Source organism: Phodopus roborovskii, unplaced genomic scaffold (genome assembly GCF_943737965.1).
Source record: "Phodopus roborovskii unplaced genomic scaffold, PHOROB, whole genome shotgun sequence".
In the NCBI taxonomy this organism is placed as follows: Eukaryota; Metazoa; Chordata; class Mammalia; order Rodentia; family Cricetidae; genus Phodopus; species Phodopus roborovskii.
In genome coordinates, this window is record NW_026125281.1 from 2,955,728 (window position 1) to 3,027,816 (window position 72,089).

Consider the following 72,089-nt stretch of genomic DNA (forward strand, 5'->3'; position numbering starts at 1 on the left):
TGTGCTCACTACTTTCCCTAAAGTAGTGGTTCTCAGCCCTTATAACGCTGCCGCCCTTTAATACCGTTCTTCACGTTGTAGTCACCCCCACCCATATAAATATTTTTTTTGCAACTTCATAACTGTAATTTTGCTTCTGTGATTAATTGTGATGTAAATATCTATGCTTTCTGATGCTTTTAGGCGCCCATATAAAAGGGTCATTCAGAAGAGACTGACTCACAAGTTGAGAACGGCTTCTCGAAAGTAAATTTAATTTCTTTTTGCAGCATGCTCTTTGGTGTTGCACACTCCTTTGTTTTGTGGTATCTGCTCTATTACCCAAGCCAGAAATGACCGAGAAATAGAAGGGCCACTTCTGTATCACTAGAAACGTTCAGGTGTCTGCCAATTAGTAGTGATTTTTAATTCTGAACACTAAAATGCAGTGCCTTCTTTACAGTTTTCTGACTGTAGGTTTGTCTGCCAGAGTTTCCACAATACCTGGTTAACCACAGCTATATATTTTTAGTCTTGGCTCAATAAAGTTGTGCATGTTTTGTATGTCCTTTCACCTACCACAGAGTTTTGTGCTTGCATTTGTTTATATAATTTTTTCCTTTGCTAGTTATACACACCATGACTCCTGGGACAATCTGACAGATATAGCAGCAGGGAAGAGTTTAGAATTCTTGCAGAGAGTGAAAGATCTGGAGGAAAGTGGGCACGAGAGAAAGAACTCTTACTCTCTTTTGAGCACAATGCTGTTGTATCCTGTGAGCCACAGGAGCTGTGTTTACCAGCACAAAACCTGCACACAAGTGGGGCATGCTGATATTGTGCCATGGGAAGAAAATGCCAGAAAGACTGGTCCCTTCCAGCATTTGTAAGCTTATAATTACAGCTGCAGGGAGCAGTTCAGGATACCTTCTGTATTCCTCGAGTATTGAGCAAAGGGAGCTAGCTAGGAAGAGGCTCAAGAAGGGACTTAGCAGTTGGGGAGTGGGAAATTAAACAGAGTAGTTAATGGGAAATGAATACAATAAAACACATTATATATATATATATATATATATGTGTGTGTGTGTGTGTGTGTGTGTGTGTGTGTGTGTGTGTGTGTATGCATATATACATATCTTAGTATGAAAATGTCAAACTGAAATATTACAAAATTAAAACATTAATCCATGGGAAGAATCATTTTACACATTATAAGTCCTAAAAACAAGAACTTTGCTATTAATCCTTTTATCTATCAGTAAAACACAGTACAAGCCAAAAACTATTGATTAAATAATGTTGCCAACTTCTCTGTTAAGTTTGTAGTATCTATTAATTTCAATATATAAACAGACGCACGTCAGCTTATTTAAAACCGTTCGGCAAAACAAAGTAAAAATTGAAAGCCACAGAAAAGTGGGAACCAATTATAAACTGATTTTTAGAGAAAATGGTCCATGAAGAAAGGCACAGACTGCTTCTGCTACAAAAAAAAAAGCTACATGTAGAATCTGCAGTGTTTAAAACAGAGAAACGTCACAGATAGTAACTGCCTCAAGACACTGAAAATCAAAGGTAGACACATCTGGGCAGACTGGTAAGGAGTTCAAATTAACCCCTGTCTTTACCCTGCGGACATAGCTCTTCTCAGTCTCTCTTATTTGATTCTGCCTAGTAGTTTTGAAGTTAGCATCAGTCTCCCTACTTACTCCATCATGCAAACAGAATTTCCATTCACAGATTTGGTTTCTTAATGAGAAAGGCCTGAGCTTCATGAAACCCAGATTACACAATTTGACCACATGATTAAACCAAGGACATTCTTGGGTGGAGTGAAATGTGTATTACAACAAATAAACAGAGGATCAAGGTTCTGCCTCATGGTGACAGACACTGAATAGTGGCTAGGAGACTCTGTAAGAGAAAATGAGATGTGGGGGCAGGGCTGCTCATGCTTTGGTTGGGAACTGAGATACTAAAGCAGAAGTAAGTATAGCAAGGCTAGTTCTGTGTTAAATTCACTGGCTCCCCATTCTGAGAATGGCAGTATTCTGCTGTATTCATTTCAATAATATATGACTTATCAACCATGAATGTAGATTGGATAATAATATCCTATCAATTAATTAGTACATAGGAAGAAGCAGCATTATATGATCCGAGCAGGTTATATTTAGGAATGTATCCATGAATGCACGTAATAATAATGATAAAGGAAGCTATAATTTTTGAAAGGGAATGAGGAGAGATGTACAAAGTTTAGAAGAAGAAAAGAGGAAACATAGTCTGAAATATTAAAACAGTAAAAACTGTAATATTTAAAGTGAAGAATTAATAAATTTAAGGGAAATTTCAGATTAAAATTATGCACAACATTTTATGAAATTATTAACAATACTCCATGCCTCTAAAATTAATTGGAATAACCAATAAAGAATAGATATCATGTAGATCATAAAAAAAGTATTTGTGTGGGGCACATGCCTTTAATTCCAGTACTCGGGAGGCAGAGGCAGGTATATCATTTTGAGTTCGAGGCCAGCCTGGCCCACAGAAAAAGTTCTAGAACAGTCTCCAGAGAAACCCTTTCTAAAAAAAAAAAATGTATGTACTTCTGTACTTCAAAAAACATGGAAAAATAGAACTAAAAGTGTCAAGAATAGATGGTTTCGAAAAAATTTTCCCTTGTATAGGTTAGGCAGAAACTCTGATTATTTTAAAAACTGTGTATTTTATTTATATTATAAAATCATTATGAAAATAATTTTAAGGGTAGTTTACAAGTTCTGCTAGACACTGAATGTTATAACACAAATAAATAAAAGACCCAGAGACTGATGTTGGGGTTTAAGTTTCAAGCTGAGAATCAGAAAAGCAAAGTAGCTGGACATTAGCTTCTTATCCTTATCAGGCTGAATGGGCTGATCCTGTCTCACCAAGTCTCAGACTGGAACCTTTCCTCAGCATGGCTAGAGAATATGTCTCTACTGAGATCTTGCTTCTGTCCTATATACTTCCCTGATGTTGGGATTAAAGGTGTGAGCCATAATTGTCTTTTAGACTGATTCACTCTGGTGTAGATCTGGGTGGCCTTGAACTTACAGAGACCCATCTGTCTCTTAATGCTGAGACCTAGGATTAAAGGTGTGTAGCATCACCTCCTAGCTTTTGGCTACTGGATTCCATGGCTTGTAGCTGACTTTGTTTTCTGAATCCTCAGGCAAGCTTTAATAAATCATAAATAATATATTACTACAAAATGTAATTTAGCACTCAAATAAAACAATATTGTCTTCAGAACAGCTAGATTGCTGTAATCAGACCATATTTAATTCACAGCACTTATTTCTCATAAAGTATTTGATGATATTATTTGAACATAGTATGGTTTCTATTTAACTTATATTGTAAAACTTTGTGTTTTCTGATTTGCAGAGCACATACTTCTTTTAGCATTTCCCTTAATTACACAAGTACAGAACACAGAGCAATGTTTTATCAGAGATTTTGTTTTTAAAAAAAGATAGCTATAAGGAAGTCAGAAGGAAAGACCCCAGAAGACCCCAGAGTTACATGGCAGGGACTACTCCTGCACAAGTTCAGTGTTTCTTCTTACATTAGGTGGATTTGAAGGAGGAAAATGTGGCTTTGGCATATTTTCTTGAACAATTGTTCAAATGTCTAGGGTTTGGCAAAGTTAAAGTGCATTTTTTCGTTCCCCCTTTTCTCATGATTTACAAAGCCATGTATACTTTAAGGGAAATTTGATCCATATGTCCTAATTCATTTTCACTTAGCTTGCCATAATGCCGTTCACGAAAGTCGTCTCCTGCCTGAGAAATCCAGGAGAATCTTTTTAATAAGTCGCCACTTCCTCTCTCCTCCAAAAAGCTGCTTTTTTTTTTTTCCCACTTTTTAGACAAGTGGGAGCCCTCAAAACGTTGAAACTGGAAACATAAATTTCAGTGAAATGAATACATTGTCAATATTTCTGTCTTTTTTACTTACAGAGGTAAAGCTATTGGCATTCAAGTAAAGAAGGAGGCATGCAGTGCACAGCTCTAAGTGTTCTTTAAAAGTCAGGCCTTCAGACTAAATTTCCACAATTTCGTATTTAGTAAACATGCTCCTCCAAACACCAAGTGTGCCATCAATACAGAGAAAACGTTACGTCTCTCTGCAAACAGCCTATAAAAGCAGACAGATGCTAGATTCATGAGACATTTTGTCAGCAATAGCTCTTTTGAGCAGAGAGGCAGGCAGCCCCCCAGCAGCAAGTCCAGCTCAAAGGGACACAGAACAAACTCCCAGGGACTAGCACGCTCTAAAATCATAACTCCCATGCTGTTCAGGATTTGTGTCTGCACCCCTCAGGTGGGATGAGACAAAGGGCAAATAGAAGTTAAACGACTTATAATTTAATTGCACATGAGATGCAAGCTCTTGAATACTGATCACATAACATTTCAATTAAAAACGCTATTTAAATACACCGTGAAAGACTGTATATCACAATTTTTACTGCTGGTGTTGCTAAGTATCGTTCCAGCTACATCACACCAGACTTTTGCATTGTGGTCAAATAATTCTCTGTACCCAAGGTATTTCAAGGACACATTAAGTGGGGTAATGGGAAAAGCAGAATGTCCTACACACCTTTTCGGGGAATGAGATGCCGTTAAAACTCCCCTAGAAGGGTGAAGAAGGAAGGTGTAATCTAAGAATAAGATCATGGAAAGTCTAGTTTTAACCCAATCTAAAACTTCAACCTACATCTATTTAAGCTGAAGTTAGATGACCCGTCCCCTGGGAAAGTGAATGCCTATATTTGCTGTGTTGTGAACAATTTCAGAGCAGAAATGTTATATGTTTTCCAATGAATGTTTATGTGCACATCTGGATATATGAAGAAAGCTAAAGAAATTAATGGGTTGTGTAAAAGTAATTACTCCATCTGAAATCCCGCCTTTTGATTTTGGGAGAGTCTGTGGTTACATGATTTGGTTTCAAGCAAAGACACACACATTCACAAACACATACACTTCATTTCTCTAACCACCAGATCCAGTAATGAGTGAGAAATATGTACCCTTGGACCAGATTGACACTGCTGATTAACTTCATCTGACATCTAAATATGTGTTTCTGAAAGGAAAAAACATAATTTGTCATTTATATATGGGTATATATATATATACACACACAATATATATATATGTATGTGTATATATACATATGTATGTGTATATATATTGTGTGTGTGTGTGTGTGTGAGTGTGCGGGCACCCACACATCAGCAATTAACTATTTCATTACGGGATGCAGTGTGGTTTATAACAGTGAATCAGTTTTATCTTCGGATCAGTCTCTTACCTTGGATTTGTTTTCATAAAACTTCGTAGTCAGAGCATTATATACTCACCGTATTTTGTTTTTTAAGTTTTTTTTCTTTAATTTCATACATTATTATATTTCCTGGATATTCTTTCCAGTCCTCAACTACTTATAAATCCCCTGTCTTTCCCACATATCGATAAGTGTGTTCTTCCTCCATGTTAAACGAAACAAAAAATAAAGACAAATGGGAAGAAAAAAAATAAAGCCACAAAAAAACATGGAGCATTATTTGTATTGACCCTACTCCTGGACATGGGATCGGCCCTCAGGTATGGTTGATAGAACCAGTGTTGCTCCATTAAAGAAAACTGATGTTTCGTCTCCTAGAAGCTGTCATTTGCAAACAACTTCTCAGCCAGGGGTGGAATTCTGTGTTCGTCCTGCTCTTCTTCATGAGAGTTTTCTCAGACTTGATTGTAGGGTAAAAATCTCTGAGCTCACATCTGGGATTGAAAACACACCAATCAATGAGCTCGAAAACCAATCAATCCTTGAGCTTGTCCCAAGCTGAGGACTTGAAACCCTACCAATGCTCATCCTGGAAATCTCCACTCTGGAAAACTCTGCCCCCAAGAACCCTGCATAAAGCCTGCCTCCTGCTTAGTTCTTTGCTGCTTCTTTTGAGGAAAGGCAGCCACACTCTTGCTTCATCTCCAATGAATATCTTGTGTGAAGTCTGGTGTGTGGGGTGACTTTGTGGTATTACTTGACTGCCAGGATATTTTTCCCTTCAAAGCAGCAACGTGTGTATTGGGGCAACTTTTCTTCTCAGAGCTGTAACCCTTACATTGACCTCGTGCAGGTCTAGGGCTGTGGAAGACCAGTCAGATGCAGAGGAAGCAGGACGTGTACAAAATGAGGTAACAAGCCATGAGCCACATGGCAGCAAGTAAAGGTATAGAAATGGGTTGATTCAAAGTAAAAGAGCTAGTTAGGAACAAGCCTATGCTATCGGCCAATCGTTGATAATTAATGATAAGTGTGTGGTTATTTGGAAACTGGTTAGCAGGGCATAAAAGTCCTACTGTTAAAGTCTGTTGAGTACATATGTGCTTCTGTTCTGTTGTGCCTGGGAAATTTTGTTTTCTTAAAATTGTCCACCGCCTCTACCTCTTACAGCCTGTTTGCATCATCTTCGGCACAGATCTGTGAATCTTGAGGGGAGAAAGGGTTAAAGACAACCAGTTTAAAGCTGCTCAAATGGAGAACTGGGAAGAATCTCACCTCCTGCACCTTGTCTGGCTATCCATGGCAGGCTTTTAAAGGGGAAACTCTTCCAGATAGAGAGCTCACCACAACAGGCCGAAATACGGATCCATCAAAGTCCAACTTAGTGAAGCTTACTGGGTGAGGGATAATTTAAAAGAACAAATGACTAACACATGGTTGGATAACAAAGCCCCTCCACCCCTTTGGGTGTGGGGCAGGGCGTCGATCCTAAACACTGATGATATGCACGTTCTGAAGACAGCTAAGCAGGTTGAAAATGTCCTTTATAGGTGGCTCAGTTTTTCTGAACTTATTTCAGGGTACATGGCTCCTTTCACATTTTCAGGGTACTTAGCTCAACTGAGAGTTTTCTTTTAGCTTGTCTCCCACAAGAGCGACTCTGCAGCCTTTGCTGTTTACTCCTAGGAAGGTAGAGTCCTACTGAATCCTATAAATTTTAGAGACTTCCTGTAGGTATTTTGAGTCCTTTATTTTGTTCCTTAAGGAGCTTCCCTGTAAGATGAAATGTTTTGAACTCAGAAAAATCTGACATAGAACAGATTTCTTTGTTAATTACTGTCAGCTACAGTAAGTGACTTTTCTGGAGAGGATTAATCATACAGTTGATGTCATATGGGTGTAGCTGTATGTTATGATGAGTCGTTTGTTGCTTTGTTCGTTTAACAAACTAATAGTAGACTTTCCCCTCAGCCTTTGCTTATCTAGTTTCAAGTTCTTGACCCCATTACCAACATATGGTTCTGTCTCATGGACCCGCCTTTAAATAAATCAAAAAGTGGTTAGTTATTATCTTACCAAGTTTACCACCATTGCATGAGTGGGTATATCTTTATAGCTTTCATGTTAAATCATGAGGCTAAATGTTTTAGCTAGATTTCTCCATGTTATTCTATGTCATAAGTACGGGGTGTCTTCAATAATAGTGTCTTTCTGTCAAGTTTTGTAGATGTTATCAAGTGCAATGTTTGCGGACCTATGGGAAGACTCAAAAGATGCCACCCACCTAGTACTGTATTATTTTTTCTTCTGCTTTGTCTTTGCCATTGTATGACTGTTCCAATTAAAGCTATTTTTATATATGTGTACATCTTAAGAAGATTCTACAACATAGGTTCTCATAAGGCTTTTCCAAAGGCCTTCTGTGTTAGTTACTCCAACTTTGTATTGCAATCACTATTTACTACCTTTCTGCTTTTGTAAAACACCAAACTATCAAGAATATGTTTAGTATAGCATAGGAATGGTTTCAAAACTCTCTCAATTACTTTATAGTAATACATTATTAGTCTTGCATGTTTATGAAATGTGAACCACACATATAAATAGTTGTTGACTGATAGTAAACAATATATTTTATACATGTATGCCCTACTTCATAAACATTTTACTGCAGCAACATCTAATTGGCTATAAAACACCCTATAATAATACAAAAGACCTACAGATATGATGGTTTCCTGGACCACTACTGCCCATAGGAAAATCCATTGTGATTGAGTTTTTACAGACTATGCTGTCCAGCATTGTCATTATCAGTCACAAGTGATTATTTGTTTCTTGAAAGGTGATCTAACAATGTAAGATACTGTGCTTTCAGAGTTAATTATTTTAGGATAATTTACACTTCAATGGTCATAGATGTGTAGATTTATTCTATTTAACAGTATGGCTCATGAAAACAACAGAAAAATAAATCATTTGACTGTGTTGCTTGTAGAGGCTATTGAGTTTGTTCTGCTCATTTTTCTTTAATTTCACCTTAGGAGATACGATCAAGACTCTTTGTTTGAGTGTATACTTTAATGAGTGCATTTTCAGTAAACTGGCTTTCTACAGGTGCACTAACAAACTCACTTCACTCAATAATATAATGTTTTGCTTTGAATGTTCAGATGGATACAGAGATAATCACAACAGCCATTTCTACCCATACAAACACTCACTGTCAAGTAAACTATAATGGAGAAGACATTTGAAAATAGGTATTTCTGATTATCTAAAACATTCTTGTATTCAAAATCAGCCGTAGAAGTAGCTTTCTTTATCAGTTGATTTATCTCTGGATAAATCTCTGGAAAGACAATTTTTATTTTTAAAGTTCTATCGTCTTTCTTGTGACATACCGCTCCTTCCATAACGTATTTTAAACACCATCATTTTTTTCTTTTTTCTTTTTCATTTGCTTTTGCAGTTTAATTACATTTTTCTCCTCCCTTTCCTTCATCCAAACCCCACTTTCATTCAAATTCAAGGCCTTTTTTTCTATTCTATCATTTGTTATCATAAGCACATAACAACGCCACGTTTAGTAGGATGGACTGCCTGTGGTCACAATGAAGACAGTGCACTGTTGAGCACCCTCTAATGGATGACAGGGGTAGAGTCTAGACAGAGAGGCTTGAGCACTCTATGTCCCTAGACGCAAAGCAGTGCCAAGAACACTTGGGTATCTTTCGGTTTTTACTAGTCTGGCTGCTCTAACAGCTCCCATAAATTCTGTGTCTTTTCAGGGCATGGGAGAACTGGGAAACAGATTACTTTCTAGATCCATGTGTCTTTATGCAGAGTTTCTTGGAGCAGCTGGGCAATGAGTCTGGAGCCAGGCCCATGGTGGGATACTGGGAAAGATGGTATTAAAAAGGGGCTATTTACTATTCGGTTTATAGCTGTCTGTAATTTGGACCTATTTAATGGAGATAAAACCGATTACTTTGAAAGCCAAATAGGGACTCTCACCCCTGGTGTGCCGGTAGATGTGGTATTTCTTTGTATTTTTGGTGATTTGTGGTTGCTTCTTCGGTAACCAATATTTGATATATTTGTACTTTGTCCTTGAATACAGCATAGTAATAACACCTATTATTGACTGCTTGCTCAAATACTCCTTCAATTAATGTAACAAAAACTGTACATATATCTAAAATATATAGAGCAAGCTTAATTAAAATATCAGGTAATATTCCTTTTAACAAGACGTTCTGTTTCCAAAAACTTCTTGAACTTTCTGTTTTTTATCTTTTCCTTCCTCCTCTCTTCATATTGTCTTCTATCAGCCCTTACTGCACTTTCCTTTCTTAGTTCCTTTTGTTTGCTAATCACAGGAATTCACTTTTCTTACATTTGGTATGTAGATTGCTCCACTGTTATTCCTTAAAGTAACAAATACATTCTGATTTAGGGGCATATTAAAGTATTGGAGGTATATAAGGAAAAAGAAAAACAAGTTAAATGAAAAAGATAAAGCCTCAGAATGATTCATTCTGTGTGTTTTACAGTCCTAGTAAACTTTTCTAATATAAACTACCTGTTAAGTAAACATGACATGCAGACAAAGGGTGAAGCTGGATTTTAAAGGACACATGTAGCACTTCTCATTTTTTAAAACAAGTTTTCAATTGAAATTGGATTACATCAATTTTCTCCTCACTTCTATCCTGTCCCACCTAGCATCCCCTCCCTCAAAACTCACCCTTTAACTCAACTCTCACATTGATAGTCTGTTTTTCTTTGGTTACTTCTGTTACACACATATGTGTATATAGATGTATGTATTCACAAAAATGACCCAATGAAAAATGCTGAGATTTTGTTGTTTGCGTGTATATGGTTTCAAGTATGACCACTCTTCATTAGACAACCAAGAAGAAGGTTTTGTGTGGGCCTGAATTGTCTCTAGAGGTCTCATTCCAATATAAAACAGCATTCATCAGAAATCTTGGGTTTACTACCACAAAGGTGTAGACAGGTCTTGGCTTCCAATCTTGCTTGTGGCCTAAGCATTAGCAATGTGTGACATTTTTGATGAGTGCTTTGAGGCATATTAGGAATGAGGACTGAATATTATTTTGTAAATGTATTGTCATAGTCTGAGGCTCTAAAGATTGACAATATGTTATTGGCCATAGTTACGATTTTGCTAATGCTTAGGCCACAAGTAAGGACAAATGAGCTCATGTTCTGCACTCCCATCTGATGTCGGAGATGACTCCCTCCTCTTTTCCTACTGAGAGAGTACCCATCACTTTGTTCTGATACTACAAGGAGCACTAGCACTAATTCACACTTGGTTTTCATTTTTGGATTTTCCGTATAGAGGCATTTCCTTAACTTGTCATAAGTTTCCTGACTTGATCTACTCTGGGAAAATTGATCCCACTGGGACACTTGCGAACAAACTTTGGGGAAAAAAAATCATAAGCATTTTTATTTTTCCATATGTAGATCTACTGAACTTAATGGCATTTCTCATGTCAAGAGAGGTTCAGATGAGACTTGCAGACCAAAGACATTAAATTATGATAATGGGCTTTTGTTATTAACATTTTAAATTTAGTAACAACTGTATAGGCAGAAAAAAACTAGAAAATGATTACATACACATGCCCACAGGCATATACAAACACACACACACACACACAGAGACACACACACACACACACACAGACAGTTTTCTTATACATTGAAATAGGCAGCAATAAAACAAAGAAGTCCAATGGCATCCAACATACCATAAGCGGGATTTTGTTGAGACTGTAGGAGATCACACACCAAAGGCAGTGATGAGTGCTAAACTTCCACCACTCAGCCCATACTTAAACACCCCAAAGGACCCACTTTTTCCTATCTTATTTCCTCTCTTTATTTTGTTTTTCTCTGTCCCTGATTGCCTGAAGACCACAAGCAGAAACACCTGAGGGCAGGTCGCTCAACAATTTCCAGAAGTTGTGTGTATATTTAATGTGACTGGGTCAGGGATTTACCTCTCGTTACAGTAGTTCAAGAAACTTGTGTTACTTTATACATTTGGCTCACTTTCTTAGTGAATTCTCCGCAGCCATGATACCAAGAATAGGCTACCATCAAACCGAAAAGGAAATGACATTGACAGCTGTCCTTACTTATATTTATGTAACATGCTTAATTGAAGCTGCTATAATTCTTTCTTCAATGGCTCGAGTCTTAATATTCTCTGAGTGTACACAGAAAAGATATTCAAATCAGATGACTGTTAACAGCCTTCCTCTCATTTTTCCAAAATAGGTATTAAATGTTAGTATGGCTTCGCAATTTATATTTGAATTTTCTGATGTAATGAAAACCTTTATCTTTAGTCATCAAATATGTCCATTGTACATGTGTGGGATTCTGTTCTGTCTGGGGAGATAATTTTTTATCTGATATTTTTCTTCTTTTTCAATTTAACTGTTTCAAATATTGAACATAGATTTATTTTTCATACAGTATGTTCTTTGTCTTATAATATTTTGTCAGATCATTTAATTTCAGCCTTACAGATCCTTTGAATTCATATTATGGGATTCCTGTGTGTGTGTGTGTGTGTGTAAGAGAGAATGTTTGTGTTACAGTATCTATATGTGCATGACATAATTTTTCTTCAGCTCTTTTCCTTCCGTGAAACAAAAGTTTTCCTATTATGACATGATTGTGTCTGTTTAATCTTAAATTTAATTTTGAGATTCATGAACGCAATTAATATTGGTAAAGATAAAAATTACATCTTAATTTAAGTTTAAAACTTCAATGTTAAATAGAATTGATTCAAAGTTTACATCATTTTGACAATTTATATGATGCAAGGGACTTTATAATTGCCTTTTATTTTATTGCATTTCTGGCCTTGTAAGTGACATAAGTATATTTTCAGATAGATTTTTAGAAAGATAACAATATGCTATTTGAATATATATTTTGTAAATTATTTAAGGAAGGCTAACGGCTTTATAACATTTATACCCTATATTTAGCAGCAAAGTCTTCTCTTTCATTAATCTTTCCCTTCAAGAAATTTTTGAGTATGTTCACTGATTTCTGAAAATATTTCTTTTTTGAAATAGTTTCTGTTGATACATTCTTCACAATATTATTAATACATTTACTATGCATGTGTATATATTTTATTTCACTTGCTTAAAAGCATACTGTGCTACTTGTAATATGTTTTCAAATAATCTTACAAATTAATTAACGTTTTATTAACTTTCAATTTATTTCCTTTATTTTTCTATGCTAAAGCTACATAAATATATTGATAATATTTTCATATAAAACATATGTTGCATTTAAAATTAATTGCTACATTTTATTTAATGTTAGTGATAATTAGTGTGGTATTATTATATTTTCAACTTATTTAATGAACATATTCTAAATTTCCTGTGCTTAATATGACAGTGCCTAAATTTCTAATAATCACGAAACTAATATTATATTGTATTATAACTATTTACCAACTATAATAAGAAAACAGATATAGCATTGTGTTAATGTTCAAATTACTCTGAGAATGATTATATGTTCATTAGGAGATTATGAAATGCCATTTAATTAATTTTTCTGAAGAAAATTATTAACCACAATCAGATTTGAAATCATCCAAGTCCAAGCAGATAGTGGGGCCTCCCGCTTTTAATCCCAGCACTTGGCAGACAGAGGCAGGGAGGTCTCTGTGAGTCCCAGACCAGCCTGGTCTACAAGTGCTGGTTCCAGGACAGGCTCCACGGCTGCACAGGTGTTTCGATACCCCAAAGTAAATTAATGAATTATATAAGTTTGCCATTATATTAAAGATTACTACATGTGTGGGCTTTGCTCACATAACAAAGTTCCTGAGAAACTGAATGCTACATTTTCCCTTTACCCTATAGATTCATATTTTCTCACAGTCCAGACTTTAATATCCATCATTCCATTCCTCTGAATGTAAGTGACTTAAAGCCCATATGAAACTGAAACTATGCCATGTAGTTAGTTCTCTCTGTGCCTGCCCTATTTAAGTTAATAAAATGCCGCCAAGTTTCACCGCGTTATTACAAAAGAAAGCATGTCTACCTCTTTTGAGGCTGAATAACATTACATACCAAAGTGACGGTAATGCTTGTAAATAAAAATTAGTGTAGGAATCTGGATATGTGACTAGCTTGAACCAGTCACCATACATCGTATACACATATCATAGCATAAACTTGTAACCCATAGTTATATATTCATACTTTATCACACAATATAAAAGCAGTGGAGAAATGTAATTGAAATATGCAACTTGCCCATTCATAACAATTTCCATATAGCATGTAGCCATTTATTATTATGTATATCTATCCTTGGATGTAACATGAGATCACAGGGACCTGTAAATATATCTCAATGCAAGTGCTAAAGGCTAGCAGGCTTTGTCTATAAGACCTGTCGAGATCCTTAGCTCACTTGGGGTTTTGACATATCCCTTCCTAGGTTATATAACTGACTTGCTAGTAGGAAAGCTTTACCTGCCTTTTCCTCACTTTCTTCACTTTTTGTGCACATGATTCCACCAATTTACAGGTTGCTCCTAGTGGAGCAAAGAGCTATGATTATGTTAAATAGACCTACACAAGATCAGTGCAGTCAAATTCATATATATATATATATATATATACACACATGCCTCATGAAGTCCCTCACCTAGCTGAGGGATCTTTGGCTGTTGGTGGGTACTGAGTGAGGAATAGTTTGGTTTTCAGGATGGGAGATGTGACTATTAGAAATTTCTCTATGCTCCCGGTGATAGTCCCATAAACTTGTACATACTTTTCCATGAAAGCAACACAGTGGATGACTGGAGAAGAAGAGTGTTGTGAAATCAGGATGGGGGCGATGCTGGTAGATGTTACTCTAGGAAGCTGGAGATAGGGCTGTAGGGCATACATCATCATATAGCATTGTTCCATGCCAAAAAAAAAAAAAAAAAAAAAAAAAAAAACTCACATTCTTCAAAATATTCAGAAACCATAGATTTTGGTGACCAATTTGGGGTAAATAGTTTTGTTCTCCCTTTTAACTTTTTTTAGATTATAATATAACTGTACTTTTCCTGCTTCCCCTTCCCCCTCCATACCCACTTGCATACTCATAATTTTTGATCTTCCTCAATTTCATGGAATCTTGTTTTATTATTTGTTGTTACACACACACACACACACAGAGTGAGAGAGAGAAAGAGAGCGAGAGAGAGGAGAGAGTTTTTACATATATGAATATAAAATTGTTCGGTCTGTATACACACACACACTTACAGGGAAGGTCATTTGGTATTGGGTGACCAATTGGTGTGCTCTTCATTTTATCTTGGAGGAGAGCCTACAATCACCACGTCACTAAACCAGAACAATCCCCAAATGAATTCTAAATCACTGTGGAATCAGGATGGAGATGGTTTGTAAGAACCAAAAAGCATGAAATTTACAGTGAGATTGCTTCCCCTATGAATGACAAAAGCTACATCTATAGAAATCCCACATGACTGGCAAAATATGAGATGAACAGAGAGGATAACAACAGGAATGCTAGCATGGACAAGGGAAGCCCGGAAAGCTTTGACCCTACATTAAATCCTATATGCAATTAAAGAATGTTAGGGTAGCAGAAATATTCTTCCCCAGAGAAGAGCACAACTGTTTAACTCTCTTATATCATTATATAATTCTAAAGGTTTGTATTTATCTTTGCTGTTACCTTCATAGAATGTATCTGAAAATTAAAGCATTAGCGTAATTGATGTAAAAAGGTCCGTGAAATTTGTTAATAGTGATTTCCATTTACCTGCAGTTATAATCAGTAAAATCTAATATATGATAGTCTTGTTAATTTATAATTATCTTAGATATAATATGGATTTAAGACATCAAGGTGTTTCATTATCTGTTTACTCTTTTTATATAGTAAATAATCTCCAAAGCATGATACATTTGATATAACTGAGATGGTGACAGAGATTTGAAATCTACATGTGTATCTTTAACTAATTATAAAATATCCCACCATTCAATTTTTGTAATACTCTGTGACTTATACAATAGCCTAATGTGTATACAACCCTTATTTTTTCCAGGTTATACTATAATTACACATTCCCTTTTCCCTTTCCTTCTTCCATGCCTCCCATTATGATTCCTATGGAAAAAAGAGAAGGCAGGATAGGAGGTATTTTATAAAATCGGAATCAAAGTCCATTACACTCTTGACATACTCAAGAGCTTCTGTCTATTGCATGGCTCCTTGTTTTCAGTTTTGTTGTTTTATAGTCAATGTCTGATTCTAACTAACCCTTTGATGTTTGTTTTTTGTCTTTAGAGCTTTCTCTTGTTCTGTATTCTCTATCTCTCTCATTCTCTTGTGAAATAACAAATTATAATGCTTGTATCTAAATAAAGGAAGGCAAAAAGCCAGTTTCCTAAACAGCAGGAATTGAGGAGAACAAAGGAATTTTCCAGAAAGAATTTGAATTCTAAATTCTTACAAGGACTTTCAGGTTGAAGAAAGATCAGAGACATAATCAAATATCTAGCGTGGTCAGAAAGTTGACAATAAGGAGAAAACATTAGCATTTCAACCCTTTTCTTCTCCTTCCTTTCTTTCTTTGGTTTATTTTCTTCTCTTCCCACTCTTCCCCTGATATGTGTGTCTGTACATTCTGTGCATATACGTATATGTGCAGGAATGTATGTAGATATATGTGGCAAAGGATCCATATCTGAAGACAAAGAGATGTGCTGAATACGTGTTGGTTTCTCACTGAAACCTTGTGCTCACGGGCAGTCACATTGCCTAGCCTGCCAATTCCAGGAAACTCTTTTGTTTCTGCCTTCTGCTCAGTGCTGGGTTTGCAGGTGAACGTATCTGGCTTTTATGTGAGCACTGTGATTACAAATCCATGTTTGTGCAGCAAACACTTTAACCTTTGGGACTATCTCCTTATCTCTGCAAACGTTTATTTCCAACAGTCACTGTTTGAGTAGTTTACACAATAATGAACTCTGTAGTAGTTATGTAGATCCTTTGTAAGGTTTGGATCCTTGTTTTTTCATGCAGGCAATAGTATCTATTAATGTCTTTTCAATTCATTAGAATAATCTCATGTGCATTTAGTTTATTTAATCTATCCAAAGCCAATATAACCCCACTTATTCACAGAACCTAATAATTATCTTTCAGAAGACACAAATAAGCTATTATTTTTGTTTTCTTAAAGATAACATTGTGTATTCATGTGCAGAAACTTAAGAAAAAATGGTATGAACTGGAAAATGTATTGTGTTGACCTGAAAGGATCTTATAATCAGGCAGCATGCATGCTTAGTGCTACAATAATTCTATTATGAAGGCATTTATCTCCTTTATATTTATTACACAAATTGGCTAACAAACAAAAGTTTAATCTCTACAAAAAATGTAAGAGAAATAGCAAACACTGACATCCATGACAAAGATGGAGAAGTCCCATCAGTGTTCCTATTTCTGTATCACAAAGGCAGATGGGGAGATAATTATTGTATGGCAGCAGCTCACCTCTGGCCAGCCTGTGCGTTCTCACAGGCAGAGAGGCTTTTGAAGCCATTTCAGACTGAGTCACCCTGAGAGTCGCTTTGAGTCAGCTAGGCCTCTGGATGCCATTTTTTTCCCTTTCATTTTACTTTTGGAACTTTATCTTTGAATATTAATCCGTTTGTGAATATTCCAATATTCTCTAGGGCTATTGTCTGTCCTTGTTTAAGCAAGAAAAATAAGGATTGTTCTTGTTATTTCAACTGGCAACCGATATATATGTATGTATGTATGTATAACATCTCTGAGAAGTTTGTCATGTGTGAGTGTGCCTTGAGATACGATGCTTTTGAATAGATACACGGGGCCGTGGTCCCAGTTATTACTTTGAAACTCAGTATCTTAGATTTCATCCTTTATATTATTAAACTCCCTTTTGTAATTATAGGAAAATGTTACCATATTTCATTCGTTTGCTCATCTAAGTCAGTTACATGTATTTATTCTGTTTCTCTGTGTGTGTAAATGTGTAGATACTTAAGTCACTGAACATAAAGAAGGAAAAAGACAACTTTCAATATGTCAATTCTCTCTGAGTTCTAAGAAGGATCAAACTTAGGTTGTCATGCTTGACAACAGGAGCTTTTACCAATTTCCAATCTTTAGGCTAGAGAAAACACTTTGAAGACATTTTCTTGTGGATATATTTGGGTGATTAAAAGAATGTTTGCACATAAGCCATTAGTTAATATTGCCTAAATAGACAATCCCCCACCAATAACAATTATTGCTCTGAATGGCCCTATTTTCCCCACAGAAGAACTAGAGACAGATACTCTTTCATTGACCAAAATTGATTTATATGTAATTTTAGGTCCACCCAGATTTGATTTCACTCAGCCTGGACTAAAAAGCAACCCCAGTCTTTAAATCCAAAGGGTAATTTTGGGGTTAGCAACATAAGGAATGTGGTGTGTCAAGATGCTGGGGTGTATTGCAGCAATGGCTTGGATTTGAAAGAAGAGTTTCTGTGGGGGAATTTTTATCTGAAAATTTCAGGTTTGTCTTGTTTAGAGATGAGAATCAAGCAAGGCATGATTCTGAGAAACGGAACAGCGATAATGTTCCATTTAAGATGATGGTATTGTGGTAAGGTGGCCTGATAAATTTTGCATAAATTCAGAAATTACATAGCTCACTGCAACCTTAGCAATGACATCCTCAAACAAACAATGAGGGCAGTAGCTGTCACGGACAGGTGAGTAATGACACAGTAAACCTATCCTACTTTTTTCCTCCCCCTCTGTGGCGATAAAAACTCTGATATTAGCTAGACGCGGGTTTGTTCCCATTGATTTATTTTTCAGCAGAGTTCTTATGGATTTTCTTCTCTCCAATGCATGCCTGTTTGGGACAAGTGATACTGTGGGAGGTTGATAATTCAAAGAAGACAACAGGCAGTAATGTGTCAGTGCCCCTAATTCTGAAGATTAGAATTAAGGAGTCAATAGTGCAAAACTTGGTATAGTTTTGTCATACTCCCTTATTCATTTTTATAATTAAATTGTGCCACATGAGTATAATTTTTATATAATTTACAATAAGTTACAAGTTGCAAAAAATCACAATTGGTTATTTAAATCAATGTCACTATTCATCATCATGTTGTACTTGATTACAGTTCATGAAATTAGGGAAAACATGTTGAATTATTTACTGAATAGGATAAAAAATGGGGTAAAGAGTTTGAGTAAAATCTATTTTTTCCATTGTTCAAGGACAGAATCAACATTTCAATTTCATAGGATGATAGATCCTGGAAGACAAGGCAAATGAAATGCAGAAACATGAGTAATCATCATAATAAGAACACAAAACAAAAAAAAACCAATATGATAAAATAATGTACCGTGGAAACTACATTATGTTAATGCCCATTTAAAGCTTCTTGTTAGTGATGTTTGGGGATAGGAGTTCTACGCCTTTGCTGTGGTGATATAAACATTTTGTTTCTTAATTTTTCATTGTTGTATTTTGGGTATATGCCCAATATAAGAGTTAATACTGCATAAAATATCATTAATATAAAAGTCTGACTCTCTTGTAACAACACAATACCACTGCCTGGTGTTGCTGCTTTATTTCAGAATCTCCCTCAGTTTTTTAGGGGTCATTCCCATTACACTTTGTAATATATGCTACATTTTGCTGCAGGACACTTGCACTCACACTATTTCATGCACTAACTCCGCTGCGTCAGAGTAAATTGTATATTGTAATAAATTTCCAATAGTAAACAGCAAGTCAATACATTGGAAAATATGCATTATTTTATAATTGCCAGGAGGAATTTCATAAGAAATGGTTCAGACAGAGTTAGGACCACATGGGCACACTCTGAAGCTCTAAGAATGCACTGTGTTTCGGTTTCTCCTAGGGCTTCGTCCAGTGAGTAGGGGATCAATTACATGGCCATCGGTCAATATTTCTTTTCTGTTTTATGCCAGCTTTTCTGGAGACCAATTTCAGGTCTTCATTTATCCACTTTCAAGCTAGGATGATACAAGTGAGGATTATTCAGGTGAGGATGGGCCAGGGGGGGTGCTTTCCCCCAGATATTCAGGTGGCCTCTCTTCACCATTGTTTTCTTAGCAAACACAGGGGCCTCGTTTGACAAGCTCTTAAACAGGGCGTTCTAAACACTTCCAGTCTTTGGAGCTTGGATGTAGTACACGTGACCCCAGTTATTTATTTATTTATTTATTTATTTATTTATTTATTTATTTATTTATGTGTTTGTGTCTTTTTACATGGGGAATGTGCTCCCAAAGTCCTTTCATGCACCAGGGATACATCCTGGTTCCACTGTCAGAGGTCCCTTAGACTGCCCAGGCCTTCTAGCTGAGACCCATGTTCGGGGGGTCTGAGTCCGTCCAATGCTGGGGTTCACGAGCTCCTCCTTGTTCAGGTCAGCTGTCTCTGCGGGTTTCTGTAGCCTGGTCTTGAGCCTTTTCTTATCACTCCTCCTTCTCTGCATTGGATTCCAGTTCTGCTCAGTGTTTAGCTGTGGGTGTTTGCTTCAGCTTCCATCATCTACTGGATGAAGGCTCCAGGATGGCATATAAGGTAGTCATCAATCTCTTTATCAGGGAAGAGCATCTAAGGTAGCTCAGATTGTTAGTTGGGGTCTCCCTTGTAAGTATCTAGACATTTCTCTAGAGTCAGTTTTCTCTACAAACCTATAATGGCTCCCTCTTTTTTGGTATCTCTCTCTCTCTCTCTTTCTCTCTCCTATTCTTCCCTTGACTCGATCTTCCTCGTCCCACACGCTTTCCTCTCCTCCCATTGTCTTTCTCCTAGCTCTCTCTCTACTCACTGCCCCCCATTCCCAAATCCAAGCACAATTCTTCACTGAACTTAGAAGGATAATACTCAATTTTATATGAAAAAAAAAAAAAAACCCAGGATAGCCAAAATAAAATCCTGTACAATAAAGAAACTTCAGTAGGCATCACCATCCCCGAATTCAAGCTCTACTACAGAGGTATAGTCCTGAAAACAGCTTGGTATTGGCACAAAAATAGACAGGTAGACCAATGGAATCGAATTGAAAATCCTGATATTAAACTACACACCTGAAACAGCTAAAATTATACAATGGGGCAAGGACAGCATCTTCAACAAATGGTGCTGGCACAATTGGATGATGGTATGTAGAAGGCTGCAGATAGACCCATGTCTGTCGCCATGCACAAAACCGAAGTCCAAATGGATCAAAGACTTCAACATAAATCCAGCCACATTGAACCTCTTAGAAGAGAAAGTGGGAGGTATCCTTGAACATGTTGGTATAGGAGACTGCTTCCTGATCATAACTCCAGTAGCACAAACACTGAGATTGACAATTAATAAATTGTCAAACTGGGAAACTTCTGTAAGACAAAAGACATCGTTGATAAGACCAAATGGCAGCCCACAGACTGGGAAACAATCTTCAGAATGTTTTTATACATCTTTAGAGCAGTCCTGGGAAGGGTAACAGAGGCTTCTCCACCATTTCTGCTCCGCAACAAAGACTCTATACACAGGAAAGTGTTTACATTATGTAATTCTAGGTTCTATCCAGGATTCTTAAGTTTAGGACAACTTTGCTATCATCCTTTGATGTAACGTTTAATATGGAAAATATTATTTCCAATTTGCTGGATTTATTTTTGCCACTTCCCATTATAGACTTTGTTCCACTTGTCACATCCTGACTGTTCAAACATCTCTCAGCGTCACCTACTCATATTTAACAATGTAATGACGTTGGTGTAAGGGAAACAGTTTGCTTCTAAACAGGGTATGCAAGTGAAACCACAGACATAAAAATAACCCAGTGTTTCTCTGCTATAGACATTATCCGCAATTCCTGATTTATCAGCAAGCTTTTCATAAGATTGTGAAAGACAATAGTGAAATGTCTTTTGAGAATTACTTTAAGTTGCAGAGACTATTAAATTTTGCATTACAAGTGCACTTCATTTAAAGATGACAATTATCTAAATAAAAAGATCATTATTCTTCAAGCTAAGACACTGTATTTTAAGAGCATACAAATATGCTTTTAAAATATGCATTTCATCATGGCGTAAGAGCGTGTAAAGTTGTTACTGATTAATAAGTTGTACTTTAAAAAGTTACATGATAACATGTATAATTTTTGTCATGAAGATGTAAAAATAACTTCTCTTTGAAATAAATAGCTTCAAACACAATTCATTATCCTGCAAAATTTAGCAGTTTCATACATTTGTAAATCATTAATATTACTAGACAAATATTAGCACTTTTTTGGATCTTTTTGAATATTTTTTATTTTTTTAATTAATGAGTTCAATACAATATTTTATGTGTATTCATTTATGATTGTATGAAAGGAAGAACATCCATGTAAAGGTATATATTCACCTGATGATATTTTAACTAAGCCTACACATGGAATAGAGCATAGCATATCTCTATCTTCTATTTTTATATTCTGGGAAATTATTTTGAACAAGAATCACTAACACAGAGGAACATAAATTTAGTACAGGTGTTTTTAATACCAGTAGTATTTGAAAGTAAGTTTTTCAACCCACAACATTCTTGACCACCCAAGATGGCCATGTATCTGTTTAGTTTCTTATTCCTGAACCCTTACCATAACTACTTACCAAGTTTCCCATAACGCTTTTCTTGAGAGGCCAATCATAGTATTATATGAGGAACAATTTTAAAAAATGAAAAGAAGAACCACAATGATTATTCCAGAATAAAGGAAATATCATTTTAATTTTAGTTATTGTTGGGCCATATCCTAAAGGTGTGTTAAGCCTAGCAAATGGAAATATGCCCTGGGAGACCATAGATCTCTTGAGAAGTGGCAATGGGGATACCCATGTGTGAAGCTTGAAGGAAGTTTTCAGAATTTATACTTTCCCATAGAAAGCAATAAAGTTCTCATTAAAGTGGAAATGCTGAGATGGAGAACAGGCAAGTGTTGCTCCTTTTGTTCTCAGCATGACTGTGCTAACTGAAAAGTGATTACAGCAGTTGCATGAGGCTCCTGATGAGAGACTGGAAGAAAGGCCCGTTTGCAGCTTTGTCTCACGGGCCAGTCCATCTCTCTAATCTCGAATGTCCCTGGGAAGAAAGCAGCACGCCCAGTGGACCCCTCTCTTCCAGAGGTACACCTTCAGTATATTCCTCCATAAGAGACGTCAAGGAAACCAAAGAGAACAATTCTGCAATACCGTGCCTTAGCCCTTTGTGTTCTTAAACAAAGTTTGACTAAGGAATGTCCCCAACGAAAAACAATAGGGTCATCAGTCAGACAGAATTCATTTTAGTAATGTGAGCTAGCAGGGTACCTGTCAAAGGTGTCCCTAACCAGAACATACATCTTTCTTCTGCTTCTCGAAATGCTATAGAGAAATCTGTATCTGATCCATAAATCATTTCTCTTTTCTCAGTGTTCATAACTAAAACTAATAGAAGGGAGACAGTAGAGATGTGTGTGTGTGTGTGTGTGTGTGTGTGTGTGTGTGTGTGTGATCACACAATATCAGTTGCACAGTTGAAAGGAAAAATAAAACATTAAGTTTAATCTTTAATTCCATCTTTAAGGTAAAATACATTTCTTTTTTCTGATGAGAGATATATGAGACTACCTTTATAAGTCCATTATGAATTTCCACCTCTTATTTCATGTTCTTTCTACATAATTATTACAATGCAAACCATTGAGCCACTCTAATCTGCTAAACTTAACTGTCACAGAATAGAAATTAAAATTTCAAAGGTACTCAGATGATCATACCAAATTAATAAAAGATCATCTGTATGATGGATTTCAACAAATGGCCTTTACATATAAGAGTTGAGAAATACACAGTTCTATCACCAATTAAAGAGATGTTTGCAACTTTGAAGTAATGTTCTCTATAGTAAAATAAAGTCATTCACTCATGTCTTATTTACATCGCTGGTGTATAAAGTACTTCAGAGGATTCTTCTTAAATTGATTACTAAAACTCCAGGCTTCATCACTAACTCATGTAGTTTCTATTTTAGGTAATACTGAGTATTTTATACTCCTGGAAAGGTATTAAATTATTTAAAAATTGATAATTTTATGATTTTACTAACACTCTTTCACTTATTCCTGAAATACAAGCATTTCCCCATTCCACTGTTGTTTACTAGAAAATGCCGAGTTGTTATTGTTTGAGATATATAGCTTTCCTGAGGAACTGATATTTAGTTCTGCAACTACAACTTGATTTGAATGAAAGTACACTTTGAAAATGTGATCAAAAATCGATGATACCACTTAAACTTGAGTTTTGATCCAGTATTGGTGATGTTTTATGGAAGAGATGTGCGTGTACACACACACACACACACACACACACACACACACACACACACACACACACACAGAGCACCCAGAGGAGGAGACTGGATGGATTGATGAACCACAGGCAGAAAGGGGAAGGTGAAGATTTCTAGCCATCACAAAGGGCTGGGAAACAGGAAATCAAACACATTCTTGCTCAGACCTTACAGCAACAGCTGACACCTTGATTTCTGACTTCCTGTCCCCACACCTGTGTTGAAATAAATTCTTTATTTTTTTCCCCTGCTACCCAATTTGAAGTAGGTTGTTAACAGCAGATCTAAGGAACCAATGTCATCAGCAAACCAGTTGCAAAAGTCATTTTGAGCTTCCTGTGGTGTGCCTCCCTATCCCTGGCCTGAGTAAAATAGAATGGCACCGTCATAACATACTGTATCTCCCGTATTTGCACAAATAATGTTTCTAGCATTGAACAGGAAACGTATGCGGTTACATTTATCAATGTTTTTAAAATTGTGTGCCCATTTTTGAAGAAAAACAATTCTGAGTCATACTAACTTTTACCTTGTCTCCTCTGTTTAAGGAGCTATTATATGGATGCATATATACCTTTAACTAGGCTTCTTGAATATTGACTTTTTCCTATTGTTGGGAAGATCAACGAGGAACTTCTCCTTTAAGATATGAACTTTGAATATTCAGATCCCAACAGGTAGATTCAGTTTTCATTCATCAATATGAATTCTTTGGAAGAAGTTAGTGATGAAAAGTGTACTAGGAATCCGATACAAACCCCATCATTTGTCAGTTTTCCAGATTAAAATAATGAAAATGCTCGAACTTAGAATTGAAGGATGGAGCTTTACTCTTATTCTGTGGAAATCATACATCATCCTTTTGATTGTCTTTCACCACTAGAATATGAGAAGTCCAGCATATCACAACTGAAATTTGCCAATATTCTGGATTATCATTTTAATATACTGATTATTTATAATAAATGAATAATAAGATACTTCCAAAATTTTAATGCTTCAGAACTGTTTTGTTGTTTTTGGGGGGCTGTCCATCTAATTATCATAAACCCCAAAATAATCACAAATCATAGTTTTAATACAGGACCCTAGTGTTCTGCTTTGCAGAGTTTAAGGTGATCAGGTTTGTGTAGCTTTGAGTTTTCATAGTTTCTGAATTTCATACTGGGTTTCACAATATGTAGACCTGATACAAATGCAAACATAAGTGAGGAGGGTATTAAGTAATGAGGTTAAATCTTTTAGTACTTAGTACAAAGCCTAGAAAACAATATGAAAGCAAATTAATCATTTGAGATTCAAAAGCAACTTCAAATGCATATAACATGTAAGAACATGAGACCTCTGTTAATGTTACTTTAAACAAGACAAAAGATATTAACATGTTATGATTATTTATTTTGTTTTCAAATATTAACAAAGCACAGAAAGTAATTGCAAAGTTTTACAAGGCAGACAGCATTGAAAATTGTCTGTAGTTTCCAGGCTTATAAGGAAATAATTCACAGTTTTAGTGTCATTTTCAAAGACACAGGACCCATAAAAGAACTTAGCAAAAAAAAAAAAAAAAAAAAAAAAAAAAAAATGGAAACTTTAGCGACTCCATCTAAGCATATTGACTATATTATTAACTCTAAAGAAAGGATTACAATATTGGTATGTTTTTCTCTTCCTCAGAAACATTTTAAGTAGAATGATCTCTAAATAAAAATTATTACTTCATCTACAAAGTACTCTTTGTAGATTGTATTTCCCATGAATTTCAAGATCCATTGTGAGTGTCATCAAGATGTTATCATTTCCCTTCCTTACTTTAAGTACCATATTCCTAAGGGGTAGGATCACAAGAACATCTTGCATTTCTAATCTTAATACTTTTTTTTATGAAAGAATCTACTTTAATTCCCCCCCAGAGCACTTAACATAATAATAAAGGGTATCATGTATCATCTTTTACTGGTGTAGTCATAAGCAATTTATATACAGATGTGTAGGACAAACCTTTCTTTAAGGAAAAAATGAGAAAATATGCCAGAATTCTAAAATATCTAGACAAAACACAGTTTTATTGACTAGCCACAAGGTTTCTTTGTCTAATAGCGAGTGATAGAGGAAGCCTGTGATAGTGACTGACCATGGAAAGAAACCCCAGGAGCTTAGAGAAGTATAAAAGATCTTAGAGGAAGTCATTATGCTGTTGGGAGAATAAAATAAGCTAGAAAGTTGTGAAGTGTTGTCAGTGTAGGTCATCTTGGTAATTATCTGACATATATAGAGGAAGTCTCTTCTCTTATCAAAAGGATGAATTGATACAAATATTGATCCAGACGAAGATGTTTGAAATAATTAGTTCAGTAACACAACAAAAATTTATACTTAGTTTACACAAGTACTTTGGTGTAGTTTTGTAGTAAATAACAAAAAAAAAATATTTATATATTTTTGTGACATATTAAATATAGTCAAGACTGAGTTTAAAAAAGAAGTAGTAACATCTGAATGCCAAGAAAAAAAAAAAGACACAAGGTCAATCATATTTATATTTCCATTGACACGGAACAATTACAATTATCTAAGACAAAGAATTATTTTGTTCTAAAATACAGAAAACTAGTACATTGTATTTGACAGGAAAAGATAATCTCACGTCTTACCTGTTCTCAAAATTAATTGTCATGATTATTGTAATGGCAAAACAGTGCGGCAAAAAAAAAAAAAAAAAAAAAAAAAGTATGACTAAATCCAAGGTGTAAAATTAAATTTGGACTCATATAGCTTAGGAAACTTCAAGAACATGGCAGACATAATCTATACACCAAGCATTTTGATAAAACAGACACAGTGACCTGGTGGACAAGCCCCGGATTCAAAACCAGAGCAGAAAAGCAAATGACAGGACATTGCACTGAAAAGCTATTCTACCACACGCCTCAATTTACAGCAAGCGGCCCTCCGTATTTACATCATGGCCCCTGATAGGCATAGGGGAGACACAGATGGAATTTCCAGGACACAGAGTAGTTTTGTGTAAGTGCTGCAGAATTATGTAATAAACAAATAATAATAATAATAATAATAGTAATAATAAAAGAATAATAAAACCAAGACTTCCAGAAAGTTCTTATAGCATACACAACTAAAGATGAAGGATAGAAAGAAGAGAAGCATGATTGAAGAGATTAAGGGGGGAGAAAGGAGGATGGGAGAAAAAGGATGATAGAAGAGAAAAACAGCTGTAGGTGGAAAACAGTGCGATCTGCTAGGGATGCTGGGGCCAGCGGTAGGTCACGGACGGCTTGCAGGCAACTCAGCAGGTTGGGGGACGCCTTCCTAGTGGCTCAGTGGGTCTGAGCCTCTTCCAGGCGGCTCAGCTGCGCTCTGCTCTTCCCAGCTGGCTCTTGTGAAAGTGTTTCACATTCTATGCTATTTGTTATTGGAGGAGGAACATCCTAGTGATCAGATTCCTGTTGTTCCTGAAGTTACTCTGACTGGGTTACTTCCTACCCCAAAGAGCTGTGATGCAGTATCTATCTCCTTAGAACACCCTGTTTCCTGAAAATACAATGATTTAAGACATTTCCCCTCCAACGGGGAAGGTTTTAAATTTGTCTAAGACTGGTAAGCAATGAAATAGAGATAGAGAGACAACATGTCAATTATCTGAAATGAAGAGAGTGCCTGAATTTACAATAAATTAAACTGACTTTAATCAAACACTGAGTGGTTTTGTACACATGCCTTTCATTATTCTTCCATTTTGAAAACAGTAAATGATTTGAGATTTTAATTTCAAAATACGTGTGTTGAAATTCCATTCCCATCATGCATTATCTATGATGTGATTAAAGAAATTCCATTTCCTATATAAGATATAGATAATATTCTCCTCTGTAGTATTTTTGAGGTAAACAAAAGAATTACCCATTCAAAACACAAACACACTGCTCACTATGTGTTTATTTAGGAAGCACCTGACGCCTAGTGTTTGTCAGTAATGATGAAAAAGCATAAAGCTGAACTCTATTTGTTAATAGTGAAGTGCCTTTCTCTTCATTTATTTTATCAATTTACAATGCCCACTATGATCAGACTATTGCGCTGCTGCTGGCATAATTTAATGTTACAACCATCTTACTGTTAGCTAACTTTGAGACCTTGAAAGCAGTGGTATATATTTAGTGAAGAATAAAATAAGTTGACAGAAACACACAGGACAGAAATGCTTTTAAAAAATATATAGACTATGATGTTTACTTTCAACCAACTGATGCCAATACCTTGCTTAAAACAGCTCCTCAAAAATCATTATGCAACACAAATGTTTTTTAACAGTACTTAGGTTAGACACAAATTTTCCAAAGAGTTCTTACGAGCTATCAAATAAACAAAGCATAATTAGTGCTGAAGTGTTTTGGGAACCGTCCGTTTTCTGAAAGCTCTTACTCGCTAGTCTGAGACACATATTATATTACCTGTCCCTACTTTCCTTTCCATATTGACTTTTCCATTTCAGTGTTTTTTACGAGTCTCAATTGTTGCAGAGCCACATGAAACATAAAGGTAAAATGGAAAACCAAACTTAAGCAACATTACACAAAAGTCTAAAGGTTAGCCCAAATGCATATAGGTGTTCATTATATTTATGTAAAATGGTACAGATATTGAAACATCTTCTTTTTGTTAACATCAATATACTTATATTCAAAAATTAGAAAACTGAGGAAATGAGACTTTATAAGGGGGTAATAAATATCATATGGTGGATTTTCATGCTTTTTCCTAGAATTTACAGAAAATATTTTGGGTTTCTGGCAAAATGTAAAACACGAAGGCAAGATATGAATGAAAGAAAATCCAAAGAAGCACCTCCCAGCTAGTTTTGAATTGATGCCTTGCAAAGGTAAAATAATGGTAAATTAAGGCTGGAGGGATAGTGCAGCTTTTACATTTCACTAGGGTGCCTAGTACTGCAAAGGAAGAGGGAATTTACTACTGGGAGAGTAACTTGCTTTTCTCTCCGATGAGAATATGCTACTCACAAATCTCTGTTTTCACTTTCTTCTTAGCTTCTGCCTGCTCAGACTAGATATGGTTACAAAGCCATACAGAGTCCTTACTTCTAATTCCTTATAGGTGGCAATGGACTCTCTGTACATTTGTTCTTTTCTTTTTACGTTCTGCCAGTAAACTGAAAATGGTGTTGTGAGGTTTCCTCCTATGTTAGCATGCCATTAGTGTTATCCTTGTTCAGGTTTTGTTTAGGCAGTTCTGTTGATGAGACTTCATAGTAACCCATCCGATGGACCTTCGCAGCATTTCTAAGAAACACAATCTCAGAGAAAAATTCCTGTTCCCTGACTCTAATAACCGTGATGCCCCCTCTTCTGTGATGGTCTGAGTACACGTTAGGATCTCAACACTAGACAAAGATCTATAGGCTTATAAGGAATTCTAAGGATGGAGAAATAAATTTTCCCCAGGAAAGAGTCCCCCAAATTGTTATCTAACATCCATGAAATCATGTTCATGTAAGCAACATTATAAACTAGACTAAGCAGAATGTGTTTATTAGTGTGTGTGTGTGTGTGTGTGTGTGTGTGTGTGTGTGTGTGTGTAATATTAAGGAAAATGAGGGCATAAATTTGAGGGAACGATTGGTATCCATGGGAGGGTAAAAGGAAGGGGGAAATAATGTAATTATAATTTCAAACAATGGCAAAATAACTATTTCAGAAAGAAATGTAAAGCCTCCATAGTCACTGTGTTGGAATAAACCCCACGTTTGGTACCTTTGTACTGCAGAAAGTAGGTCCATTGGATAGGTTGCTTCTCTGCCATCCATCTTTCATCTACCTCCCTTTATCAGCTCCAGATTCCTCTGGGGATCTGAACTTATTTTCGCCATATTTTAAATGAGCTCTCTGAGTTTGTTTTTTTAGCATCCTGTGTTTTCACAGATATTTGAAGCAGTGGCTGCCATTTTGAAACAAAGTTTAGCAAACATACATTCTAAACTTCATAGACGAATGAGAAGGTACAAATAATCGTGGGCTCTGAAGAGCAGAGACCTACCACGGGGGCCATGAGGAATCCATTTTGGTGGAGGTGTGTTTCATGAATTGCTAGAAGCTCCTCATGGTGGATGGACGTGTGGAGTGGAAGGACTGGTGGGTTTTGAATAAAGGATATCTCATGCTTTGTAATCCCTACCAGAGTCTTATTTCAAAGGACAAAAAAAAAAAAATCTGTGTACTATTAACATGGAGACAAAAGCTCATCAAAGTGAATTCCATCTGGTTGTTTTTTATCTTTTTCTGGAGGCTCATCTTATTATTACCTAAGCATGACCAGATTCTGACACTTACACAGTCTTAACTGATCTAGAAATAATACACTCAACTTTAAGAAAAGTAATGCAATACCGTAAGTGTAACAGTTCTGAGGGACAAGGCTTCACCATCGGAGGTGTTAAGCTCTCCCGGAGAAGAATTCTGTAATGGAATAGTTACATCTCTGAAGAGAAAGGTGTCCTGACAGCTGGGGACTGAGAACCACCACAAAGTCACATTGCACAGCAAACCTCACAAGAAGTTTATTGTGAGAGACACAGGAAGTGGTTGCCTCTGCCTGGCTGAGAAGCAACAGGGCTTCCGGTTAGAAGGAGTTTTGTTGCAGAGTATTCGTTTAACTGTGCAAAGGTGCATTGCATTTGTTTAACTAGGTAAAGATGTGTTGCATTTGTTTAATTAAGTGTAGATGTGATGCTGTTTTGTCTTGCCTGCCTAAGGCATCTGATTAGTGTAATAAAAAGCTGAGCGGCCAATAGTGAGGAAGGATGTCTAGGTGGGACTTATGGGTAGAGAGAGTAAGGAGGAGGAGAAATTTAGTCTCAAAGAGGAAAGAAAAGGAGATGGCAAGGAGACACCAGTGGCCAGACAGACAGACAAGGCCGAAGCGGGAAAGTAGGACATACAGAATGAAATAAGAGTAAAAAGCCCTAAAGCAAAATGTAGATGGATAGAAACAGGTGAAATTAAGTTAAAACACCCAGTGGGAAACCACTAAGCCAAGGACTAGTGTTCATAATGAATAACAAGTCTCCATGTCTTTATTTCAGAGCTGTTTGGTGGCCCAAAGAAAATTCCAACAGTAGAGTTTTCCAGGGTGGAGACTGGATACCAAGGCAAGCCAAGAGATTTGTTGTTTTTGCACTCCAGAATTGGTGATGAGCTTTGAAAACAGGAAGTGAGCTAGGGCTTGTTACCTGCAAATGCCGAGTATCCTGGTGTATCTTTAGAATTAAGTGTGGGTTAAGTACATTTTTAAAGAAGAACGCACTAGGCTATGGAAAGGTGTTACAAATAAAAGGGAGTGACACTAGAGATGATTTACTTTCCTGCAAGCACAACTAAGACAAATGTGTGCACAAACCAAGCCCCTGGGGATGAATAGAAATCACCACTACAATTCAAAACTCAGAGGATCAAGCTGACATTCTTTTACACAGTAAGCTACCCCGGCTTTCAAAAACCATTCACCAGCTGAGTTCAAAACAAACAACAAAATCTTCAGCGTGTGTGTGTGTGTGTGTGTGTGTGTGTGTGTTGTGTGTGTGAAATTCAAAGGTTAATAATAATAATAATAATAAAAACATCATCGTACTCTGTTAAAATTCTCCCGCCCTCTTTCTGCGATGTTTTCTGAGCCTGAAGAGCAAAGATTAAGCACAGAATGTGACACTCAGGTATGTGTGCTGACACTTGTTCTTCGGATTTTCACCAGTTAATGATTTCTGACTGCTGCAAAAGCAGCCTTTTTTTTTTTTTTTTTTTTTTTTTTTTTTTTTTTTTGATCATGGGCCTGAGCTAAATTTATCAATGGATTTAAGGGCAGTTGTTTTGCAATCATCTGGAAATTACAGCAGTTTAGCAAAGTGGTAGTAATCGTTGTTTCTCACCTGAGTTCCATGGCACTGCCAGCCAAGGGTGATTAGCTAGGTTCACAGCGCCAGTCATCCACTCTTAGCTGTGGAGAAGCTCTTAAGTGCAATTAAACAGCTTCAGCTGCATAGCACTGTTGTATCTTGCTTTGTTTCTTGACATGCTTTTCATTGTTGTGGTAGTTGGTCTTGCAGCTGAGTGCACTCACTCGTCTACGCTCCCTCCCTCAGTCACTAGTCCTCACCACTAGTCAGATGGACCAGACACCAAAACTGGAAGAATATAGTACCTGCTAATATTGTGAAATCTGGAGAAAATTTTGCCAATCAAATACTCACATTTTAAAACACGTATACTTAATTAAAAATAAATTAAGTAATATTTCAATTATGCTAAAAATGGGATGGTACTAGACCTATAAGAGAGACCGTACTTCATCCTGTAATATAGATGCCTTAGGCACTGAAGTTTAAACCCCCAGGGAGTCTTAGTTGAAATCTGTGCCAAGACCACCATGGAAATGGCTATAGGCAACATATGTTGCTAATATGTTACATCCAATTCATGGGATTTGATAGTATTTGATATGGAATGTTATGAACTCATAGAGCACTCTGTAACATGGCATCTAACATAGAGAAGAATACCGATAAAACAGTCAAATGATGAACCAGATAAGGGTAAAAGCACACGCTGCCTAACCCCAGGTCCAGATTCTGATTCTCCTGAGGAAGAGAGAACCAATCCCCTGACCTCTAATCTCCACGCGTGTTACGATAAGCACGCAACCCCTTACACAAAAACAAGTGAATGAAAATAGACGTTAAAAAAGGAAAAGGAAAAGATAGTGCACCTCACTGCTCATCACAAGAAATTTAATGAAAGCCATGCCCATTCCACCAGAAGTAAAAAGTCAGCCAGAGCCTGGGATCTACACTTGTACGTCTGAGAGTTCACACGTGGGCTCCTTTGGAAATCCTAACCTGATATAAGTTCCTGGGAACATATGTTGCAATTTTGAATTACAACTACTATTTTAAATGTGTTTGACAATTTTCAACACGTTTACCGCTGGTTAATAATGAGATTGAAGAGCACAAATGACTGACCCATTCTGTTAAATCAAGTACGTCTGAAGTGCTTTTTTTTTTTTTTTTCATGTGGCATTTATCTAAATGCTCTCAAATAAGCTCATGTGACTTATTTATGAATTTATTATCCTCCACAACATTTTTCTCAAAATGCTATGCATGTTACTCACTAAAGTATATAGAATATGGTAAACTAAGAATCATTTGTCACCCTGACATAAATACATGAAGGACACTAGCTTCTCTACGTCACACTTTCTCACTTGAAACTTGAGTATAAATACGTTCTCATGATTTTTAACCTTTTATGGAGTTTAAATTGTTTAAGTGAACTATAGGTTTCATAGATACACATCATGATTTTCTTATTAATTAGCTTCAGAAGCTTTCCTTAAACACGTTGGGAAATGTTTGTTTAATTCATTCATTAATTTGATGTCTCCTTTGATTTCTAGCACGTAGTATCTGTTGGCAGAAGTTACTTTGTTAATAAATCCTGGTCACTTAAGACAGAAATAACCATCAGTAAACCCTGGTGATGAGGATTATGTAATTTTTTGTTTTAAAGATACCAAGGTTTAACCCTTTAAAGGAAATAACTTTTGTTTTTTTTTTTTTTAGTAAAAAATTGAGATAAGCATAGAACCAGTAATATGCAATCCACACACTGAGAGCAAAAGAGGAAAACTATAAATAGACTCAAGGGGTATAAATATGGGATAATAGATGAAGAACTGTGTAATGTGCTCAAAATTGTGTTCAAGGTTATCCAGGCAGGGTTGTTCCTTTCTATAATGCCAGGACATAAGAAGCTGAGTCTGGAGGATCATGTGTTCAAAGCCAGCATGAACAACATAGCAAAACTCTGTCCTAAAATATCAATAATAGTATTTGTGGTTTTATAATATATACATGTGTACTTTGCATGCAAACACAATGAAGCAAACAGAGTATGTGTGTCTCTATACTTCACATCAATAATGCCAAAGTTGTTCTTTGGTAGAAAGAATTTTATGTTCAAAAACTGCTTGAAGTTTTTTTAATCCCCTTTCCTCCGAATTGATATACCTGCATCTCCAAAAGGAAAGCCAACTATAAGTGCATCCAAATTGAATTGAGGAACAGAGGCCAGAGAACTTGAGTGTGTTTGCTTAGAAAAACGTGTTTTCTAAGCTCTGTTTTCTTGATGACTTTTCCAAAGTAAATACACTTACATATCCCTATGTGTTAAGTTTAGAAAACAGTGCTTTAATCTGTTAAACAAAAGATTTACTTTACCCATGTTCAGACAGTGAGACAATGTGACAGAATGCATTAACTACTCACATGTTTACTGTAGCAAGGTGTCAAGGATTAGCAACCCATTTATCTTTTATAGCAGGTTTTATAACTTATTTCTACACCATTTTATATTTTATTTCCATAGAAACATTTATTTGGCAAGCAACTACTATATATATATATACATATATATTATATTATATATATGTATACTATACTACACTATACTATAAATATACATACATATATACTATATACTATACATATATATATATATTTGTTATTAGTAGGTTAGATATCTAAATGTATTAACTACTTATCATTTTACCATCTTTCCCAAATAGTGTTCATGTGAATGAACAAATAGATCATGTCATTTTACTCATGAGATTAAGGTTACAGACTCAGATTATGTTGTCTATCCATGAGTCACGATGATTCCCATAGGATTATACAACCAAGGTCAATATTACTCTCACAGCCTGCTAGTGAGGATCTATTTCTGAAGAGAGCATTCACTTCCATCATTGAATAAAGCAAAGTGCCTAATTAGAAGCTTCATCTATACGGACAAGAGTCAGCTGGGAGAGGGAAAATACATTTTCTCCAATAGAACATAACTGTGTGTATCAACCACATTCCAGGGCAGGCCCCATGTGCAGCTTTCTCTCACTGGATTAAAGTCTAAACCAGTGTTAGCTGCACTCACATTTGCTAGCAGAATGCTGGGGAGAACCCACTTCTGATAAAGCTAGTGTGAGACCCAGCTCCTCTCTGTTAGTCTGAGGGCTGTGAACTGCGGGTTCATCATCCCTGTTGTGTGATATGTGAAAGCATTTAACATCTGACCTAGCAAGAATATTCAGTTTGGTTGCTCAGATTTTGTTAGTCAAAGAGCACTAAGTTTCACACAACAGAAACTAAAAACTAGTCTCTTGAGATTTAATTTTTCTTAAGTTTTTTGAAAGAATGAAACTTCTTGATTAGAACTAGAAATAAATAAATAAATAAAGGGTCCCCCCACTTTAATCACTCTATTAATGCTCATGAGAGTTTAGTTTAAATCTAATTCCATTCATTTTAATTCCTCATTAAGCCAAATGGTGCTCCATCTGTAGCATAATTGAACATATTCTTAATGAGAAAATAGTAATCGTTGAATTCACCATTTACACACTGGGAATGGATCTGACATTATTCTCCGTCTTGCCCGCTAAAGCAGGCCACAATTGCTGGGGTAGCGTCGACTGAGAAATCATGTGGTTGGTTTCAAACAAGAAGTAAGATCTATTAAAATGTCCATATGCTCGTTAAAATTGGAAGAGAGAGCATATGGCGAAAAATCTACTCACTTAAAAATAGATAATTGCTTTTACATAAATATGATGTATGTGTCCAGCCTTAGAAGATTTGAAAACAATAACAAATGCTTCGCCATTAAAACATGTTGCTAGTGCAAAAAGGTCTGCAACTTAATTATGTGGGCTAGAGTGCAGAGAGTATTTACAGTGTTGTAAATAATGGGGGATATTTTATTTCTACCATCAGATACTAATCGCTTTAATTTACATCAACTTAATCGTATTTTCTTTTTTTTTTTTTTTTAATCTAGAACAAAGTGCAGTAATTTGGGATTCTTCAAGTGTTTTAGACACCAGGTCACAGGTTGCTCTAATAAGAAGTAGGAACATTACATATACTCTACACTCCTCTGCTAAGTTTTTATGAGGAAGCGGTTTGAATAGCTTGCTAAGCATCTACAAACTTTTTGAATATGATTTATATATATATATATATATTTATATATGTATATATATATATATATATTTATTTATATTTTGTTTCTGTGCCAAATCAAATACCTTTAAAATGGACATATTTCCCTATTTTTAAAATGGATTTTCAGTGTGACCAGTGGGACAAGTGTTTGAGGACTCAGCAATTCTGTCTTTCTTTTTTCTTCCCATTCTTTCTTCCTTCCTTCCCTTGTTCTTTTGTTCCTTACTTAAGTCACACCAGACTGTGAATAGAGCATGTCACCAATCTCACAGCTTCTTAATAATCCTCTGCACTGGCAATTAGTGACATCAATTCTCATGCCTCATTTATTAAGAAGTAGAATTGAGGGTAATATAAAAAGTACGACAGCTAATAAGTGACTGTCTTTTAAAAAAAAGTTTAGTATCTGATATTTCAATAGTATGAGCACTGCCAATTAAATGTTTCTTTTGGAGAAACTAGGCCTGATTCAAAGTCTTCATAGATAATCAAAATAAAAAGTAATTATATTTCAAGTAGAAATTGTTTTGATATGACATAACTCTAACACAGGAATTATATATGCATATATATTCCATTTTTACTTTTTGTGTCTTGATTCCATCTGAAGGATAATTACAGTACATATGGATGGTTTTACTTTTTCTCAGATGCTTCCAAATCTGTGCTTCCAGGGAAAACAACCAGACATACTTACATAGAATGACAGTGGAAAGTTCTATTGCTTTGGAAAACTGAGGTCAGGCACTTCTGAAAGAATCTAAAGAAAAGAAACCCAATGCCAAGCAAATTAACACTCTCTTGCCAAATCCTCCTCCTAAACCTACAGAACTCAGGATAACACATGTCTTCACTGGAGATTCAAAGCATATAAGAACAACCATGGCTGATTCAAATAATGTAAACAGAACCAATAAAGCTTATAAAATACTAACATTTATTTGTATATTAAAAAATATTTTTCCATAAGTAATGATAAATGTTTTAAAGTGGATGAAAACATAACATTAAGATTAAAATGGGTAATTGTGTTTAGTTAAATGAAACTTAAGAAGCTTTTAATCATAACCTAATATAAATATGGGGAAAACTTAATTGAGTTGGTACAATTAGTTGTTTCACTTTATTTTAATCCTGAAATATTTATTATAGTAGCACTCAAACCATTAATTTGATACTGTGTCATTAACACTGCATAATCCTAGGGTAAGTATAACACAAAATATAATATACATATTCAAATAAATAACAGTCTAAGTTACAAATGTATAAAAAAAAAAAAGCTTCAAAGAGACTACACAAATGTGTCTGAATTTTAAGGGTTTTTTCCTCAATACTAATTTCAAACCCTGGGGTAGACATGAACAGAAAATATATTTGAGAGTTTGATGGCTATTTTTCCATTGTGATCTCTCTTCCAATGTTATGGCAAGTGGTAGTATCCAAACTTAAAATCCAGGTGAGCCCTGTGAGAGCAGAATCTATTTCCAGAATAATAAATGACTAAAAATGAAAATAAAACTCAGAGTCCTTCTCTTTCCTCGTGTCATCATTTTCCTGAGTTTCTCTGTCTCACGGAATAATGCTACTCATCAGGAATGTAAATTAATTTGGTAGTGCGGCCTCTCGGCCGTGGAATCACCAACAGAATTTCCAAAGGAAGGTGTCTCATTTATCCAGCTTTCTAACTTACTGGAAGAAACGTAAAAATTCGTGTTCGTGTTCTCACAAGTCCAGCCTACTGTACCACATCTTCTCATCCTGCATCCTGAGTGCAAACCCATCCAGCCACCTGTCTCCCTTTAGTTTCCCCGACTTCAGATTGTTCTTCTTAGTTTCAACTTCTCCCTTAGTCTTTATTCTCCCTTTACTTTTGAGATTATAATCATTGCTTCTTCCTTTGCTTTATTTCAAATTCATGAACTCTTTTCATTGGTGTGTGTGTGTGTGTATGTGTGTGTGTGTGTGTGTGTGTGTGTGTTTCTAAATATAACCTTAATAGTGTATATAATGATTCTTGGCATATCTTCAGGGATGATCATTTAGTATTGATACACCAATTGGTGTTATTTTCTGGGGATGACTCTGTCTCAGTCTCCCAGCGTCATTCCTTAGTTGGCTATAGTTCTGGCAGATTTGAGGTTCACTTTGGAGATTGAGTCTCCTTTACTTTTCACATATGATTTTTCATTTTTGAGTTTTTTTTCCTTGCAATATTATTTTCTAAATTTCTGGATGGTGCTCATGTCAGATTATAATTGTCAAGCAAACATCATGTCATCTTCTTTTGCTTTGTCAACTAATCAGGTATCCTGACTTTAAAAAAAAAAAATAATAAAGATTCTAGCTAGGAAACTCTCTCTCTCTCTCTCTCTCTCTCTCTCTCTCTCTCTCTCTCTCTCACACACACACACACACACACACACACACAGCACACACAGTGAAACAGACCCATGAATGTAAACTCATATTTTCTTAAATGAGAATTAAGAAGATATGATGGGAGATGTCATTCTGTAAATATGTTTCTCATACTGGTTAATGAATAAAGCACTGTTGGCAAATAGGAAAGCAAGATAGGCGGGACTAGGAGGCAAGGAGGAAAGAGGAAGTGAAAAGAAGGAGACAAGATGGAGAGTCTGGAGAGAGTAGAACCACGGGGCCAGCCGTCTCTCGCTGGTAAGACCACGTGGAAATACATAGAAATGGGTTAATAATTAAGACAGAGCTAGCCGATAAGAAACTAGTAACTGGCCAATAGCATTGTATCAAATACAGAGTCTCCTGTGTTAATTGGGGCTGGAGCAGCGGCGGGACCAGACCAGCGGTGGGAGGAAAAACCGTACACCTTACAAAGATATTTATTTTCTAGGTTTTTTTCTCTTTTAGAAATTTAAAATAATTTGCCCTTTGACATGCAATTCCTTGAGTTTTTCATTGTGTGAAAACAACTTCACCTTTATAAAATGCCTTTGAGAACTGTGAAACTCCTGTGAGCCACTGGAGCAATGATGACTTCAGGATTGGCATCCAGTGTTTCTTCCCAATGTTCTCCACAAATGCAAGTGTTTATTCCCTTAGTTATGCTTTTTGAGTGAAAGGATGTTTTTTTTTTTTTTTTTTTCTGTTGTCCACCCCATCCCAAGTTTCTGGTCTATGGGAAGTCAGTCCAGAATTATTTGAACTAAGTATTATAGAGCAGCTATATTATTGAAAATATGTGTTTTCATTTATTTTGTGTGCACATACCTAAGACTCTATGCAACATCTATGCCTTTATGAGTAAAATTGAATGGATTTCATAAATAAACATGGGTGTAGAGTCAATTAGGACCTAGAATTTGCAGTTGAAAAGATGCTGTAAACTAAACAAGGAAACAGGAAAATCCCAGCACATGTATCCTGGGAAAGCACCGTTCCATCGCCTGCTTTTAGGTTAACATCAATGTGTACTTAATACCTAATAATCGAATTTCCTTGCCATTTGAAATAGTGTGACATTGAGCATATTTATTCTTGTAGAGTTACTGTATGGCCTATTGAGCTCTATGAGGTAGACTTAACAAGGTCAACATGCTATGCCATTGTTATGTTTAAATTGTCCTATGTAGTGAGTACAGTATCAACCATCTTGCAAAGGAAAAAGAGTACAGAAATAGTGAAGATGCATGAACAATGGAACCAGTGCCAAAAAATTTGAATGGGATCCTTCCCCAAATAAATACTATTTCATTTTATATCTTGAAATTAATGTTCAATATTAAGCCAGAGCTTCTAGGTTTACTTAGGATGTATAAAGAGATCTGATGTCATTTGTACCACCCAATCTTGACAAAGTTGAACAACAAAAATGGTGGATCTTTTAGCGAGCTTGAGTAGCTCAGACAACTTCCTTTTAAGAGGATTCTATGAGCCCTGAAGTGAGTGCTGTTACTGATAATACCGAAAGGATAATTTTGATGGAGACTCGGTGCAATAGAACTCTTAGTGAAAAATTTATTGAGTTTATTGAGCTGCAGTTCATTGAGAATTTCCATACATTGGTGGTGTCTACCATATTTAGTGAAAAGATTATTGTAGTAAATTTCCAAGAAAGATCTTAGTTTTGATCTATCATAGTAGAAGTACTGTTAAATACAAGCAGAACATTCACTGTAATAAGTCCCTGTTTTCCAAGAACATTATAACAGAGACCTATACAAAAGTTAACTGCTTCCATGCCAGTATCACTTCCCTTTCTAAATCTCCAAAGGACCTTGAAAATATTTCACTATGAGAAAAACGTTCCTGAAGGTTGGTATCCCTGGGCGCGATCCCCAAACCCTGAGATTTAATTTACCTATACAGCATTCCCACTTTCTCAACCTCTAAACGTCAACATGGTTCCAATGTTAGTAAAGGGAGACAAATGTAAGAGAAACACATAGAGTTTATATGAGGAGCAGCTAAGATGATTAGTACTATAAAGTATAATTTTCGTTCTAGTTTACTTATCTCTGAAAAATGTAGATATAGAAAGACATTTCTGATATCAATGAGGTATCCCGGCATCAATCCTTTTACATCTGAATTTTCTCCTTATATTACACACACAATTCATATCTTTGATTTGACATAAGGAATATACTTATGCATTTTTTTATCAAAGTCTAGCAAGAGGCGATTACTAAGTAAAGGGCATTGGTTAACTCACAGCTTGTTCAGAAAATATGATTACTCACACCAAAAGATGATTTTATAATATCTAAAGTTCTCATTTAAAAAAGTCTTTCCTAAAAGTCTTTCCTAAATAAGGGAAAAATTAAAATACAGTAATGGGAGAATGCTCTATAACAAGACACAGATATGATACATATGTTGGAAATTTAGAACAATAAACATAATAATTCTGATTTATGTGTTAAGGGCTCTAATGCAAAAGATATACCATAAGCAAAAACACATGGAAAATAAAAGGAGGGATCTAAACAGTACAAAATCAGAGCAAGGGGACGTTAGAAGTCAAAATCAATGCAGCAGGAATGAAAATGGCTTCTTCGGAAACCACATGGATGGATACTGGACATAGGAAGGAAGTTTGGAGAAAACGAGATAAAGTCCTGAAGTTGAACTACAAATGGATAAAGCAGAGAAACTGAATGGAACACCCTAAACCCCAGAAGAGTAATTGCAGGATGTCATGCATATATAATTGAAAGGAGTAGAAGGAAAAGTGGTATGGAGGGGAAAGCTTGTGTTTAGTAACGATGGCTACGGAAAATGGCTCCTGAATAACAATATATCCAAGAAACTCAGTACGGGAAAGACACTGAAAATCGGCTCCATTTAATTCAAACCATGTTTGGACAGTAGCATCCTCCATCAGTGCACAGGGTAACAGAAGAGAGTGCAGACTTTGTTCTAAGACAGCCACTTGGCTCTGATAACCACAGAGCAAAGGCTGCAGGATAGGAAGGACAAATAGCTTCCTTTCTTACTAGGCGTGTCCTGTATGGCTTAAGCAGAAATGCCCTTGATTTCTTTTCACACTCTTCTTCCAGCCTTGGAACCTTCACGTCTCATTGACGCCAACAACAACCCTCATCTTGCCAAGCCTGGTGTTTCAGATTCTATATATTTTATGCTGAGCAGCAGCAATTAGTAAGCTTGAACACCTCTTTCCCCCAACCCTCCTCTGTTTAAGCTTAGATTTACTTGGTTATTTCCCGTCACACCACCGCTCTTCCAACCCGTAGTTCTCAAACTTTCACTGCTGTCCCCACAGCATTGGACCAGGACGTACTCATGGTTTCCAATGGATCACTTAGCAAGAAACGCAACTGTGAAATGCCTGAAATGTCATTTGTTATTATCATCTGCATTTCTACAAATGACCTCATCCTGGCTTCGGATATTGAGAAAAGATAAACCCCCATGACTACAGTGATTTTTTTTAAAATAATTTTCCCTTTCAGATTCAAACATTAATTTGAAGGAAGAGTTAAAATATATTGATACCATCTTCCCCCCTCCTTTATTGCTTCCGACGCCTCCCATGTCTTCCCCGTTCAGGGACCCTCAGGTTCTCTGGGTAGTCCATCATAAATCTATAACTGTTTTAAAGCAATATTGCACATATGTAACATATTGTATATGTTATATACACATAATTTAATTGCATTTGATTTTATTGCTTTTTCCCTTTTATTTCTCAGAATATTATATAATTGCATTATGTATTCCTTTCCTTTTATCCCTCCAAATTTGCCATATACCCCTTCTTACTCTGTTTCAAATTCATGGCCTGGTATTTTTTTTTCTTTCTTTCTTTTTTCATTAAGTGTAATTATACAGAAATAAATATAAACATATGTATTCTTAGCATTATAATTATATTTTTATTTTGATCTATAGACAGGGTAAATTCTATTATATTTTTTTCTATATAGATTAGAAACATTTTGTTCTGTTCATTGTACTACTCATTTAACACCATAGTTGAGTTAAATATGAGGGAAAATTGTAAACTTTGACGTTACCGTAAATATTTCCTTTCCAATTTTCAGAAATTCAAGTGACGTTTGCCGTTTTTGTTTTGACTGTGTATAGACCGCTTTTCTTTAATTACTCATTTTTAAACTTTTTCCACAAATTATTTCAGGTTCTCTATGTATAAATTTGTGTAATTCACAAACATCTATTCCTTCCTAATTTGGATTTTTATTTTGTTTTGTTTTCTTGTCTAATAGCTTTTGCTAGAACTTCCAGTATGACTTTGAAAAGAATTTACAAGCTGATTTACTTCACTAAGTCTCTATCTAGAAGATTGCAGCCTTTAAACATTCAGACCAATATTAGCCAGTGATTTTACAAATATTTTTCCTATTTCTTTTGTGTTCACTGTTCTTTTATTAATGATGAGCAAACTTTGTCAAATGATTTTTTCTATCAGTGAATATGACCGTGACCTGGTGTCCCATCCTGCTGCGTAATCGGCTAATGTCATCTTTCATTTGTAAACGTACATGTTAAACCATGTTTACCATTTAGAAGTAATTCCAACTGATTCATGGCACACAACCTAATAATATGCCACTGAATTAGCTTTGCTTGTGTTCATAATGGATCCTGCATCAAGACTCATAACATGCTTTTCTGTAGTGTCTTTTGTTCAGAATTTGTTACCTTATGGATCTTGGTCTCACTGGGTGTTAGGAATTAATCTAAATACGTAACTTTTACTATTTCAGCCTGAGAACTGATTACATTGCTTTAAAAAACAAATTTCATAAAACTCAGATTCAAAGCTGTTGTTTGTCAGGGAAATGATGTTACTGAACTAATTCCCTTGTTGGTTGTACATCAATAAGGGTCTCCCCTTGTGGCGTAGTCTTAAGTTTTCTTTGAGTAAGAATTAGTTTTATTTAGGTTATCAAATCTGTCATCATATAACTATTCTAATACTCCATGATAATTTTATCTCAACAATTATTTTCATTAATTATATTAGTAAAATTAGACTGTTTAGTTCATGTGGCTAAAAGTTTGCTTATTTTGTTCATTGGTTCAAAGAATTGCATTTTGGTTCTATTAATTTTCTCTTTAAAAATAACTTAACTATTTTTATTATATGCACATTAGTGTTTTATCTACAAGAATGTTTGCATGAGGGTGTGAGAAGCCACGGAATTAAAAGTACAAACAGTTGTGGACTTCCATGTGGATATTAGGACCTCACCTGGGTTCTCTGACAGGACATCTATGGCTCTGAGACACTGATCCTTCTCTTCAGCCCCAATTAATTTCCTTCATGAGTTTTCTATACATATTTATGTATTCTAACACCAAGTTAATCAGTCTTTCATTTATTGACTTTATATATCACTTGCTCTAATGTACACATTTCAATTGTGTGTGTGTGTGTGTGTGTGAGAGAGAGAGAGAGAGAGAGCATCTCCTTTGTGTAGGTAGATTGTTGATTTAAAAGATATTTGTTTCATAAATTAAGCATTTATAACAATAATTTCCCTTTAAAGTAGCTCTCACTACCTGTGTAGAAGCTTTAGTATGTTGTGCATTTGTTTTAATTAATCTAAAATTTTCCTTTAAAATTCTTTTTTTGGAAAAAAATTCCCGTTTTGTCTAATGTTTATTCAATGATACGTTTTTATAATTTCCGCAGATTTGAGGATATAACACTTTTGTCTCTGTCTGTTATTCCTATCCTCATCTTGGTATAATCACAATAAGTAAAGTCCACCAACAGTTGCTTGTGAATGCATCACAGGCATGTGACAACATGCCTCTGCTGAATAACAGAGTTTCCTGCTGCTGTCAGGTTGGTTACCCTTGTCTCAGCATCACACTTTGCTTTCCTATTTATCGTTGAAAGTGAAGTGTGTAAGGTACCAACCACTGCTTTTCAACAGGATTTATTTCTCCATTCAAATACTAGTTTTGTTTCATTTATGCCAGAAAGAATTCCCAAGAACAAGCAGGCGTCAGACACACATGCTCTGACTGTTAGGACTCCCACAAAACACCAAGATAACATCCACAACATCTATGCCAAGGACCTGGTCCACACCCACGCAGACCTCACGCCTGCCATTTAAGTCTCCCAGAGTTCAAGTGGTCCCTGCTTAGTTGACTCAGTCTGTCATGTTTTCCTGGTGTCCTTTTTACCCTTTTCTCCTACAGTCTGCTGCATGATATTTTGTTTGTGTTCAGACAAATAAAGCCTGCCTAGAGATCAGAGGGTGGAGCTAGCCCTCATTTACTTTTGGTGACAGAATTTTCCTATTCATTTCTCAATTTCATGATTTTTGCTGATAATTGAGCTTTTGAGTCCACTAATATGATGAGTCTTAGAAACAAATTCTCCTCTTGCCTTTGGGTTTTCTGTTTATTGCTAGTGACCATTTCCTTGTCCTGGGGTTTACATGTCATCTCATCTTTGGTCTTTTCTGAGGTATGTGCCTCTGGAGAAATGTAGATTCTCATCATATATATATATCTGGTCCTAGTCATCCTATTTATTAACACCTGTCGTTGTGCCTTCTGAAAATTGAGAGTGAGCAAATGGAATGGTACCAGATTTTTTAATGCAAAGGGATTATTTTATTTGGAGAATAATGATATAGCTTCCATAGGTTAAGGCACAGCAATTGTCACTTATGTTCCTTGGTTTCCATCACAGAATCTGCTGCTTGTGATCAGGATACATGCATACAATATTTGAGAAATAAGGTAATCCATCCATACCTTGTGTCCTACCCACTGCATACAACGTGTTCTAGGAATGTGTGTAGCTCCTTGCCTTAAGAATGAAGATGAGAAATGGTCTCAATTATAACAGATCTGAAGCTGTATGGAATGAGCTACCATTTACTACCATAGCCTTCCCTTGCAAGGTGTAAGTCTTCAGGATCAGGAGTTCTGCAGTAGTTGTGGCAGGAAGGTCACTGCTAATGAAAAGATGCTACAATATCCCCATGAGTCCTTCTCCTTAACTTGGCTCTTGGATGACAGCCCCACCAAAACACATTTTAATTTCATGATAGTTATATTACTACACATGTTTGTAAATTCTAGCATTATTTCATTTACCCATTCTTTTGTAATTTTTTTTTTTAGTTTAGAGAACTGGTATAAGTTCACAAAATTGATTTTTACTGTAATTATAAGACTATAATAATTACATCATGTCCCCTTTTCACGTTCCTTCCTCCAATCCCTAAACCCCCTATCCCATTCTCTTTTAAATTCATGGCCTCTTTTTCTTTAATTGCAATTAAATTATATATTAAATTTTATAAATATATACATACATATATAAAACAAACAGATGAATGATAAAGATGATATATGATGGACCTATAAATGAATGTGTGTGTGTGTGTGTGTGTGTGTATATATATATATATATATAAATTCATCTGTGTAAATTTTTTTGTTTCTATGTTTGCAGGACTGACAATTTGATATTGGCTACCAATTATTTAGCTCTTCCCTAGTGAGGAATGTTTTCCTGTTCTTTGTATATGGTTGAGGCATCTTGAAATATCAGAGAACATACATCTATGAAATCTCACCAATATGGTTACCCAAACACAAACCAAACAATGATAATATCAATAGACATTCTAAATTGTAGGAGAAATCCACTTCTTTGCAATGTGACTTGAAGTAATGAAATGAACAAGAACCCTAAGCATTTGAAAGTTATTCAAGGCTTTTCTATTATGGAAAGACACTTAAAAGTCAATGAATATTGATGAGAATCTTAGAATGAGTATTAGAGAGTGTGTGAATAAAGAATAATATTGTTTTATGCTTGTAATATTATTTTCTGTATGCACTCAATAAGTAGTATAATAGATGAAGAAATTGGCATAAGTTTCAGGCAAATGGTCGTATGCCAACTAAAAGTAAATACCAGCAATTTTATGTGAACTAACACTCATCATTATTTGACTGGTAAAATCCATTATCCATGAGGTTTCTTTCATAGTTCTAAAGGAATAAATTTGCCATGTAAAAGAGAATAATTAACAATAACAATCGATAAATGTTCACAAGCAATATATATTTTATTTGTCCATAAACTGCTAAGTTGTCATTTCTTCATGGCAATTTAGATGTGCATACACAAATCCAATGTTTTAGTAATGGCACCAACTCGCTCATGTGTAAGACATTATACACAGTGTGTTTCCTGTTATTTTGCATTGCGATATGCTGTGAAAAGCAATGTTTTGGCCTCAGGAGGAATATTACTAATAAATGCATATCAATAGATTTTTGGTAGAGAACCACTATTTGAATTTTTTGAATTAACTTATAAAGAAGTCAACAGACAGAAGAGAGTCAGGCAGGGCTAGAGAAACTTACAGAGAGCATGAATACTTCAATGCTACTCTTTTGCTGATAAAAATCTAATAGTTTATTTACCAATAGATTCAAGAAATACATTTTGTGGTAAATATTTATAATTATATTAATGTTGTACTATAAAATAAGACTTATTAAGAAATATTGGGCCAAAAGGAATTATAGTTTAAAATGATTCAAATTATAGATAATATAAAAATGATGGTATGAAAAAAGCTATTTTCTATTTTGTGAATTAATTCTACATTTTGAGCTTATATATATGTGTGTGTGTGTGTGTGTGTGTGTGTGTGTGTGTGTGTGTGTGTGTATTCTTGTTAGTTCCTATCAAATATTAACTTGCTTTTTTAGGAAATTTAAAGATTTCTCTTGTAAAAGAATAACAAGCTATATTTTACTCCCTAAATTCTCTCTGTTTGATTATATTTCTGCACAGACACATTTTAGTCTACAGCATTGCTTTGAATTTCTTGTTGGTTTATATGTGTGTTGCCCTTGTCTGCTTAATTGCCTATTGTTCCTCCTTAATGGAACAATTGAAGTATATCTTTGAAATTTCGAGAGTAACAAGGGGAAGGATTTAATTTTTAAAAGTAAAATGCCTTAAACATGAACATACTTAAATATAGCTTATGGTTCATATAGAAATAAATATGATAAAACTATTTTCTTTACTTTCAAATAATTTATGAAAGATATCTCAAAATCTTACTTTAGCATTCAAGTTGTATTGCAAGTTTTAGGATTCTGGCTGTGCTTTGTCAAATGTTACTGTCATATTGGTTTATAAAACAAATAGTGCCTGAGAACATTTTTGCAATAAGGTATGTGTACTAACATATATGACAGTATATAGCTATTGATGCTGAAGGATATTTCTTGGGTGCAACAGAAGGATGGAATTATGTTTTTTGTTTCAATCTGTTAGTCTGTGTGCTTTTATTGGGAATTTTAGAATATTAGTATTAAGAATTATCAGTGAGTAGTGCTTATTAATTCTTGTTATTCTATTATTATACTGTTGGTTTTTCTCATTTTATCTTATTGCAGACATAAATATATTCCCTTCCTCTCTTCATATAAGAACATTAATCATATAATTGGTGACTTTACCTTTATGGACTCATCTAAATTTATATCCCTCCTAAAGATTTCAGCATCAATAATATTACAATGGAGATATGGGCTTTAACAATTAAAAACTAGGTAGAAACATTTGGTCTATGACAACACCACAGCTAAATTTCATCTCCATTTATCTAAAGCATGCATAAGCACATTTTAATATTGGTGTATGATAATATGTATACATATGTGTAATAAATGTATATGTAGAATTAATATATAAAGTTGTCACTTACACACACACACACACACCCAATTTATATTTTCTTTGTAGGCATCCCATAAAGATCTTTGTGAAAACAAGTAGATATTTTTGTTTTTAGGGAAATACTTAGACTTTTTTCTAACATCAGTTTCCTGTAAGTCTTTTTGGGAACATAACAGTTGTTTTTACTAGATGACAATCTCTAATAGACAGCTTTATTTTTCAAACCACTCTGTAGAAAAGTACTGATGTGTGTACTATTTAGGAAAATGTCCTTCACTAGTACACATCATAGGCATCTGTTGGAATTGTGTCCACACTTACAAAGCTCTATTAATGACTATTTTACTCACCAGCTGTGAATCTAACACATTCACAAATGAGTGATAATGTTCAGTATTTGTCTTTCTGCACCATTTTTTTCACTTGATCTATTATCTTTCAGTTGCATCTGTTTGCACAAATGAAAGAATTTCATTCTTTAAACTGGATATCTCTATGAATTCATTTGCAAAAGGAGCAACTAAGTCTGTAACACTCAATGTATATGAAAAATAATTCAAAATGAAACAAAGACTTAAACCTAAAAGGTGAAATCCAGGATCAACCTCGAAAAGATATAATACAAAGAGCATGAATGTAGATAGAGTTCTAGAGAAAATATTGGAAATGATTCCCAGAACACAGAGTAATAAAGTAAATGTTTGATAAATGGAATTATATTAACTAAAAAGGCATTTACAACAAGTGAAATAATATATAAAGTTTGAAAATATATAAAATGAGGAAAAATATTTCCAAGCTATATATCTAATAAAGAATTAACATAGAAAATACATAAATAAATAAAATAGAGCAAATAATACTCACAACAAAAGAATAATTTAAAAAATTGACTTTAAAATTGGAAGTGAAGCTGGACAGATGGTTCAGCAGTTTCAAACACTCAGTGTGTTTGCATAGGACTAAAGCTCAGTGTTCAGCAGTATATGACCTCATGTAACTTACTTCCAGGGACTTCTATCCCTTTTGCCTTAAGGTATATGCATTCCTGTGCACATATCTACACAGAAATGTACATGATGTTCTTCACATACAGAATCAGTCAAAAGGTCCACTGATGCAGGGAAACCATGTCTGAAAACACACACACACAAAAAAAAAAAAAAAAAAAAAAAAAAAAAAAAAGAAAGAAAGAAAGAAAATAAAAAAAGAAATTAAAAACTCTTTTTCTAGCCAATACCATGCATAGAATATTGAAGGAAAACAATGATTTAAGAGAATTTTAAAATACTGAAATGTAGTTTAGTATAGTCGCTCATTCCTGTTGTACTGCCTAGTTTCATGTCAGTTTGGTACAAACTATGGTCAGTGTAGAGGAGGACCCTCTATTGTGAAATTTCCTCCATCAGATCTGGCCGAGGCCAAGACTGTAGGTCGTTTTCTAAATTAGTCGTGGATAGGGGACGCCAGACTGTTCTGGGGGACACAGGAGCTCTGGCTGGCCTTATTCTTCCCCGCTCCCTATGTTTTGCTAAACCACAGATTATATCCCTAAAGCTACCCTCCAGGGTCCGTTCCCTTATTTGGCCCGCCACTTTCTCCTCCTGAGTCTGACTACCCAAGGCCCAGTTATCAAAATATTAAAGTCCAGCAATCAAAATCCCCATTTTGTCCACCCAATTAACATGCCAAATGAAAACACACCACCAAATCCTACACCATTCTAATACAGACCTCCACTTTTCTCCTCTTAAAAACATGCTTGCAAGCTTGGCGTTGGTGGCACACGCCTTTGATCCCAGCACTCGGGAGGCAGAGCCAGGAGGATGTCTGTGAGTTCAAGGCCAGCCTGGTCTACACAGCGAATGCCAGGAGAGGCTCCAAAGCTACACAGAGAAACTCTGTCTCGAAAAACAAAATAAATAAATAAATGTGCGACATTGCTGTTGTTTCCTTTCTGACTCAGAAATCATCTACTTTGCTTTTCTTCCCTGCTTTTTAGTAAAGGATTTCTTTGCGAAAATAGGGAGTTTGCGTATGGTTTGTGGTGGATCCTACTGTGCATAGGTTCCTCTGGTGGTGCCATCCCTAGGCATGTGGTCCTGCGTTCTGTAAGAAAGCAGCCTGAGAGAGCGGTGGAGGACAGATCAACAGTTAGCACCCCTCCATGGTTTCCGTATCAGTTCACACCTCCGGATCCCTGCCTTGTGTGATTTTTCTACTTTCGCTGGTGTTTGCAGAGAACTCAGCACTTTTATGATGAACTGCTGTGTGAAACTGTGACAGACATACGTCTTTTCCTACCTAAAATAATTTTGGTCATGTTGTTTCATCTTAGCGTTCATAGTAACGCTAAGACACCTGTGTCTTCTACATTCAAGAGACAAGGACAGGAGGATTTTTCTATGATTTCAAGTTCAGCCTGGATTACACAGTGAGTCAGGGCTGTATGAGAAAACCGGGTCCAAAATAAAACAATCACTAAATTATACAAATTAAAATCAACAATGGGATGGGGGCAGGGCTTGTGGGTTAGGAATTGTGCAAACACGAGAAGTTGCTTAAGATTCCCATCACTTACATAAAAGCTGAACATACCAGTGCACAGTGCACATGTGCAACACCAGAGATGTGCTCTGGAGATGACCTGGAGTTCACTGGCCATCCGGTCTGGCTGAATACATAAGCTACTTGTTCAGTAAGAGACCCTATCTGTAAAATGTAAACTAGGTGGTGGTATAGGATGACACACAATGCTGGTTTCCGTCCATTACAAGTACTCACACATGAAGACAGAGTTTCTGTTCGGCTCAGTCCCTCAGCCATTCAATCCCAAATGAGCACACAGAAATTTATATCAATTATAAACTGTTTGGCTGATAATTCAGGCTTCTTGTTGGCTCTCTCTTCATTATTAACCCAATGCTATTAAACTGTGTATTGCCGTGAGGCCGTGGCTCACCTGTAATCTTGTTTGCTGCTCACTTGGTGGCTACATGGCATCTCCCCCAGGGACTCACTACACTCCTCCTCCCAGCCATCTCCTAGTTTGATAGCCCCACCTATAATTCTGTCTGGCTAATGGCCAATTAGCGGTATTTCACCAACCAATATGAGAAACATATATACTCACAGCATTCAGAAGGACATCCCCCAACATACACCTGTATAAACTTCCACAGGAAACCCCCCTACACCTACATACACACACACACACACACACACACACACAGAGAGAGAGAGAGAGAGAGAGAGAGAGAGAGAGAGAGAGAGAGAGAGAGAGAGAGTCAGAAAATGAATCAATGCTACAGTGAAAATAATGTGACAAAAAAAAAATCAGGTTTGTAGAAGGAAATACATTGAGAGCTGAGTTTTCACAATTCGGGTTTTAGATGTATAATTGTAACATTCATGATTAATAATTCCCTATATTATTGCTTGGAGCTCTTCTAGTTATTCAAAGAAGAAAACATATACTGGATATTTTTATATCTCCATATCAAATTCTTATTTGTTCAAGAAATATGTTTAAAATATTGAGGTGATGGAAATGAATTCCATCTGGTTTGCTTACATATGCTAGAAGAAAGTCTCATTGTCATAATCTATGACAACATCTACAGCTTACATTTTTGAGTGTATGTAATCAATCTGTGCTTCGTGCACTATTCTGTGTGCCTTTCCGTCCATTCACATGCGTGCATCGTCAACTAAGTCTTTTAATTAACATGAAAATGAAAGCTGTGAGGTTTTTGTTCTTTTCATGTTTATGCTTAAATTTCCCCCAAGTGCTGGAAAATCAGCATATGATAAAATCTGTAAGGCAGAAAGAAGCTAAAGGAAATCAGTTGTCATTCATAAAAAATCAGAAAATGACAAATATCTTCTTATGTTGATCACAGATGCCGATCATACCATTCCCAGGAAATATTAGACAACACAAGTATATTTTATATGCCAGAAAAGAAACTCAAAGTTTTATGATTTTGTAAAAAGTCACAAATTTGCATTTTGTGATACTTAAAATAGTGAATTATGATGAACTGTGAAGGAATCTAAGAACTGTCGGGACTAGTCAAACAGTTTAGCTAATTTCACTCTTTGTAGTTAATATGCTATTTTGGTAATCCCTTTCTAATTAAAATTTCATACATTTCATTGTAGTATGCAAAAGCTTTAATATAAATGGTTTCATTCATGAATTTGTATGTTGGTATAATAGATTTTAGAAGGACACTGTATTGCAAAACTATTAATAAAATTGGTCTTTATATATTTTTTCTTAAGTTTTCAAACTCATCACAATATCAATATGTAAAATGAGGCTCAGAAATGTGAATATAGTGCATTACAAAAATATGATTCACCCGTGAAATATGCCATCAGAATACAAGATAAACGTGAGCTCAGCCTGTTTCCCATGCTGTGTGTCTTTGGCCTAATTTCCTTTCTTTGGAAAGCAGCTGCTAACGTTCAATAATTAATTCTCTAGAACAAATGCTGTCTAAACTTCAACTTAGCACTGAATACACCTATTTAGTATTTTGGATATTTTCTAGGCACAACATTTTTTATCCTTTCATCCAAAATATTAAAACGTTAGAAACAAAATGAATAATGATACACAGGTTACACCTAGTACTGTTCCTCATATACTCATCCATACACACATACAAATAGACACATTTACACTTTACACAATATGCCAAGGGTAGTAGTTAGGATGGCTAGGCATAAGCGATTATGTCTTACCTCTTCATATAGATGGCTTCAATCAGATAATTGCTTTCTATCTTGGTGTTGCGGCACTTACTCTAGCTGAGATGAATATATGCATTTCTATTTAACTAATTTTTACTAGAAGAGAGGAAAGTAACATTTTACATTAAAAAAGAAGCTATTTCCATGATAAATTCATTCCTCAGCTATGAGTCATGGCACTGCACTTAATTGTTTTATTGACATTGACGATGGAATACTGAAACATTTTCTTTCCTGCTTAACACTTTAGCAGATTGGTCGATTACTTTCCACTGATTAAAGTGTCTATTTCTTACACAACTTTCCTTGTCTAGTGTCAGTTGATATTTAAAAGGAATAGGCAATCCATCTCCCTTTCATGGTTTGCATAATGGTTAAAATTTTTGCATGATTTCCAGCCCACACCAAACAGAACAAAAAACAAGTTATTTTTTCTTTCCGCCTGTACTTGTCTTCAGTGCTGTATGCATCACTTTACTGTGGCACTGTGAATTCCTCAGGAGCAATGGCAGGCTGATTCTTTGTTTTTTTCTTAATGTTGAAAGTGGCTGTCACGGTTTCATTTCCTGTTGCTGTGAGGAAAAATACCCTGACAAAAGCAACTTTAAAAAGAAAAGGTTTATATGGTTTACAACTCAAAGTTCTAGAACATCATTTCAGGGAGCCTATGTGACAGGAACAGAAGTATCCAATAATATTTCTTCAGTCAAGAATGGAGAACAATGATTTAAACCAAACAACCTGGAATTTGGGTACCATTATTCAAAGAACTGCATCACCCATAGAGAATGAGTTTCCAAATTTATCCGTAACCTCCCTCCACTACAGAAACACCCACAACACCAACTAAATCTAGGCAATCAGGTTCTTCTCAGTCATCTCTATACCTGTATACCTAGTTCTAGCAGCATGGCTTGTGGAAACCTTTGCCTGATGTGTTTAATTGTCACCCTTATCAAAGAAATTTCTTTTTGCTGCAGACAGAGTCCATTACAGAAAGCCCAGACTGATTTAAACACAGATAACACCTGAATGTGGGATGCCGAATTCCAATTGATACATCTACACAAAGCCCTTACACATGAGGCTTAGGGAACATCAAAGAGAGAATTGACAGATTGTGTGTGTGTGTGTGTGTGTGTGTGTGTGTGTGTGTGTGTGTATGAGAGAGAGAGACAGAGAGAGAAAGAGGGAGGGAGGGAGAGAGGGGAGCACTTGACCATTTGCTGTGAGAAAATATCTTCACTAAGTGACAGGAAAATCATATCCATGACATCTCAACAATATGGATGTGTGATAACACCTAAATATGCCAACACCAATTGGCATGTCAACATGGATGGTGGAAGTCTCATAACAGCCTAGTCCTAGATTACGAGCTTCTGGCAACTAATTCTCCTGAAAGTGGAACACTAATCTTTAGGGAGGAGCTCATGATAGGCTAGATACTCTCAAGAAGTTGTGCTTTTGAGATTCTGCAAACATAATCCAAGAACACATGAAAAATTAATTCAACATCATCAAGTTAGATGTATTCTAGAGGCAAGGGGATATTTCGGGCCATATATATATATATATATATATATATATATATATATATGTATGTATATGTATGTATGTATATATATATATGTATGTATATATATATATATATATATATATATATATATATATATATATTCCCAGGAAATTTATATTTTTTTTTTGTGAATACAATAGTTTTTTTTTTCTTTTTATTTCTTTTCAGTGTGTTTGCCAGTGGTTTATAAGAATGCTCCTGAGTTTTGTTTGATGATTATGTATCCTGACATTTTGCAGAAATTTTTATTCAGAAGACTATTACACACACACACACACACACACACACACACACACACACACACACTGTATATATGCAATCAGCCACATAAACAAATTCAAAGACAGAAATAAGATGATCATCTCCAAAGAGGAAATAAAAAAGAAAAGCATTCTTGTTTGTTAGTGATATGTTTTCTATACAGAAGAGACCCAAAATACCAAAAGAAAATATACTCAGTTATATCCCCTTTGTTTAATTCATAGAAATTATTTGCCAACTAAAACTTTTTTCCCAAACCATTATCATTTCTTTTATTTTACTCTTGTTCTTCTCATATATTATTTTGAAAGCTTAGTCGTTCTTCATTTAGTAATAGCTTATGGGTAAGATTGCACAAGTAAAACCCATGTCACTTTTTCAATGTTTCATTTAGAGTACCTTGTGAATATTTTCCTAGGCTGTATTACCTACGGCAGTGTAACAGGGATATATTTTATTTTATTTTATTATTAGAACTTTAGATGCCTGTTTATTTTCTGAGGAAAGACAGAAAGGAGGAGGAGAGAAACCAAAAACACTAGAGGGAGAGGAAACCATAATCAGTGCATATTACATAAAAATAAAATCCATTTTATATAAAAGAAAATAAAATCTTTACATGTCAAACCTCCAGATATGTTAACAAGTAAACAGGAAGAAATCTTATTTAAAAATAGTGTCTCCGTGTTTCACAAAAACATATGGAGTTGTAAAGATTCATGCAGGATTATCTCTCATGTCACTGCTCTTTATTCAAAGATTACGTCTACTTTCATGTACAATGACTCTCCGTTAAGTTAATTTGCATGTGATTTAAATAGTGCTAGAAAAAGCTGAGTATATTTGGCATACTTTTACATATTTGTGGTTAAAAATATAAAAGTTTTTTTTTCAATTGAAACAAAACACTTTAACGATTTTGTTCTATGTCTGGTTGTTTAAAGACAGGGCAAAGACACAAAGATTCCATTGTCTACAGAGTGTTTTATAAGGTGACAGGTCAACATCATGAGTATTGGCCAGAGAACTAAATTCACAAGTGTTCTTAGTTTGTATTAAAGTGTGTATAACTACCCTTTATGTTTCAGATTCTTACTTAAAACTGATTTAAAAAAAAAACATATGTTAATAGTTATTTAAAAAAATGTTTGCTAATGCCACAGAAGATGCCTCAGGAAGATCAGTGATATTCCATTGTCTATTTCCCCTCATATCTGAGAGAGTTCCACAAAAAGCTAACAGCGCTAAATTAGAGAACTGATAATTTGATGTACTTTGATAAATTATAGTGTATAATTGAAACTAAAATCCAATTTTTACAAAATCTAAAAGGGAACGGCTACTATGGACAAGATAGAGTCTTTCATTGAAAGCGATTTTATTTTCATTCAGTAAAGGTGAAACTTGGAAAATTATCTTCTCCACAGGAAGAAAGATGAGAACTAAAGTTTCAATATTTCACACACATAAAGGTAGCACAGGTAACACGATTTCATATGGTCTGTATCGTCAGATATATGAGTCACAATGTGACTCTGATGTTTACCCGTTGCTACTTAATCTCAAGCAAAGCTAAGTAGTTGACTTGAGCTGGTTGGAATACACAGGCCTTTCTTTGCTATATTCCTCACCACATTTCTTTGTTTCCCTGGACACAGAACATTTTCTGTTTTTCCATACTACTGTTGATATCATTGGTATATGCAGACTTAAACCCACAAGGGGAGAGAGATATCAGTCTCTTTGGCTACTAATGACCATGTTAAACAAGAAAAATTTAAGACACTTCAAATTATAAATCTCAATCTTCGAGATCAGACTATATTTTCAGGCAGAGATATTAATGTCAATAAGGGAGGCAGGGCAGGAGAAGGGAATCACTGGACATGGGTGATTATCTATCTTTTGAATAAAAAATATGTATCTATCAAACAGAGACAGTGTTAGAAGAGAATGCAGAGAAGAGACAGCACTATGCAAACACATTGATTTTGAGGACATGATGTGGGAGGTGAATCTTTCTCAAAGCAGACAGCAGAACAAGGTAAATTACTCTCTAAGGTCTGATTATTTTAAAAGCCAGCATCAATCTGGCCTTCTAATTTGTCCAGTATCAGCTATTGCTCCTCCATCAGAATCAGTTCCAACTCTCATCATGATAATGTCTTGCTTTCTACCCCTTTTAATTTGGTAGCAAAAATTCCAGAATTTGGTGTTCTAAACTAAATGCTTCTGTTGACGATCTATAGCCTCTTTTCAGGACCACATGTACACTTTGTGTATAGACTGACGATATCATTTATATGTTCACATGCATATGACTATGTGACTATAGTTTCTTGCTAGTAACCTGCCTTAAACACACATACACACACACACACACACACACACACACACACACACACACTATAATTAAAACAAGATGTATATATGGAAATGAATTATTTAGCAATAAACTCATCCATCGAACGGTGTGGTCATCTAGAAACAGTAAAAACAGACTTCTAATGTCTTTTCCAAATACTTGTGAATATACTGTTACAGAGACACTTTCAAGTTGCTTTGAATTTTTGTTAAGTGTCTGTTTAAATACCCATAGTTTCTTGAGGTATACAGACTCTATTTAAAACCTTGTCTTCCTGATAACTATCATATTTTTAAAAATCAACTATTTTTCCATAAAATCTACTTTCTTTATCTGATTTGACAAGTTACCTTGATATGGACAACCTTAGCTACAGATATTTTAATTTCACAAGTGATACAGATTTATAAAGGGGCTGAGAATTGGTATTACAGGCTTATGACCTAAAACTTGAAAACGAGACTAGAGGTGCTTATGCAGCCCAGAGTTCTCAGTCAGGGTAACCCTCTGCCTTCGTGAGGTAGTGGGTAAGTTCGCACTGAGAAAAGAAGGTGTAGCTCTGGAAGGGAAGCCTAGAGGTGTTTGTGGGCGTACTGTGAATAGATGTTTGGAGTGAAGGAGGAAAAAAATTCCACATGGTACCTAGAAAATAAATCAGCAATGCCTAAAATGTCCTTTAACCAATGGTTCACTTTGCAGATACCTGCAGCTATGGAAGTATTTCTGGAAGGAAGATACAGTATGACTCCAAGGTCTCAGCCACAGGTGTGGTGTATCTCTGATAGGAGTCGAGTTTGACGTGATCCTTAAACTGTCATTCGTGTGTTAAAACACAAGCCAGGGGACAATGTCCTAATAGAATCATCTCTAGTGCAATGCTCTGGTCTTATCGTCATGTATTTGACCATGGTCATTGGTTGCTTACTTTTTTATTTTATTTTATTTTAGTTTGGTCAATACTACCTTCTAGAATAATCTCCTTATGAAGAACAGAATTGATAACATAATTGCAAGACTTACCAATGTCTCTAGGAAACATTGTGATGTTAAAAATTCCTACATCTCTTGTGTCCTAACTAAGTGTAGTCTACTCTTCACTTTGCCCTTCACCATTTCAGTGAAGCACGCCAGCCTGCACAAGCTGCCACACAAAACACTTATACCACCTTCAGTTTTGTACCAGACAGTGAACAATATGCAAAGTCTTAAAAAAGAAAATAACCCCCATATAAGGGGAAATCTGGATACTTCACTTCAAAGTGGTCTGTTACTGAAGATCATGGCTATGTCATCACCATCCAGAGTGCGTAATTTGCACTAAACATGTTACTTCACTTTTAGGGCTCTACTCTTGAGTCCTTGCATGGTAGTTTTCAGAGGTTAAACGTGTACTTCGGCAATTTCAAACATGTCCATCATGCATGGTGGTCACTCTCGTCCCTGCCTTACCCCTTGCTTCCCACAAATTTCTTTCTCATGTCCACGATTCGTGTCTATATCTTTTGTTTCATGAAGGCCGATGTAAACCAGGGATGTCTGTGTTAACCAGGGATTTGAAGCTATTTGTTGATTCCTGGCTGTCTCAGTAATATGTTCATACCATAGAACAGTGGTTCCATTTCAGACGCAAATGGTAGAGTCATATGAATCCTCCACATTTTGTGTCTCATTGCTGATAGGGTCGGTCTTCTCTAAGCCCAGTGCAAGTAACTACAGATATTGTGAGTAAGTGAGTGTAATATAATGCTTAATCTATCTGTGATGGGAGATGTAATTCTGTAAATAGGCTTCACTTATTGGTTAATGAATAAAGCACTTTTGGCCAATAGGAAAGCAAGATAGGCAGCACTGGGAGACAAGGAGGATTTTGGGAGATTTAGTAGTGAGGAGTCAAGTTGTAGGATGTGAGAGAAGGGGTCTGGACCCTCTCTCTGGTAAGATAAGATCACATAGAAACACTTTGATAGAAATGGGTTAATATTTAAGACATATTTGCCAATAAGAAATGGTAGTAACCTGCCAACAGTTTCATAATTAATAAATACACTGTCTCTGAGTGTTATTTGGGGCTGACAGGCTCTGGGACTAGGCTTGCGGGAAACTGCATAAAGCATCTGTTCATTGTATAATGTTTATTAATTTCTAATTAGTGCATTAAGATAAATATAATTCTATGATGCTTGGTTCAACATATTCAAGAAAATACCAGTGTAACAAAATAGTAATGAGTGAGGGAGGCAGCAAAATAAAAATAAGTAAATAACGTAAAAATCAAGAACAAGAATAAGAAAAGTTTCCTATCTAATAAAAATAGTAGCTAGGTGTTGTGGTTTAATAACTTGATGTCTGCCATAGACTCTCGTGTTTGGGCATGTGGCCACAAGTCAATGGCACTGTTGGTGAAATTTACAGAACCCTTTAGAGGTGGATCTTGCTGGAGGAAGATCACTTGGAGTGGCCTTTGAGATTTTGATGGCCTGACTGCATTTCATATTCTCTCTAAGCTGATGTGATGTGATCACCCAGCTTACTGCTCCTGGCCCTTGCCTTGTCTTTGTGTTATGGCTACCCCACCATCGTCGAACCTTCTGGGACTGGAGCCAAATTAAACTGCTCCTCTCCCAAGTTGCTTTTTGTCCGGTACTTTCTTTTTAATCACAGCAACAGAAAGCACTAATATAGTAAGCCCATATTTAAAACAATACTATTCTAAACATGCACGAAAATATTATAAAGCATCATTACAGTATCTGGACATTTGAGCAGCATTAGTACATTTAGTATATAAATAACTTGCTCTTTTATGTTATCACAACAGAATCTTTCAATGTGTCCTTGGCTCTCCCCCATCTTAAGCCAGGCAGTTCCGGAGCTTTCAGAAACGTCTCTTGCCTCTGCCCCTGCTTAGTTCTGGGATTACACCATGCTCGGCATCAAGAACAGCTTTTATTCAAATTCACATACTTATTGGATTCCCAGAGCTTTTTGTACACTTACAGTCAGGAATTGTTGATGCTTGAGTATTTAAGTTTCATTTGTAAAACTGAACAAAAGCCATTGTACAGGCAAGTTTTCTTAGCTATGAAAAGAAAATGGTTTATTAGTGTAGTACATGAAGCTACATAGCAGTATAGGTTTTGTGCTCTATCTGCCCTGAGTTTGCAGACTATACTTTCCAATTTACAACAGGAAATCCAAACCTATAAAAATCTAATTATTTCATATGGTGGACTCAGCATGAGTCTCACCCCCCTCCCCCATTTTGCTGGGTGATGAGTGTAGTTTCTCTAGGGCTTCATATTTTTTTTTTTAACCCAGCTAGATTCTGAGAACACACACAGAAGAATGGGATTTGGCACACATCTTTTCCCATCTCTTTTCCGTAATTATAGTTAATGAAACTACGTGTGTCTTTTCACTTGTGTGGTCCTCTGGAAAATAAGTGTTTGTTTTATTCCAGTGTATGTCATTTCAGTATTTTAGTTGGTTCAATATTATTATCTTTTTCAAGAGTAACAAGCAGACCTTTTCCAAAAATATGTTAATAATTATGGTATTAACCACTAGGAAAAGAAAAAAAGAAATGTTGTACTTCAAAATTAAAATTCATTGATGGCCGCTCCGCAGTGTAATAACTGGGTCATGAGTTTGGGTGCCCCTGCTTAGCATGCAGTCACTAAGCACACGCATTCCCTCACCTAGAGGCCTGGTATTTTTAATGAGATCGTATCAAAGGATGTGAAGGCTGGCGAGTAGTACCATCATTTTACTAGATAATTCCCAGAACCCTGATCCATTTCAGTGAGGCAATTAAGACTGCTGGCTACAATAAATGATACTAGGAGATTATAGGGGTTTTTCTCCATGCATGCATAGTTAAAAAAAAGTAATTTAGGTTTACTTAACAAAAAGAAAACTCCCTCCAGAGGGGGATATGTGGGAAAGTTTCATTTTTCAGTTTAAGCGGATACATTCAAGTGATTTTTCTCTCTTGCTGGAACTGGGTACTACTTGGGTGGATCTGGACGCTAAATGATTTCTGTGAGGCCTACTAAAGGAAGGAGATTTTAATTGTTCACGTTTCCAATCTGCTCACTAATGTATGTAATATCCATTACGATTATCAAGTTACTCCCCATGTTCTTCAGCCACGGAAAATGAGTATGCCTAAATGTCATTTTCACCTAGCATAATATGCATTTTGAAATCTTTCTCCCCAACTCAGCCCACAGCCGCCTCTGCTTCCAGACACAATAGGAAGCTACCCGAAAACAAACACAGGGAAATCAAAGTTTGTTGTGAGGAAGAGTTAATTTTGCAGAGAGGTGACCTTTATGCCCATATACTCTCTTCATTTTATTTTATTTTGTTTTTTTTTTTTTTCATCAAGCCTCTCAGAAGGGACTCATCATATTCAGGGCTCTATGAAGAGAAAAAGCAAAGCATTGTCCTTATCACCTCCTTGCAGAAAGTGGCAGGGTAATAGGACTTTGTAAGGCGAAATGAAGCCCGGTCTGATGGCTGCTGATTAAAAATTGACTCTGCCACATCAAAGAGGAGTTGAAGGTGGAAATGGTGATCACCTCCCTCTCCCAGGGACCCTGCACCATTGCTTTTATTCAACCTTGAAAGGTTCCTTCTGAATAAGATAATATCCCTTGAGTCCATTCTGCCTTGGCAGCATGGAAAAATGTAGATCAGTCTGCCTATTCTTTATGGGGAAAAAATAATAACAGGATTTTGTTAATGACATGGCACTTTAAAGTGATGGCTTGTACTTGGTAAATGCTAAGAAATTAATTACAATATGCTTCTTAGATTACAGAGCAAATTAATAGTCCATAGGCAGCTAGTAAAAAGAGCATTGTAAATCTGAGCTTTGCCACTGTGTTTTCCTGATTGTTTCCATGCTTAGACACAACATCTCCTCTAAGCTCTCCTTTATTTTCATCATAATGTGTAAACACTGCATTCTCAGGAAGGGTGTAGCATAATACATCACTATGAGTAAAAAAGACATTTGTATTTAAGGTCAATATCTATTTTATAACTTATATTCTGAGTGTCTTAACTTACCCATTTGGTAACCTAGTCCCCAGAGTATGGAAAAAATACATGCACAGAACACAAACAAAACACAGGACTATGGATACACCTAGAGGTACAGTCCAACTAGAAAATACATACACATAAAAGTATTTGTGAAAATAGATTTTACAAAATATTCATAGGTTCATAAACATACACATATATTCATAAAAATGAAACTGTGAATCTATCAAAAACAGGAAATCACAATTTCATCCTGCTCAGAATATTCAAAGCTTCAATACTTAAGGGAAATTTTCTGCACCTTCTGTCTTCATCATAGATAATTCTTGTACCTCTTAATTTTCATTAGAGCAGACATAGTATTTGTTCGCAGAAATTTTCCATCATCCAGGAGTCCTATTAATTTCATAATATATCTGTCATGGATTATTACAAAATTTACAATATTAATAGTATATATAGAGTATCTTTAGTTTTTAATAATTCATTGAAATTTCTAATATTTAAATTGAAAATAAGTAAAATGGAAGTTTCATTTATTAAATACATGAAATACTTTAAAATGCTATCATGAATAACATTCCTTATGAAAAACAGTTCATCACGTAGAAAGTAGTATGTAAGTTCAATGTTTTTATATATACACATTGAGCAATGTTACATACACAGTATAGTTTTCCATTCATAATATTTGTCATGATTTAGTAGCAAAAAAAGAAATGTAGTAATTATATTGTTTGTTTCATTGTTGTGAATTTTATAAATCTTAGTAATAATTCTGGAAAATGTCATCTTTAATGTGGATGACTGTGATATAAATGTAGGTATATCCATAACAGGAAACAGAAAACTACTAAAATCTAAGTATTTAATTAATGTACACATATATCCAGATATAAAAGATATATACAAATATTAAAAATAAGATAGACATATTCTAGTAACAAACTATACAAATGCTTGCTGAAAGTATATGTGTTGTTAGTCAGGAGGACTGGGCAGTCTATGGGGCCTCTGGTAGTGGATCAGTATTTATCCCTAGTATAGGAATGGACTTTGGGAGCCCATTCCACATAGAGGGATACTCTTTCAGCCTAGACACATGGGGGAGGGTCTAGGCCCTGCTCCAAATGATGTGACAGACTTTGAAGACTCCACATTGAAGGCCTCACCCTCCCTGGGGAGCAGAAAGGGGATGGGATGAGGTTGCTGGGGAAACAGGGGAGGATGGGAGTGTGGGGAATTGGGAACGACATATAAAACAAGCTTGTTTCAAATTTAAATTTTAAAAATTATATATATATATATATATATATGACATATTCTAAAATATGTATGTTATTTGTGAATATTCAGGGAGTTTATTTCGATATAAAAGAGCCAAGAAAGTTATTACACATGTAATTTACAATTAAAACCTAAGTTGATTATAAATTTCCAGTACTATACATTATTTTTACTCTTGAATCACTCAGGTCTTTCCAGTCATTTCAAGAAGACATGTAAGTTAAATTTGCAAAAGACATATATACATAGTCAATTAAGTAATACAAATGGAAATGATGGGCCAAACCACACACAAAATAATTTGGCAGGGATGCACATGCGAACTTCCTGGCATTTCTGTTTGCATTTGCAGAAAAATAAATGATAGTTCAGAAGTCTATACAGGACAAGTTACACAAAACGAATGGTAACTACTTAGGGCTAATAAATATAGACTAACCATAGCAGAGAATATGAACTGAATTGTATAGTCTTCACACATATTTGAATTATTTTTTAATTTTTTTCTTTTTTATTTAAATTTGAAACAATGTTGTTTTATACATCAGTCCTAGTTCCCTCCTCCCCTATCACCTGCACCAATCCCAAGCCCAGCCCCTTTCTGCACTCCAGGGAGGGTGAGGCCTGCCATGGGGAGTCTTCAAAGTCTGTCATATCATTTGGAGCAGGGTCCAGGCCCTCCATGTGTCTAGGCTGAGGGAGTGTCTCTCTGTGTGGGATGGGCTCCCAAAGTCCATTCCTATACTAGAGATAAATACTGATCCACTACCAGAGGCCCCATAGACTGCCTAGGCCTCCTGACACTCACGTTCAGGGGATCTAGGTCAGTCCTATTTGAATTCTGCCACAGGAACAATTGAAAACAAATTGGAGTTATTCAGCAGTTCTCAAAATACAGGCCATGGCCCTTTGGAGGTTGATTGTTTGAAATCCTGCACATCAGATATTTACACCATGATACATAACAGTGACAAAGTTGCACTTATTGGGTAGTAGAGAAATAGTTTTTTGCTTGGGGTCAGCACAACATTAGTAACTAACTATATTAAAGGTTCACAGCATTAGAATGGTTGAGAACCACTGGTTTAGAGGGAGCAAAAGGAAGGAGTAAATGAGTAATTATATTATATTTCAATCTCAAAAAGAAAATAACTAATAGGAAAGAATCTTCTCAGACTTACAACAAACTTCCCTAAAGTCAAACTGGATCAAGGTGGGCGTCAGGACAATAACTAGCGTAGTCATAGAACACAGAGACTTTAATCACAGACACAAAGAAGAAAGTCATGTGAAGACCTGTGTCCATCCTCTGAGCAGACAAACTCCACACGTACACAAGGATACAGAAAGAAGAAAGAAATTAAATATAACCACAAATAAGTATAAAGTTTCACATAATTACTTGGAAATGAAAAGGTGTCCATCATTCTATAATAATGATAGTATTTTATTCTGATTTCTGAAATATTCAGAGCACTTACCTAAAATATATAAATACACCAAATTGATTAATTAGTATAATTAATAATTACACTAAAATATAGAATTATAAAAAGTCAATTAGATCAAGAAAGAGTATAATTTTGCTTTTTGGATTACCTTGTTCCTGTCTATTCCAGGAGATGCCATACTATGAATATGATTCACAGCTATGATTTCAAAGCTATTTTTTTAGAAGTGCAAGAGTATATAGATAAATCAAAAGTGTACAGATAAGTCTTCAGGTTTCTTAAAAACATTATCAAGCTGAATGAATAAAAGAGCCTACTTAAAACTGTCTTCTCTGACAAAGCTAATATCAAAAGTATATATAGCAGATAATTCCCATAGACAGTCAATGTTTGGGAAATTCATAAACTATAAGCACAGATTTCTACAGACATAAACTATTATTGGCCATAAATAATTTGCTTCAGTGTGGTTTCACTACTATAGAGCCAATTTGTCAACCAAGACCCCATAGCGGGCAGACACAGCCAGAAAGCAGTGTCTAAACTTGTCTTCATTGTGCTTCTCGATTTGGTTCCAACATTTCAACCCAGGATGTTCACTCTTCCCTGAACAGTGTGAGTGCATTTAATTACAGTCTGACATGTGTATTCCTGAGAAACAAAAGGCTATAGACCGAGGGTGATGATTAAGTGTTCTACTGGATAATTGCTTAAACTACTGCTTATATTATGCTGCATTATCTCTCTTGAACAAAGTGATTATCAGCCTTTTGTGTAGCGATTATACAATGTAAGTGCAATCTTGCTGTTTTAACTCTTGTCAGAGTTTACGTTTAATACACTCCAATTACAAGGAGGGGTGAACCTTTTGGTATCCTGCCTTTCATTGAGAACTCCCCTAGAAACAAGCTCTTCTGACTTCCATTTTAGGATGTAGAAATCCTTCTTGCCTTCTGGGGACAGACATGGTGACACAGGGCTTATAAAAAGCCCTGATACCTTCTCTCTGCTTAGCTACAGATGGCAATTGTACCTATATTATTTATGGAAACACTTTCTTAAAAAATTCTGACAAAACTGGCAATACAAACACATTATTTTTGCATTTATGAAATTATATACAAAATATCACAGAGTTCCCTTTTATCAATGTATATTTAATACACTCTGTAAGTGTTCATGTGGGCATACATCATTTTATAATGAAACAACTTGGAGCCCATCATCCCAGTGTGTTAATCACTTTTAGTTAGTAACAAAATATTAAAGAACTTCACTCTTATCAAGTATATTCATCTTTGTAGGGCACATGTTTTTCCAAAAGCAACCTTCCCAATCTCATCGTATTCGTTTTAGTGACATAATTGCCATTCAAAGAACCCATGTCATGAGAACAGATCATAGAATGGTATATTGTTGCAATTACCATGCAATAAACTTCACATAAATAAAATATTTATTTTATATCACAAGGACTTGTGGGACCTCATGGACTCTAGACTGACAAGTGGGGAGCCTTCGTGGGACTGACCTCTGCCCTCTAAATGTAAGTGACAATTGTGTGGCTTGGTCTGTTTGTGGGTCAGGCAGTGGGGCCCATTCCACATGGTGGGATACCTTGTTCATTCTTGATGCAGGTGGAAGAGATTTGCTTCTGTCTCAACTTGATATGCCAGGCTTAGTAGACTCCCCATGGGAGGCCTTACCCTGTCTGAAGAGTGGATAGAGGATGAGAAGGAGGGGAGATGGAACTGCGGTTGAAATAAAATGTTTAAAATAAAATAAACAGAATTATATGTTAACCAAAAAAAATTATTCCATTTGGTGGGTATTGGTGTATTTATAGATATCTTTAACATTGAATTATCAAGACAACAATGGCTACATATGTTCCCAGATTTTCCATATGTTTCTTTGTATATGCCCTACCTTTAAATATTAATGTCTGTCCTCCAGAAACTTGTAATCTTTGTTTTAATAGTATGTACTCATTCACAAATTCTATATATCTTACATAAATTCAGAAGCAAAAGTTACACTTTATTTAGGTTTCACTTAACATCTCTATTTTTAAGATTATCATGGGAACGAACCACAGGATTCTTCTAGACCTTCAAATACAAAATAACATCAGTATGGTCTTGACAATGATGTGGCAGACTTTGATAATCCGCCATGGAAGGCCTCACCCTCCTTGGGGGTTGGATGAGGGGGTGGGATGGGATGGATTTGGGGGGGGGCATGGGAGAGTGAGGGAACTGGGATTGATAAGTAAAGTATGATTTTTTCTAAACTAAACTTAAAAAAAAAAAAAAAAAAAAAAAAAAAAGAAAAACAAACACCAATACTTCTCAAACTCTTCAACAAAATCATAAGGAAATGTATCCTTTTATGAAATCAGTATTATTCTGATAATAAAAGTGACAAAGATTAACCAAAAAAAGAAATTATGTACTAATATCTCTGATGATCATGAATGCAAAAATTCTTAAAATTACAAGAACATGCATTTTTAAAATGTAAATCTACTGCAAATAGTTTCTTGGATGGTGGTGAATTTATGCCTATTTCCTTTTCTCTTTATTAAAATCTTGTCTGTCTTGAACTTGTGAGGGTTCTCTGTGTGATCACAGTCTAGGAGCTAATGTGTGTAACATTATTGTTCTGTCAAGACATTGTTGTGCTCTTGGATTCATCCATGTCTGGCCCTCACAATATTATTAATTAGAGTTAAATGTATGTGTGGATAATGACATTCTTAAATGTAGACATGTACTTTGATAAAATCTGGCTTCCATTCATGAGCAAATTCCTAGAGAGAATAGGAGGACAGGGGCCATATTTCAGCACAACAAAGAAAATCTAGAAGTCCATGACTAACATCATCCTAAATGGAGAAAAACTAAAGCATTTTCATAATCTTCAGAACATGACAAGGATATCCAATCTCCAAAATCTACTGTTTAACATAGTCATTGAAATCTTAGTTAAAGCAATAAGACAACATCAGGAGAGAAATAGAGACACAGATTAATAAATAGGGAAGGAAGATGTCAAAGTATTCTTTTTGGCAGAAGATATGATACTATACAAAAAGACACTATACAAAAAATTAAAGTTCATTTTAAGGACTTTTAAGTGTCTTTTGTATATAGGATCATATCTTCTGCGCATAAGAATACTTTGTCAGACTTTGTATTCTCCCCAGGGGAGCCCTCACATGTTGGGAGGAGCGAATGTGGGATTGGTTGGAAGAGATGCAAGGGGGTTGGATGGGAGAAGTCTGGTTTGAATGTCTAGGCCATCTCATTCCTTCCTGTCTTATCTCCTCTACTCCCCTTTACCACCCCTGCTCCCAGTTTGCCCTGTAGATATCATCTAATTTCCATTCCCAGGGTGATCCATGTGTCCCTCTTAGGATCCTGCTTGTTAGCAAACTTATCTGGATCTGTGGACTTAAGTCTGAGAATCCTTTGATTTATATCTAATATCCACTTATGAGTGAATACATACCATGTTTGTCTTTCTGAGTCTGTGTTACTTTACTGGGGATGATTTTTTTCTAGTTCTATCCATTTGGCTGAAAATTTCATGAGGTTATCATTTTTTACCATTGAGTAGTACTCTGTTGTGTAATTGTACCATATTTTCTTTATCTACTCTTTGGTTGAGGGACATCTAGGTTGTTTCCAGGTTTTGGCTATTACAAATAATGCCGCTATGAACATTGCTGAGCAAATATCCTTATGTTATGATTGAGAGTCCTTTGGGTAAATGCCCAAGTGTGGGATTACTGGGTCTTGAGGTAGAATGATTCTCAATTTTCTTAGAAACCACCATCATACTGATTTCCAAAATGGCTGTACAAGTGTGCACTCCCACCAGCAATGGATGAGTTTTCCCCTGACTCCACATTCTCTTAAATGTAATTTGTCCTCACTATTTTTTATCTTAGACATGACATGTATAAGATTGTATCTCAGAGTTGTTTTGATTTGCATTTTCCTGATGACAAAGGAGATTAAGATCATGTTGAAGAAATCTACAGAGATAGATGAACCAACCTATGGAAAACTCAGGAACTCAAGTCCTACAACTGTGGAGACTCCAGAGAACCCAATTAGGCCCTTCATATGTGGGAGACAGTTGTAAAACCTGGACTATGAGAGGATCCCCCTGGCAGTAGGATCATAATACAAACTTGGTACATGACATAGTAGCCTGTTGGAGCCCATTCCCAATGGTGGGATGCCATGCTCAGTCTTAATGAATCGAAGAGGGGTAGGGTACTTCCCCAACCAATTGTGCCAAACAATGTTGACTCCTCATGGGAGCCCTTACCCTCAAGGCAAAGGAAGGTTGGGAGGAGGGGTGGGAGAGAGAACTATGGTTGGAATGAAAATAAAATAAATTAAAAAGAGAAAATATCATTTCTGGGAATGTTTTATTTGTTGAGCACTGTGGCCCATACACCCTTCAAACATCACATGCTCTTTAAGCTATTGATTAATCTCCAAAACCTGAAGGTGAACCCTGTTAATGAAAGTATATATACATAGACAATAAAAAAATTGCAAAATTCAGGAATTATTGGCCTAAAAACTTCATTCCTACTGGTTAGCTGAAAAGTGCTATGAACACTACAATATACAACATTGATAAAAATTACATCCAGCAATGAACTGTGCAAATTAAAATATGACTTGCCTGGTAATAAAGGTCTATTAGTTCATTAATGACATGAACATCACAGGAGTAACCGAATACTTTTCAGTGAGAGGTGGAGTCCATACCTGGTACCAATGCCAACCTGTGGCAAATCAATTAATAATCCCTAGAATGCACCGTACCAGCCTTTGACTCATAGGAAGTATCTTCATTAATACTGATCACTAACCACCCCAACAAAGAAATGAGCAAACCAAAGACTCATTTTCCATTAATTATGAAAGATATGAATATCAGTTAACGTATCCAAAGTATTAATGAAAGATCCTACACACAGATTTGTTTTTCTTCAAAACAAACATTCCTAGATGGATAGAATTCTGTTTTTAATTACTTTTAAATTCATTTCTGTAAAAAATAATTAGTAATGAGTCCCTTTTTCAATTTTATATAAATTGTTTTATATTCTGTTGAATTTTGACTTATATTTGAGTACTTCTTAAACCCTTCAAAATGCATTTTTTTCTTTTAAAATGTACATTATATATTTTATTCTTTCAATCTAAGTCTTTTTTTTTTTTAGTTTGTTGTTTTTTTTTTTTTTTCCTCTTTTTTTCCTTCTTTTTGTGATGCTGGGGATTAAACTTACTCGTGTACAATAGGCAAATGCTCTACCTCTGAGCTACGTGCAAAGAATTTGTTTCCTCATAAGCAATTCATAATTCTGATAATTGTGAGTATGACAGAAGACATTACAAGTAGGGTTCTGCACCAGTATGTACTGGTGTTTGGCATAACAGCATCTGAGTTACAGAGTCCAGAATCCAGTTGTTCAATATCAAGGCTGCTGTGAACTTAACATCACACTTAGCCATCTTTTGAAATCCTGCATTTGTCAGCTCATCAATACTCACAGTTTAAGGAGGTGGAGGTGAGGATGTAGTCCATATAAGGGGCAAGGACTTGTAAAGGGACCTGTCAGAGTTCATAATCAGGTTTCAAAACTCACTGTTTAGATATCAGTACTATTTACTTATTTATTGGCCGTACTGTGTAACACAATCTTATGCAGAGGATAGGGATTTTAGAAGCAAAATGTCCAAGAATAATGCACAATGCCTGAAATACTGAGAGCAGTAAAACTGCAGCGGAAAATGGTAACAAATAAAGAGAGAGGGCTCTCAAAGAGTAAATGTAGCGTTGTCCAGCAGAGAAAGTGCCAGCATCGGACCAGTGCTGCCTTCAACAGTCACCCATGAGATCTTAGCCTCTGTAGGTGAACAGACAAAGGGTCACGCAAAGCCTGTGGATTTGGCATAACGAAAACTCAAGATGACATAGGCAGAATACAATTTTAAGAAGTCTCCAAAGAACTTCCCTATGCTAAATTCACCATTATTGCTGACACTATTCTTATAGCTTCCACTCGTCAAAGCATCGATCTTCCAGTCATGTTTGATTTATAGAAATCCTTTGCAACTCATTTGCAATCAATCAGTACAATGTCTTTCTTTTTCCTCTTCTCCCTCCCCCCCCCCTGCACTGCTTATCTCCACATGATCTTTAGCCTTAGCTTAGAAGACTGGAGATTATGAGACCTGCGTTCTAGCATCAACGACCAGTGCCTTGCACCAGAATTCGCCTACATATTAAATGGGAGTAATCAAAGGATCTCAATTCATGGAGCAGCAGGGGTGCCAGGTGTGATTACAGATTGGAAAGCCCTGTAAATGTCAGCCATTACCATTATCATCAGAAAAGGTAGTGGCTTTTTCTCTCTAGTTTAATTTCCTTAGGTCTTCATCTCTTCATCTTGAAAAGGACATAATTATGAAAGTCTCTCCTTACATTATTGTGGGTTTCAATCGCAATGGTGAAAAATGTAACCTAAAGAATTTAATAAAATCATTGATAGTTCCTCTAAGGTCCTTAATGACACAGATATTGAGAAAATATGCTGAAGATGGCTGGTTAATATTTTCCAGAAGAAAGTTTAGTTACTTTATGTGGTACAAATAATGTGTGTTTGCATATAAAATTTCACTTTTATTACTGCTGTTAGAGCCAACATTAAGGCTTTCTTTTTCTGATAATGCTACAAAAGTAACTGTCTCTTCTATGAAGACGGGGTGGATATGTGATTGAAATCCCTCACAAAGCTGTATCTTGTACAGGATTTGTCTTGACAGCCTGGGTTTAGGAGCTTGTTATATTGTTATGGTCCGATTTTTACTCTGTTACAAAAGCATCATTTACTATTTTCATATAATGGAAATTTTCCCTGGCCCAGCACATCCTTAGAGACTCCAGAATCAGGAAGTTTTGAGTTTAGAATTGAGTGTCCATCTCAGTGTAATAAAACAGGGTAATAGTTTTCCAGGTATAGCTTTAAATTAGGATTACTTACAATTAAAGTAAATTATAATGTCTGTGTTTCTTTCACCCAAACACATTTCATACACTATGTGATTTTTGAGATCAGTTGATGGTTACCTCATTGAAGAATGTACATAGAAGAATTT